The sequence below is a fragment of the Eumetopias jubatus genome, unplaced genomic scaffold (assembly GCF_037043125.1).
Source record: "Eumetopias jubatus isolate StellerSeaLion01/CBP00866 unplaced genomic scaffold, mEumJub1_p1.0 scaffold_32, whole genome shotgun sequence".
NCBI classification, from domain to species: domain Eukaryota; kingdom Metazoa; phylum Chordata; class Mammalia; order Carnivora; family Otariidae; genus Eumetopias; species Eumetopias jubatus.
Genome location: NW_028274838.1, coordinates 1358362 through 1430450, shown reverse-complemented (window position 1 = coordinate 1430450; position 72089 = coordinate 1358362). Strand labels below are relative to the sequence as shown.

General features: G+C 46.5%; 2 non-coding genes and 1 pseudogene across 2 annotated transcripts; 2 read left to right on the top strand and 1 right to left on the bottom strand.

Moving 5' to 3' along the window:
- Positions 1-10314: 10314 nt before the first annotated feature.
- Positions 10315-10794, top strand: LOC148161970 (ATP synthase peripheral stalk subunit F6, mitochondrial pseudogene; annotated as a pseudogene).
- A 16902-nt stretch (positions 10795-27696) lies between these two features.
- LOC148161969 (U1 spliceosomal RNA) lies at positions 27697-27859 on the top strand. The gene has a single exon (XR_015767243.1). It is a non-coding gene; the product is annotated as a U1 spliceosomal RNA (small nuclear RNA).
- Positions 27860-40113: 12254 nt separating this feature from the next.
- LOC148161968 (small nucleolar RNA U3) lies at positions 40114-40326 on the bottom strand. Its single transcript, XR_015767253.1, has one exon. It is a non-coding gene; the product is annotated as a small nucleolar RNA U3 (small nucleolar RNA).
- Positions 40327-72089: the final 31763 nt, after the last annotated feature.

Genomic DNA, 72089 nt, shown 5'->3' with positions numbered 1-72089 from the left:
TATGTAGATGGACTGGAGGAGTGTGTGTGTGTGTGTGTGTGTGTGTGTGTGTGCGCGCGCGCGCGTGCACGTGCGCATCCTAGAGACCCTGAATGTGCAATGTAAAGCCTACAAGGCTCCAGGGCAGCCCAGGCTAGATTTCTGCATATGCTCCCTTGAGTAATCAAAAATGCCCATGTTTTTTCAAGGTAAGATGGCTCTGCTCCGCTTCATATTTTCTTGTTCAGTCCTCTCCACTTGTCATGAAAGGTATGTTAGCAACATATTTGGTATAAAGGCTGCTGAATATTTAGCCCACCAAGGTCCTAAATCTTACCTAGTATGAAGTCTTCCTCACATTTTTGAGGGTAACATTGGGAGGCACGAGCAAACCAATGGCCAGTATGAGTCCTCAGCACTGTTTGCAAGAATTTTTTTTATTTTTTAAGATTTTATTTATTTGACAGAGAGAGACACACTGAGAGAGGGAACACAAGCAGAGGGTGTGGGAGACGGACAAGCAGGTTTTCTGCTGAGCAGGGAGCCCGATGCGGGGCTCGATCCCAGGACCCCAGTATCACGACCTGAGCGGAAAGCAGAGGCTTAACGATTGAGCCACCCAGGGGCCCCCTGACATTCATTTTGAGGAGGAAGTCTAAAATGCAGTGAGAAGAAAGGAGGGTGATTTTTTTCCCTCCATTTCCAAGCCCCAAAGCAGGTCTAATTTAGATTTAATGTCAGGGATGAACTTGAAAAGTTCGTTCTAATCAAGAGGAGACTCAAGAATCCGTCTCTAGGTATGGAATTCAATCCTCGGCCAAAATACTATTCAAAACTAAAAGTGAGAAAAAAGAGTGGGGAAGGAAGAAATAAAACTATGGTTGACCTTGTACAACACAGGTTGGAACAGCACGCGTACACTTATATGTGCATTATTTGATAAACACAGTATACTACTCCAAATATATGTTCTCTTCCGAATGATTTTCTTCATAACATTTTCATTTCTCTAGCTTACTTTATTAGAAGTATACAGTGTAGAATAAATATAACTTGCAAAACATGGGTTAGTGGACTTTATGTTATCAGTCAGGCTTCTAGTCTACAAGTGGCTATTAGTAGTTAAGTTTTGGGGGAGTCAAAAGTTATAACACAGGTTTTTGATCTTGAGAGTCACCATCCTTACCCCACATTGGTCAAGGGTCAACCTGTATCTCTATTTACAGAGGACATGCTCCTAAAGATAGAAAAACCTCAAATCATCCACACACAAAAATATTAGAGTCCATAGACTCATTCTGTAAAGTTGCAGGGTACCATATATACAAAATCAGTTGTGTTTCTATGCACTAGTAATGAACAATCTGAGAAGGAAATTTAGAAAGCAATTCCATTTACAATGGCACACAATACAGTAAAAGTGTCAGGTGTAAATTCATTCAAGGAGAGCAAGACTTGTTCACTGAAAAGCATAAGAAGCATTGCTTCTGCAAGAGATAAAAGACCAAATGGGGGGAAAAAAGAACAACTGTATGCATGCATTGGAAGATTTAATGTAGTTCATATCTCAATACTACGCAAATAGATCTATAAATTCAATACAATTCTATCAAAAATTTTTCTTCTGCATTTTCTAAATTCTGTCAATCCCTTGTAGTACATTTGCTTTCAGACATTGTAGTTTTCATCTCTTAAAAATAGAGAGGGTCTTGTTTATATTTTCTATTTATCGGTTTAACATTTACAACTGATGGAAAACTTATACTAAAAGCTTTCATATCCTTCTCTGGCGGTTCTCACATGTGTCAGCTCTGGGTTATTTTCAGATGACTGATCTGGCTCCTTATTAGGAGTTATTTCACCTGCAAGAGCTCCAGGTCCTGCTCCCTCTACTGCTTTCAAATGATTGCCCCCTAACTTGGTGGCCTTTCCTCCCATGGAGGCCCTGAGCAGGACCTCACTGCATGCCACACCAGTGACCCTGCACAACTCTGGTTAGGTGACTTTCCTCAGACCAGCTGGTTTGTCCCACATCACCTTTCCCTTTTATTCCCCAGGAATCCCAATTTGGCTGGTAAAATACCTGGCGCTTTCTATTTTTTAGGTTAACCAGGCAGTGTGTCTCTTTGCCCGTTCCAGCTCCTAGAGGCCCCTCCTCCATGCTCAGCCCCAGCCCCAGTCCCAGCAGGCAGAGTCCTCCTCACACAGCCTCCATCTGACCTCTTTCTCTGCCTCTTTGTGTTTTAGGACCCCCTTGTCATTGCAGGGCGCCGCCTGGATAATCCAGGATCATCTCCCCATCTCAAGGTCCTTAACATAAGCACCTGTGTAGGGTCCCTTTTGCTGCAGGGTGGAACATGTGCACAGGTTCCTGGCATTAGCCTGGGCAGCTCCTAGGGAGGGCGCGTTATTCTACCCAGCAGCACACTATTGATCTCAGGTGACAACTAAAGTTGGACGCCCCCTCTCCACCCTCCAATCTTTTCTAATTTAAACATTCCGGGAAAAGTAAACCACTACCTCAAGGCGCAATCAAGACAAGGCAAATCAGAACCCTAGGGCGCTCCATCCATGACCATACAAGTACCCGAATCTCTTCAAAGTAGTTAGTCTGTTTAGTTTTCCAGACCTGGCTGTATTCCCTCCAAAGGCCGACCTTGACTGTAGAAATCCCCTCCAGGGGGAAGCGCCCAGCGGTGGAGGGAGGGAAGGCGGTGGCAGAGTGGGGAGCCTAGGACGACACTAAACCCCTGCTGAGAACTCTGAGCCTGGTCCAAGCAAGTAGAAGGGGTGGTCTCCTTTGGCCCTGCCCTCAACTGCAGGATCCTTGGGCTCCTCCCCGCGCGGCCACGAGGGGGCGCGCCGTCCCTGTCCTAGGAGCCCGCCTGGGGAAGAAGCGGGCCCCAGAACGTGTTCAGCGTGTGGGCTGTTGTGGGCAGGTGTCAGCCCGAGGACCCAGGGGTTGCGGAGTTTTGGTCCTCCCGTCCCCCCCGCAGTGTCCAGGCCTGGGGGAGGCGGTGGGGACTGGTTTGAGCTGCACAGGTGCGGCCATGGCACTCCGTGTCCTCCAACCCGGTTCTGAAGAGAGAGAGCTAGAGAGAGCAAGAGTCAGAGATGTATCTGCGCTTCGCGGGCTGGTGGAAAGTCCTCCCTCATGTTTCTCTCTGGATGGCACAGCCTTCCCTGTGCTGGGAGGTGGGGGAGGGTTGTGTAGGGTTTGGGGGGGCCAGAGCTGCAGGGAGAGGAAGGAGGAGTGGTAACCAAATCAGGAGATGGAGGAGACTGGGCAGGTGAGGAAGGAAGCCAGGGCAGGGGGAGGGAGAAGGCGGGAAGGGGAGAGGGGGAAGGGGGCAGGGGTGGCTGGAGGAGGAGAAGGAGGAACACCAGCACTGAAATCTAAGTTGGGAGGGGAGCTGGGGGCAGGGATACAGGGTGGGGGTGGGGACTGAGGTGAAGCCCTTGAAGTCACGGACGGGGCGTGTCTGATGCAAACCAGGTAACGTTGCTGTGCGGTTCTGCCCCTTAGAATTCGCAGCACTGAGGAGGTAGCAGCGCTGTTGCTTCCATTGTATTCAGAAGCGTCGTGTGGAGGGTGAGGGTGCTTGCGACAGGAGTGGGTGCCTAGGGTGTTGGGGTGCGCCTAGGCGAGTGAGCGTGTGTGTCTGGTGGAAGGCGGGTGAGACTGGTGTGGGGTGGAGGCGGAGCGATTCACACTTACCCAGCAGGGGAGATGGGGATCAAGCAGGTGGTTTTCCCCCCGCGAGGCCCCTCCATCGCACCGCGGACGTGCTGACCCCAGGGATTTCCCCGAGTGTGGACAACTCCTCTGCATTATTTGTGGCAGTGGCAGTGGGGGGCTGCTTTTGCTTTTTCACCTGTTGTTGGTTGTTTAAGAATAGCCTTTGTTTTCTTATTCATTTTTCTGTTTGTTTGTTTTGTCTTTTCCCTGCCTTTGGCTGATGGCATTGGCTGAAGAAGAAGCTCACTCAGGCGACACCAGGACGCTGAATAAAACACCTCTGCTTTTAAGGGCTGCTTTCTTGAGAATCTGGGTTTGGCTCTTTCTCAATCAAAAGCATGCAGGACAGTTTCTGTCCACTGGTCATATATCCCACCTTGGCTGTCGGGTTTCTTTTTCTGTTTTTCGCAGAGCAATGTCTCTGCTTATATTTCAGTGGGTGGTTTGCAGTCCCTGATCCAGCAAAGGTGCTTTCTTTTCATTCCCTGGGGAACATGGGTCAGCGTCCCTTCTCCTTCTTCCCTCCCCTCCCCACCTATCCCCCCAGGCACCCTGCAAAGCCTCACCCAATCCCTAGACTCCATATCCTTGATTAGGCCACTTGGTAGCCTACCTAGTTTAGCCTTGCTCCAGAGGACCCTTCCGAGACTAGAGACGGTCCAGCTTGATGTAGTTTATTTATTGTAAGTTTATTTGTTGAAGTAATCCCTACACCCAAAGTAGTGATAGGGGTCATGAAGCCAGATGGAGACTCCCCTGCTCTCCTGACTGAGCCAGCCAGGTGCCCCCTGACAGGCTTTTAAAGAGGCACCTCTGTCTACTCACAAAGAACCCGCTGGGTTTGGCACCACAGACCTTTCCCAAACAGCAGGTTAGCTCTAGGACAAAGGTCCTTGTGGCTTCTGCAGCTCTCGGGCTCAAGCAAAACTGTCCCTACTGATATACCTGCATTGTTTTGTCAATCCGAGCTTGAAGGGGTTTCTGGCTTCAGCTTTCACCAGAGCTGGTGTTTTTTTTTCTCTACTCCCTAAAGGCCTCTATTCAGAATCTACAACTGACGGTTTTCCAACTTTTTCTTTTTTAATTTTTTATTCTTACGTTAATCACCATATATTACATCATTAGTTTTTGATGTAGTGTTCCAGGATTCCTTTTTTTGTGCATAACACCCAGTGCTCCACACACAGTGTGCCCTCTTTAATACCCATCACCAGGCTAACCCATCCCCCTACGCTTCTCCCCTCTAGAACCCTCAGTTTGTTTTTCAGAGTCCATCGTCTCTCATGGTTCATCTCCCGCTCTGACTTACTCCCCTTCATTCTTCCCCTCCTGCTATCTTCTTCTTTTTCTTTTTTCTTAACCTATGTTGCATTATTTATTTCAGAAGTACAGATCTGTGATTCAACAGTCTTGCACAATTCACAGAGCTCACCATAGCACATACCCTACCCAATGTCTATCACCCAGCCACCCCACCCCTCCCACCCCCCACCACTCCAGCAACCCTCAGTTTGTTTCCTGAGATTAAGAATTCCTCATATCAGTGAGGTCATATGAAACTTCTGTTACACTCAAGATACACGGCATTTCCACTACCTCACAACTTCCCTTGTGCCCCTTTGCGGTCCATCACTGCCTCCAGCCTCACACCCAGGGAACCAACGATACTGGAGATCATTGCAGTTTTAACAACTTCATATAACTGGAAATACATATATATACTCTTTTATATCTGCTTTCTACCATACAGTGCAGTGCAATGATTTTAAAATTCATCCATATTCCAGGGCACCTGCGTGGCTCTGTCAGTTAAGCGTCTGCCTTCAGCTCAGGTCTTAATCTCAGCATCTTGGGATCAAGCCCCGTGTGGGGTTCTCTGCTCCCCACGGAGCCTGCTTCCCCCCCTCTGTCTGCCACCCCCCCACTTGTGCTCTCTCGCTCTATCAAATAAGGAAATAAAATCTTGAAAAAAATAAATTCATCCATATTCCTACATGCACCAATACTTCATGACATTTTTATTGCTGGGCAGGATTTCAAGTGTTTCGTCTCTGTTTATACATTCATCTGTCACTGGACTTTTGTGTCACTTCCAGTTTGGGGCAGTCATAATTGGGGCATAATAATAAAGCTATTACACACATTCATATGCTGATAATTCTGTAGACATACTGTGTAAATACCTAGGAATGGAATGACTATCCATAGGATTTGTATTTGTTTAATCTTATAAGTAACTGGAAGTCAGCTTTTCAAAGTGGTTGTACTATTTTTCATTCCCACAGCTATATGAGACATCCAGGTGTTTTGTGTGAGATTTCAGACTTTCTGACTTTAGCCATACCAACAGATATGCCATGATACCTCATTGCAGTACTGACTTTTTACCCTCATGACCAATGCATTGTGCATCTTTTCATGTGCTAATGAACCATTCCCATATCTTGTTTCCTGAAGTTTCTATTCAAATCTTTTGACCAATTATTGTATTGTGTTCATTATCTTATCAGACTATATGATATCTAATTCTAGAGAATGGTCCTTTGTAGGAGATAAACATACTTCTATACTGTGGCTTCCCTTTATGTCCTCTTAAGGTTGTCTTTCTTCGAGAGTTACATATAGAAAGATAAAGATAGATCAATTCATTTTCATATCCAAAGAAATAATTCATTGCCACTTTAAGCTTGCAAAAACATACGGTTGAACTTTTTGGAAAATATAAAATCATTTATTGAATTTCCGGGTATGAAATTTTTTGTTTTTATAATTTAAACTGTTTCAATGGGCATATTGAGATATAATTTACAAGCAAGAAAGTTTATATAATTTAAGTCTAAAGTTTAGTCCGTTTGAACATATATATGCATCACCCACACAGTGGATATATCTATCACCCCAGAAAGTTTCCTTGTGCTCTGGCCAATTCCTCCCTCACATTCCCACCTCAGGAAACCACCGATTGGCTTTCTGTTACAATAGAATTATTTCCAATTCCTAAGGTTTTATATTTTGAAATCATATGCTATGGACATTATTTTGCTTGGATGTTTTTTTTGCTCAAAAATTATCTGAGCAAAAAATAAAATCTTTACCAATTTTGTTATGTATGTGAAGAGATTACTCTGCTAAACCAAGGAGTATTCCTTGAACTGGATATGCCACAACTTCTTTTGGTCATTTACCTGTGAATGGATTAGAATGGCAATTAAAAATAGAGTTTCTATCAATAGATTTTTATGAATATATCACTCTTTTTTTTCATTTGAGTGGAATGGTGGTGGCCTATGCCAGGGGGTTTGGTAGAGAGGTTTAATATTTTGAAGCAGGTCGCAGCTGTTGGGGTGCTTGGGTTGCTGAGTCGGTTAAGTGTCTGATTTTGGCTCAGGTCATGATCTCCTTGGTGATGAGATGAAGCCCCAAATAGGGCTCCATGCTCAGTGGGGAGTCCGGTTGAGATTCTGTCCCTCTGCCTCTCCCTCTGCCCCTCACCCCACTCACTTTCACTCCCTCTCACACAAAGAAATCAACCTTGAAAAGAAAAAAAAGATTTCCAAACTATTTCCTAGAGGAGTTGTAGAATTTAACATTCCTATCAGCAGTGTATGAGAATTTCAGCTCCTACACATCTTTGCCAATACTTGGAATGGAAATTCTTTTCATTTTTGCCATTTTAATTGGCAGATAGTGGTTTAAGTTTACATTTTTCTAATGACTAATGATGTAGATCTTGTCATGTTCTTACATGCCTTCCATATATGTTCTCGGCTGAACTGTCTACAAATCTTTTACCCAAATTATTTTCTTATTTTCTTACTTGAAAGAGAGAGAGAGAGCAAGAGCGGGGGTGTGGGGTGGGGTGGGGAGGGCAGAGAGAGGAGAAACACACTCCCCTGTCAGTGGGGAGACTGACAGAGGGGGGCAGGGCTAGATCCCAGGTCCCTGAGATAAAGACCTGAGCCAAAGGCAGCTGCTTCACCAACTGAGCCACCCAAGTACTTCTCTTTTACCCATTTTTAAATTGGATTGTTTGCCTTCTTACTATTGTCTTTGGAGAGTTCTTTCAGTGTTCTATTAGGAGACCTTCATTAGATATGTAATTTATCAATATTTTCTCCCTATGTGTGACTTGACTTTTCATCCTCTCACCAATGTCTTGTGAAGAACAAAAGTTTTAAATTTTAACTAAGTCCAATGTATCCATTTGTTCTTTCATCAATCACAATTTTGGTGTCATATCTAAGAGATCATTGTCCCAGGGCTCCTGGGTGGCTCATTCTGTTGAGTGTCTGCCCTCGACTCAGTTCAGGATCCCAGAGTCCTGGGATCTAGCCCACCATCGGGCTCCTTGCTCAGCGGGGAGCCTGCCTCTCCCTCTCCCTCTGCAGCTCCCCTGCTTGTGCTCTCTCTCTGTCAAATAAATAAATAAAATCTTAAAAAAAAAAGAAATCATTGTCCAACTTAAGGTTATAAAGATTTTTTTAACGATTTATTTACTAGGGAGCCGGGGGAGGCTTGGTTCATTATGCATCTGCCTTTAGCTGAGGTCATGATCCCAGGGTTCTGGGATTGAGCCCACCGGCAGGATCCCTGCTCAGCAGGGAGTATGCTTCTCCCTCTCCCTCTGCCTGCCCTTCTGCTTGTGTTCTCTCTATCTCCAATAAACAAATAAAATCTTTGTTTAAAAAGATTCTATTTATTTAATTTTAGAGAGAGTGACAGAAAGAGAGCAAGTGCGGGACAGAGGGAGAGAGGGAGAGAAATTGAAGCAGACTCTCCACTGAGTGCACAGCCAACTCTGGGCTTGATCCCACAACCCATGAGATCAGGACCTGAGTCAAAATCAGGAGTCAGATGAGCCACCAACTGTGTCACGCAGGGGCTCCTAAAGATTTTTCTACTATGTTTTCTTGTAAAAGTTTTAACATTTTAACGTTTCTACTTAGGCCCTTACTCTCTCCTAGGCTAATTTTGGGGTGGTGTGAGTTATGGATCCAATTTTATGTATTTACTTATTTTCATATGCACACGCATATGTCATATCCATATCCATGTGTTGAAAAGATTATACTTTACCACTTGCTGAAAGGTTATACTTTTTTTTAAAGATTTATTTCTTTATTTTGGGGTGGAGAGGCAGAGAGAGAGAGAGAATCCCAAGCAGAGTCCCTGATGAGGATGGAGCCAGAAGGTGGCTCGATCCCAGGACCCTGAGATCATGACCTGAGCTAAAATCAAGAGTCAGACATTTCACCAACTGATCTGATGTTCTGATCACAGAACACAAAAGTGTTAAATAATATTTACCATAGTCACAAATAAAAGGCACTTCGATGATTATCTATAAAATATCTGACTCCTGTGCTAAAGTTCTTTTTCCTGAGAGCTGGCACTGGGTCTGCCTGCTCACCCCATGTCCCCCGTGCCTCCGAGAGACTGCCAGGTGAAACATTCAGTAAATACTTGTGAAGCAGATAGATAAAAGTTACCAGCAATAACGAGCTTTTACTGATCTCCAGTCCCAACCATCTTTCCATTCAAACCCAATCCCGATTCTGGGCCGAAGCAATAGAAGCACAGCCTTCAGAAAAGCATTCCAAGATGCCAATAGCAGCTTCACCACATGTCCCATATGCTTTCGTGGATCATTTAATTATCTCTTTGAGCATATTTATCTCGTGTATGATAGAGAATGTAGAATATAACTTCGAGAAGGCAGCATGGACCGCTGGAATGTTAGACGGGAAATGGGGTATCATGCAGCAGACAGGGGTCCCGTCCCTGGGCACCAGCTGCAGAGCTAAAGAACACCTTCATCAGAGTCATTGTGTGCCTCTTGGAATGCCCTGGGGATAAGGCCCACGAATCTGCATTTCTGACAAAAGCTCCAAGGAGATTCTCACGTATGGAAAAAGCCCGTTTTAAACAAAGAGCCGAGGAGGCAGACTCTGAAAGACCCAGTGCTCACACCCTTCAACCAAAGTGGCTTTCAATGGAGAATGGGGACATTTCTGGGAAGGGCTCCTACTTGATCTGTGTCCTGCTTCCGTGATTTTGGTTTTTAGGCCCTCCGTTTGCCTGTAGGTTTCCTCCTCTGCTCTAATTGCTGGGGAATGTCAGCCCTCATGGGGGTCATTTCTTTATGAAGACCTCTGTCATTTATTCTCCTCCTGGACAAGGGACAGCAGAGATCAGGTCTGGGGTTCCACAGTTCTAGCATTCCTCCTAAGCCACCTGGCTAAGCTGAAAGCATCATGACAGATCGAAATGAGGTCAGAGAAGAGGATCCCAGAGGAGTGAGATGCTGAGGGCAGGCCCTCTTCGGAGAGAGAACCACTACAAGGTCACTATCAGACCTGTTCAGATGGGGGACGACTTACTGACCAATTCCGTGAGCAGAGAACCCACCCTCGTCATTCCAAACTCCTGAGCCAAAGGACTGCAAGATAACACATGTTGGTTGCTTTAAACCACTGCTTTTCTAATTGTTAATATGCATCAATAGAGAACTAGTTCAGATGCTTATCTCTACTTCCCCGGGTTTTTAATGTTTAGAAACATGTATGCTAATCTCTATCAAGGAAAAAAATTTGAGAATGCACTGGGAGGGCGGGTAGGCGGGTGGGGGCAGAGCCACGGCCAGAAGTAGAATAGTGGAGGCAGTGGAAGCTCTGGCAGCTCAGGACTGAGAGCAAATCAGAATTACCCTGATGCTTCAGAGGCTCTTCAGTTTCTCCTCTCTCATTCGGTCTGCAGTCTCAGTTCATTTGAGGAGCGACACTGGTGTTACCGCGGTGGCATTTAATAAAGAACTTGGTCCTGTACAGAAACTCATCGTGGACAAGATTAGAGAACACAGAACTAAACTATGGGCATCTGGAGGACCCGTTGATACTGGCCCAGAGCACCAGCAAGACCTAGGGAGGGAGCTTCTGAAGCTTAAATACACATATGTTAAAACAGACATGAATACGTTCCCAGACTTCACATTTGAAAATCCTAAATTTGAAGTCATCGAGAAGCCCCAGTCCTGGAAAACCCATGTAAAGTTTATTTGGAAATTTCACCTAGATTAGTTGTACAACTGGATCAGAATAAACAGTTCTCAACTGTCAAATGTTCTTTTGAATTCTGATTCCAAATAAATTATTTGGTGATGTTGGATGTAGAAAAAAAAAAACACAAAAATCCAATAACCACGGTAAACATCTGTTCGTCACCTTCACGTGATGTTCCCTAGCCCTTGTCACATGAAGGACACTGTGAAGGGCATTTCCTATCTACAATAGGTTCTTTCTAACACCCTCTTCCTGAGACCATGAGGTGTGTTCTTTCTGGCCGCAAGGAATAAAAACCCCAACTTGCTTCATGGGAGGTGTGTTCCTTTTGATTTAGCTTAAGGGAATTACCGTCAGCTAAGGTTATGCTAGGTCTCAGGGTTCAATTTTTCACTCGTGTGTGGTGGCAGATTTCCCAAAAATGACGTAGGTTTTCAAGGTAAGATTGCTCCCTGTACTTCATCTTTTCTTATCCCTGCTGTCTTCCTAACTATGGGAAATTGTATAAAACAAAATAGTGATATAAAACAATATACACAATATACACAAAACAATAGTATATAAAACAAAAGATAGACAGGATTTGGGATTTAATAAGAGCTGTTGGGGCACCTGGGTGCCTCAGTCGGTTAAGCATCTTCCCTCAGCTCAGGTTATGATCCCAGAGTCCTGGGATCCAGCCCCACATTGGGTTCCCTGCTCGGTAGGAAGCCTGCTTCTTCCCCACCCTCTGCTGCTCCCCCTGCTTGTTTTCTCTCTCTGTGTCTCTGTCAAATAAGTAAGTAAAATCTTAAAAAAGATAATGAGAGCTGTTATAATCCTGAACTTCTGGGGAATTGATGACAAGGACCCCAGGGTAGCAGGGAACAATGGCTTTGGGCTTTTGGAGTTGCAAATGGGCATGTGCCAAAGAACAATACATGGTTTTGGGAGATACCTTAGCAACAATTTTGGCCATAATGGCCACAAAATCCATCATCCACCAGTCACTCTGTACACAGGTTATCCAGGTTTAATTTTGGCCAATGGCAACTATTTCAAGAAAGACCAGATAATTGCATAAGAGCACATCCAACAAATATGGGGATGATGTAAAAGGTTGCATTGCCAAATCAGGCCCCACTAATCATAAGTCTTACCCAGGATCAGGTTTTACTCACATTTTCAAAGAGAAATTGTGAGGTACCAGCAAAGCAACTGAGACCACTAACACTAACTGCAAGAACCGATTTCCCACATGAGGACATGCTCTGACCCAGGCAAAACATACATGGTCTCTAAATGTTGTGTGAGGTTACCACACAAAGTGGAACTCTTTGGGTTGATTTCCCATGGCTATGCTTACATAGCTGATGTGACTTTTTCTTGCGAATAAGGCCATATTAATCCACTGATTCTTAGTTTGTTTCCCTAAATAGTTCTATACACAGCAAATCACCCTCCTGAAAGCATGTCAGGGACGGGCCTTCCCAACATTCACCACCATTTGGGTGTTCACCAACAGATTCCTCACGAGATGTTTACAAGGAAAATTGACCAGGACACTTTCTTCCCTCCCTCCTTCCCCCTTTCTTTTTTGTCTTTCTTTCTCTCTTTTTCTTTCTTTCTCTCTCTCTCTTTCTTTACGTTCTTTCTTGCTTTCTTTCTTTCTTTCCTTCCTTCCTTCTTCCTTCCTTCCTTCCTTCCTTCCTTCCTTCCTTCCTTCCTTCCTTCCTTCCTTCCTTTCCTTCTTTCCTTTCCTTCCTTCCTTCCTTTCTTCTTTCTTTCTTTCTTATTTCCAGGCAGATCCACTGAAGGGAAATGACCAAATGAAAGAACACAGTTTCCCTTCTTTTCCACACATTGTTTAGGTGGAGTTTGTAAATCAGCAAGAATCCAATAATTTCCCTAGGAAAATATATGCAGGGAAGGACAAGTTCCTCCATTACCGTTCAAGGTGTTCCAGCTTACCTAAGAATTAAGTTTACCTGAGATATTGAATATGCATGAAGAACTGATATTGAAATTCAGACCTTTAAAGAAATAGAAAGTATTAAGGCAGACATTTTTTATACATTTTAGACAAGGAGACAATACATTTCCGAGGGACGTTTGGGAGCTCTAATTTGGAGTGAGTCCTATGCAGAATTCAGACCCTCTGCTTTAAAGGCCTTGGTGAGAAGGATGTCTTTTTACTTCTTAGTACAGGGGGTGCCTTTTTCATAGGGGAGATGGGTTTCCTGCTTTCAGGGAGACAGAGGAGGGTTTGAGGTCCTTGCACAGTTGCTATTCAAAGAGCTACAATTCAAAATAATCAATATGCCATTGTGGTACATATTGGGCAATCTGACCTTGGCCCCTATGGGTACCATGGTTTCTCTTAGCCTTGCTCATTACTCAGTACCTCTTTCAGAGAGAAAGCTAAACATATTATTCTTAGAAATACCAAGGGGCATCCAGGTGGCTACGTCGGATAAGCATCTGACTCTTGATTTTGGCCCAGGTCATGATCTCAGGGTCGTGGGAACCCCACGTTTGGGCTCTATGCTCAATGCAGAATCTCCTTGGGATTCTTTCTCCCTCTCCCTCTGCCCATAATCCCTGCTCTAAATAAATAAATAAATACATACATACATACATACATACATAAAATCTTTAAAAAAAAACAAATAAAAAATAAATACCATGATCTTACCTGAAACTAATGTAATGCTGTATGTTAAGTATTCCAGAAATTTTTTAAAATTATTTTAAGGGTCACCTGGGTGGCTCAATTGGTTAAGTGTCAGTCTTTGGCTCAGGTCAGGATCCCAGGGTCCTGGGATAAGCCCCATGTCCAGCTCCCTGCTCAGGGGTGAGTTTGCTTCTCTCTCTCTCTCCCCCTCCCTCCACCACTCTGCTCTCCCAATCGCTCTCTCTCAAAGAAGTAAAGAAAATAGTTTTTAAAAAGCAATATAATGGTCCTCTCTGGAATCAATGCACTGATAATTATGCTTTCTTTTTGCTGACTCCCAGTCCCCCCATTTCTCTTTATTACCTGTCTGACCTACGTCCTTCCCCCAGTGATAGAGCCCTCTCAGGTGCACTGCTTAACCTGGAGGTGGGGCCAAAGAGAAGTGCACACATGGCTAGAATGGGCTGCCTTCAGAGTCAGTCATAACGAAACTACAGGCAGTTAGAAACGAGCCTAAAGTACCATTAGGAATAAGCACTGTGATATTTAGTGGTATGGATTTTAGGTTTGCTATTGATATCAACTTCCTTGTACAAATATGGTTAGAATCAAACATGACAGCAGGGCATCAGACAAAATGAAAGAAAACTGTGTCAAGTGTGAAGGTACTAAGTTACCAAAGTTACTCTCAGTTGTAAATTGCTTTGTCCCTCAGCCCCTCATTTCCACCTGCAGAACCTAGAAGACGTTCAACAGAGTCTCCACTTGCCATCAGATTCAATCTGGGGACACAATAATTTAAACTGTTAACCCAAACTTTCCATTTTTTCCTAATGTGTGTTGAATACCAGGTATTTCGATTGCCCATTCTCATTTTCAGTGAGGCCGCAGTGAGGACAGAGACTAATGTGGTGCATCCAGGTACTATTCTGTGTTTTGGTCTACTCTGTACTCCGTGTGTCAACTTTTTTCTGCCAGTGGACCTCTGACCATACACGGAAAACCCAACAAATACTGAAAGTGTAGAATCTCTGGGTTGATCTGAGGAAATATCAAGCAACTTTTAGGATTCTCTAAGGCGCAGAATGGCTCTTGACCTGCAAGGACTAAGGGAGCTGCCCCATCCTTTCCTTAGGGGGAGTAATTCCAGATTCCTGACGCATGCACCTGTGTATTTTTTATTTATTATTATTATTTTTTTAATTTCAGCTAGGCTCCATGACCAACGTGGAGCTCTAACTCATGACCTTGAGATGAAGAGTTGCACGCTCTACCCACTGAGGCAGCATGTGTCCCCCGAGCACCTTTGATGCAGGCACACACCATGATTTTCATGTTGGAAAAAGAGTGCAAACTCTGGGAAATGTCTTCAATCTGCTCCACTCCTTCTGGGTATGTTTCCTGAGTTCCAATTGTGTGGGAGTCCTCTTTCCCACCCACCCACAGAAGACCCTATCGGATCCCAACCCAGATCCCCTGGGATCCCTGGGGTCCTTTCTGTGTTAGCCTCTCCTGCTCTCAGTGTGTTTGTGCTTCTAAAGACACCTGTGAGCAGGACTGCCCTGGGGCTCCAGGAGCTCCTTTGTACCCAGTCCCAGAGAACGGGGAGTACATGCCGTATATGACCCCAGCCCCACGTATCTCCCCTCCCCAAAGGCACTCAGCCTTTCACTAACAGGTGCAGCACGGTGAAATCTCCATTCCTGGCCCAGGGGAGACTAACTCTGAAACAAAGGTGTCCCCCAGGCTCTCCTGTACCTGTCAGGACAAAGCTCCCCCACTGCTGTTGCAGGAAATCACACCTTACACAGCAATGAACTCAAAATGGTCACAGATCTAAGTATAAGAGCCAAAACTATTGTGCAAGAGGACTACATGGGAGAAAATGGTCAGGAATTCACAGTAAGCAAAGAGTTCTAAGTCACTACGGCAAGAGCACGATATGTAAGAGAAAATTGAAGATGGAGAAGTTTTTTGCATCAAACTTTGCCACTGAGAAAAGGAACAGAGAAGCCACTGATTAGGAGGAAATATTTGTGGATTAAATACCCAGTGAGGACTCACATTCACGAGAGACAAGAGGACTTTGAACTCACTCAATGGGCCGAAGCAACACACTCGTTTAAGCCAGTATAAGAGTTGAATACACATGTACCAAAGGAGACACATAAAAAGGTAATCAAGGTTATTAGTAATATGTTATTAGTGCTCAAGGAAATGCAAGGACAACCACGTACCATTTTACATCAACTAGTGCGCTTCTGTTCCAAAGACGATACCAAGTGTTGCTGAGGATGTGGAGAAACTGGACCCTCCTATATTGCTGGTGGCAACGTAAAATATAAGAGCCCCTGCGGAAGCCACTTTGAGAGTTCTTAAGAGTTCAGCACAAGCTTGCCATAGGATCCAGCCATTCGACAACTAGGAATCTATCTGAGAGAAGTAAAAGCATATGTCTGCTCAAGTCTCGGTCAGAAATGTTCCGGGCAGGGTTATTCACAATAGGGAACACCTGACAGCAACACAAAGGGCCATCGGCTGGTGAATGGAGAAACCCAATGAGGCCTATCTGTACCATGGCATCTATTGGGCAACAAAAGGCACAGAAATCTGATCCAAGCTACAGCATGGAGGAACCTCAAAAGGATGCTCAGTGAAAGAAGCCAGTCACCAAGAACTACAAACATTCTCATTCGGCTTATGTAACATGAGCAGAAAGGAGCAATGCACAGAGACAGAAAGCAGATCAGTGCTGCTTGGGGCTGGAGGAGGGAACGGAGACTATCTGCAGAGGGGCTGGAGGGAGTGTGGGAAGGTGAAGGAAGCCTCTGAAACACATTAGGGCACTAGCTGAACAACTCTGTCATTGTTGACAAGGGGTGAAATTTATTGTATTTCATTTTCACCTAAAAAAAAGAAAGAAGGTGACCTTCGCACATCAGTGGGTCCTGGGACCCCCAGGCAAACACAACCTGCTGAGGGGCCACATCCTGGAGTCTCAGCAGGTGGTGGCTCAGAGCCTGGTTTCTGACCTCCCAGCTGGAGTCAGGGATTCAGTGCATGTGCCTTCAGCCTCAGGCCCCGGCAGTTTCCCTGGAATCCACCAGGTGGCAGACGACTTAAGGGAACAGACCTTCAGTTAGCCCAAGGACACCAGGGGGAAGCAGGCAAAGACAGGGGCAGCAGCTGGCTGGAGATACCTAGAGGAAGTCAGGGCTGCAGGACCCACGGAAGCCGCTGGCAAGATCTGGATGGATCTTAAGTAGGTTTGGTCCCCTGGGTGGGCTCTAGCCACGAACCTTTAGGTTAACATCCAAAGGTTCCCTTTGATGCTCCCTCCTGCACTGGCTCTGAGGCTCCGCCCAGTCACCCCGCTCAGCATAGGGAAAAGAGCCTGTGCTGCTATTCACCTTCTTCTGAGTCTAAATGGAACACTTTGGGCTGGGTTTAGGGGAATCTGCCCTTTTCTGGCCCTCTATGTAGGGCCAGCTCCTGGGTGCTGAACCATTCCTGCGGGGGCCTAGAAGAGGCACTCTGGTCCTTCACATTGGAGCTGGGCTTGCAAAGAAGGGTTCCTGCTAATCCATATTTCCCTGGCCCTGGCTGAGCATCCTGGTCCAAGATCAGGGGCTGCAGTGACCTAAAATAGGGAACCTCCTATATGTCACTGCTCCTCTCTGGGAAAGTCCAAAGAAGGCCCATGGTAGTGGTGGGGGGAGGGGAGGGCATAGAAACCTACACTCTGTCAAAACATCGTCCACAGTGAAGATTTTAAAAAAATGTTAGAGGACAGATCTCATATTATGTAGTCGGTGGTGCAGTAACAGCTCTGCGTGGTGACAGAGGGTAGCTACACTAGTAGTCAGCCTAACATAATTTATAGAGTCGTCCAATCCCTGTGTTGCGACGTGAAACTGATGCCACACGGGAATCCGTTATGAATCAATGTTTAAAAGACCTGAAGGTGAGGGGAAAACTTACTCTCCTAGTTCTCCTTGCTCAGCTCAGGCTGCTCCTTGCAGAGTTGGATGCTGCTGTATGCATTCCTCAGGTTCCCCTGAGTTTTCTGGACTCAACTTGTCCTTATTCTTACCTCCTTTGGCAATCACCTGCTCCACCATTGCCTTGTCCTTCCTTGGGTTATGCTCATCCTCCAAATCTGATTTTCTGTCTCCCAAATGCTCCCTCTGTTCTCTGTTTCCAGTGTGGGCTCAGATCAGGCTCCTGAAAAGGACACACAGTGAAGGGACCAAGTCAGGTCTCAGCTGCAGTCCCTAGGGCTGCTTAAAAGGCACCGCAGACCCTCATGCACTCACAGAAACTGAGCAGGAAGGGACCGTGGAGGATTTGAATAACAACCTTATCTTACACATGAGGAAAGTGAGGCCCAGAGAGAAGAAGAGATTTTCCCAAACTCCTTCAACAGTTGATGGCAGTACGGCCGCCACACAGGCCTTGGCTGCGAGCTTCCCTGTCGAGGATCCTAACATATCCTCCGGGAACCCACATCTGAATGTCAGGGGACAGTGGTCAATCCGTATCCCCACTGTTCAAACAACAATGTCCAGAAGGACTTTTCCTGGGAATACTCTTGTTCACAATTGTACAGTCCCACTTGTATACTCAGTTGGTTTACACTCCTGGTTGAACTTCAGTCCACTCTCAAGATGGGAGAGCAGACAGGCCCCGGGGTGGCAGCTGCACTGGGGTTAGGGGTGTCTTTTCTTTTTATGTCTCATAGATTATGGGTCACAGCCAGGGTGGTCTCCAACTGAAGATGTTTCCAATCATCTAAGGGACTCAGCCTACTGGTTGATAGGGGGAGATTTTGGCCCTAACAAAGGTCTTCCTGGAACTGTCAAGGCCATCTTCCCCCACTGGGGGATGGAAACCGCAATGTAAATATATTGTAAGGAAGCCATACGTTATTGTAGGACACACGCTGGAAAGGAGAGCACATGCTCTGCCCCTGCTGGTCTGGATCTAACAGTCCAGCAGGTGGGAAACCACGAAAGCACTGTGTACCACCCTCCTTGCCTCCAGCTCAGATCTAGCTGCCTACTCTACCAATTTAACACCTGGGACAACCCATGCAGGAACAATTCCTTTTGACCCATTTTGAAATGGGAAATGGAGCCACAGGAAATTCAAGATACTTAGTCCAAGTCTCAGTTTCCCACTCAGGTTTGCAGCTACAGCTTGGGAGACCTGAGGGCTCTCTTTCCTTGTTCTCTGTTTTAGGGATTTCCAGGGACAAAGAACAATCCCAGCCTCCGATGCCCTGAACTGCTGTGGCACTCCCAGCCTGACTGTTTTGTTTCCATGATTGAAATAAATAATCTTACATGTAGAATATCAACCTCAGACAAGATTGCTTTGAGACCTTGATGAAATGAGACAAAACAAGGCTACTCACAATACTGTTCAGACCGACATCCAAACATCGACCTCCCTCCCTAAGGAAACGCCTATGACTTCTTTACCACAATCACAGAATTGTCAGTGCTGCCAGTGTTCAATGTAGAACAAACCCTGCCTCTTCCCATCCTTTCCCACATCTCACAACTAAAGCCCGTATCCTATAAGCGATCCTCTCACTGAGACCTTGGCGTGTGTTCTTTTTGGCTGTGAGGAATAAAAAAGCCAATTCCTTTAAACTGGCTTAGAGGAATTGACACCAACTTTCCAGGAACGAACAGGTGTAAAAACCCATTCTCAGGAAGAAAGGTCATATTGTCTATGAGATACCTAGACTCTGGAACTCCAGAACTTATTTTATCCTAAAAAAAGAAAGAAAAAGAAGAGACTCTTTCTAACAACCCCCTTAGTAACTAACATGAACTTTAGGTGTTCAGGCAGGATCTTCCCACCTCTGATTTAAACTAGCGATTGCTGGGGCACCTGGGAGGCTCAGCCGGTTGAGCGTCTGCTTTGGCTGACATCATGATTCCAGGGTTCGGGAATCGAGCCCCACATCGGGCTCCCTGCTCAGCGAGGAGTCTCCTTCTCCCTGTGCCTCCCACCATGCTCTCCTGCTCGCTCTCTCACTCTCTCTCAAATAATTAAATAAAATATTTTAAAAAATAAACAAAAATAAACTAGATATTGCTCTTGATCTCGGGATTGTGAGTTCGAGCCTCACATTGCATGTAGAGATTCCTTAAAAATAAAATCCCTGAAACATTTAAAACATATGGGGCACCTGGGTGGCTCAGTTGGTGAAGCCTTCAACTCTTGGTTTTGGCTCAGGTCATGATCTCAGGGTCCTGAAATTGAACCCCAGGCTCAGTGCAGAGTCCTCTTCAGATTCTCCCCCTTTGCCTCCCCCTCTACCCCTCCACACCGTTTATAGGCTTGCAGGGGCGTGCTCTCTCTCTCCTAAATAAATAAATAAATAAATAAATAAATAAATAAATAAATAAAACTTTTAAAGCTTAAAAAACAAAAATAAAATAGATACTGAGGATAAGTCAGGGAAGAAGCTAGCTAAGAAAGAATGTTTTGCACAGTATAGCTTAGTAATGCCTCGGATCACTTATAACCCAGTATTCCCAGCTGGGCTGGAAGCTCCAACCTTCAGTTCACAGGGGAGCGAGCTCTCTGATTACCCAGCCAGAGGCAAGCACGGGTCCTCTCTGGGGGCTCTCTAGCCCCAAGCTGCCACTCTGGACTCTTCCGCCTTGTCTAACTACATCGGCTCGGAACACATTGAGCCCGAAAATCATGTCACGGTATCCACAACGATGTGGTGTCATAGAATCGGAATCTTGTGTTGCCGACAAAATGACAGGACTCTCGCATGCCACATTCAGAAGGAAATGCTACATTTCTTGTCATGGAACATGTCATCACCCCCCCACACACACACACAAACACTTAAATGTTAGCTGTTGGGAATGTATTTCTTTGGAATCTGTGGCAAAGGCCGAGCTCCCAGTTTTGGTGCCCGGCGGTCTCCGCCAAACGCATCCAGGACTTGGCCGGCTCTGTCGGGTCTCCTTCCACATCGGTGCCTGGCCCTGCCCTCCCTCGTTCTTCCCACGACCCTGTGGGGCGCTGGTCCCTACACCTTCCCGCTGCTGAGCAGGACACTCGCTTAACATCTCTTGCTCCGCTCGAAATCCTGTTCTGCACATCTGGCCTTACCAGAAACACCTTTTGAGTCTAGATTCTCCATTCGTTCTCTTACAGTTTGAGCTCTGATTTCCAGTACAGATCGTTCACATGATTCTTAGAATCTGTTTATTGTTGTTCTTAGTCCTAAGATGATAGTTTTCATTTTCTTTCTTTTTTTTAATTTTATTTATTTATTTGCGAGAGAGAATGAGAGAGAGAGAGAGAGAGAGAGAGAGCACGCACATGAGGGGGGAGGGGCAGAGGGAGAATCAGACTCCCCCTGAGAAGGGAGCCGGATGCGGGACTCGATCCCGGGACTCCAGGATCATGACCTGAGCCGAAGGCATTTGCTTAACCAACTGAGCCACCCAGGCGTCCGATAGTTTTCATTTTCAAGAGCTATTTTGCTACACTGCTCTCCCAAGGAGGAGGCCTGAAACCCACAGGAAGCCTAAACCCAGGGGGCGTGGACGTCACTTCCTTTCAGGTCACAGGCAGGCCATTGGCCAGGAGGGTGGGGTGGGTGGGGAAAGACGTGGCGGGGCGTGGATCAGAGGGCACGGGACAAGGAAGGGCGCCGCGCAACAGGCCTGTCTTCTGTAGAAAAAGCAGGGACAGCGGCTCCTGTTTAGGCATCTGTTGCTCACGGGCTCTGGGCGCTACTACTCGAGGACTGGCTCCTGATTTGATCACAAGTCCTACGGAGATGGACTGGAGGAGTGTGTGTGTGTGTGTGTGTGTGTGTGTGTGAGCGCGTGCACGTGTGTGTTCTAGAAACCCTGAATGTGCAGTGTAAAGCCTACAAGGCTCCAGGGCAGCCCAGGCTAGATTTCTGCATATGCTACCATGAGTATTCAAAAATGGCCATGTTTTTTCAAGGTAAGATGGCTCTGTTGCACTTCATATTTTCTTGTTCAGTCCTCTCCACATGTTATCAAAGGTACGGTAGGAACATGTTTGGTATAAAGGCTGCTGAATATTTAGCCCACCAAGGTCCTAAGGCTTACCTAGTATGAAGTCTTGCTCACATTTTTGAGGGTAATATTGAGAGGCACGAGCAAAGCAATGGCCAGTCTGAGTCCTCAGCACTATTTGCAAGAACTTTTTTTATTTTTTAAGATTTTATTTTTTTATTTGACAGAGAGAGACACGATGAGAGAGGGAACACAAACAGAGGGTGTGGGAGAGGGAGTAGCAGGCTTTCTGCTGACGCGGGGCTCCATCCCAGGACCCCAGTATCACGACCTGAGCGGAAAGCAGAAGCTTAACGACTGAGCCACCCAGGTGCCCCCTGACATTCATTTTGAGGAGGAAGTCTAAAATGCAGGGAGAAGAAAGGAGGGTGATTTTTCCCTCCATTTCCAAGCCCCAAAGCAGGTCTAATTTAGATTTAATGTCAGGGATGAACTTGAAAAGTTCGTTCTAATCAAGAGGAGACTCAAGAATCCCTCTCTAGGCATGGAATTCGATCCTCGGCCAAAATACTATTCAAAACTGAAAGTGAGAAAAAAGAGTGGGGGAAGGAAGAAATAAAACTAGGGTTGACCTTGTACAACACAGGTTGGAACAGCACATGTACAATTCTACGTGCATTTTTCTATAAACACAGTATACTACTCTAAATATATGTTCTCTTCCGAATGATTTTCTTAATAACATTTTCATTTATCTAACTTACTTTATTAGAAGTATACAGTGTAGAATACATATAACTTGCAAAATATGGGTTAGTCATCTTTATCTTATCAGTCAGGCTTCCAGTCAACAAGTGGCTATTAGTAGTTAAGTTTTCGGGAGTCAAAAGTTATACACAGGTTTTTTTTTTTTTTTTTTTGGCATTTTGTGATCAAATTTATTTTTTGTTTCAATTTCATTTACTTTGTTTTACTGTAATTTACACAAGAGACTGCCAAGTAAACTAGGTATTTTACATTCACCACGCATTCCCTCAAATCTCCACAGTTGTTAGGAAAACATTAGAATCCGTGCGCTGAGCATGGATTTCCATGTGCGCCCAAACTCCCAACGAAGCTACAGATGCCAGTGAGAGTTTAGTCCATTAAAAGGAGAGAGTGAGACTCTTTATTTCACAAAATTAGCAATAATCTTCCTTGCAGCAAACATTTTGCAGACAATGATTATGCTTTGACAACACCTGTCTTATAACACTGCCCAGAGAGTAAACATCAGTCTTGATCCTGAGTACACGGAGGACATATTCGACGTGGGGTTCGGAGCCAAGGCTAAGAGGGCATCGCGGTGCGGCAGTGATCCTCAACACCTTCGTCCGAATCACTGCCACCACCTCAGTGGGGACATGGCGTGTGGGAAAACGAGGAGCAGGGTGGACAGGACTGTCAGCAAGTCAGATTACAAACGTGATAGGACTACAGGAGCCAGCGTGTTGCAGGAAGGACGAGATTAAAGGAGATAGTTTGTGACCGGAAGGCTCCAACAATATCATTCTGGTCAAGCTTCCAGGACTGACAGGAGAAAACCTGGATTTGGACAGAGAGAGCTGATAAAAATCTTACCTAGCTATGGTGCCTTTCTTAAAGAAGGAGGAGGAGGAGGACAAGGTGGCAGCAGCTGCTAACAGCACGTTCCTGATGCTCACTCGTGACAGGTTCCAGTGGTGTCCTCCCCATGGGCGGTGGAGCACTGGCCTCTCAGCAGGGCCTCCCAGGCAAGGAGATCAGCCTGTGCTGCCTCTGAAATTCCACTATCTCAAAGGCAGCTTCTCCCCCTTGGGGTGTATTTCAATATGAAAAGCACAAAACAAAAACAAAACCATCACCACTATCTGTATTCTAGCCTGTCAGCTGTGAGGAATCTAGATCATTTGCATAGTTTCCAAGCTCTAATTTCAGAAAACAGTCATTTCAGAAACAAGACTCCATGGAAGTGCTCGACTTCCGGAAAGTTTCCTACAGCCTACGATGCTATTCATTTCTTCATCAATTTCTTTGTTTGCCTAAGAGTAGCCTGAAAATTGTATAGTGCTTATTATAAATCACAAACCATCATCTCCATTTTTGCTAGGTTTGATGTAGAAAAATATTGAAATTTAAAATACAAAAATCCAATAAAAACCAGAATTTTTTTTTAAAGGATTTTTTCCCTCAGGGCAAACAGGTAAAAATTGGCTGGTAACTATACTCCTTACTAATAGACAGTGTCCAATTTGAATTTAAGATAATAACCATCCAGAAATAAATCATTATAAATACATTCAGAGTTCACATTCCAGATTCACTGGAATACCAAAAGATTTTGAATAAATTTTTCTGTGGGAGTCTGTTGCTTATGGGACTAAAATAAAAATTTGTAAGATTTAAAAGAACAGGAAGATTTAAAAGAACAGAAAAGTTATAAAAGGCTAAATATATTGGTCCACAATTTGACATTTATGAAACATACCAGCTAGTATTACATTGCAGTCAATTTGTCCATCAATGGTATTACTCTGATAATTATTAAAATCTGTTCCAGGTATATATATTGAAAATATTTTCTTTTGCATTCTTGAAGATAGGTACAGTACTTTGGAGAAATTGTACTAAACCTTTCAGTATGTTTGTATGTACATATATACACAAGTGTGTGTATCTTGATCTGTAGCTCTACATGCGTTTTATATGCAGCCACAGACAGACACACACACACACACACACACACACACACACACACACAGGTGGTTGGGAACCTGTGAGTATGTCATCACAAGCACACATCTGGGAAACGTCAGCACTGCCAGATACTGGTCAGATCCTTCTTCACTCATCACTGGCTGCACTTGTTCCCCTCACTTGACCTTGATTACATAAACAGTTTGATATTGTCTCTGACCCTACACGGGACTCATCTAGACATCAGCAGCCGACGTCCCTCGGACGGAACCCTTCTTACGCATTGTTTCTAGTTCTTTCTGAGTTTCATCCTCCATTCTCCTAATGTCTTCCATTGTCAGATCATTCCACTTGTCAATCCAACAAAAAAGCTGGCGATGAACTTTGTAAATATCCTTTTCTCTTGCTTCTGAATGAAGTTTTCCTTTGCTTTGCAGTCCCCACCACTTGAATTTGATGGTCACCAGCTTGTAGGCACACATCTGAGGACAGTCAGAGTTGTTTGCCAGCTCCTTCTTCCAGTTGGGTCCCAAAGGCCCTCTCTTGGTCTTGACTGACTGGAATAATGCTGGGTCTTCATCAGCTTTGTAGTCTGCTGGTTCAACTTGACTTCGATCTGCAATATCTATGCGGACAATTTCAACAGTTTTCCATGTGTTCGGATCTAAACCGTGTACATTTTCTAATGTTCCCAAGTCTGGTTTGTGCCATGTTTCAATTTTAATGAAGAAATCATCTTTCATATATACATTCGTTACAACTGAGGCATAATGGTTTGTTCTACAGTAGGGGTATGCGTTCCAGGCTTTCTCGTGAAACACCAAGGAGCCCTCCGGAGCAATCATCCTGACGAATGCAGGAACTTTGCTCCTGAACAGAACATGGCAAAACCACACAGAATTCCTTAATCAGCACCATCTTCCTGGAACCCCCTCACAGCTACCGCCACTATCACCACCACCGCCGCTGCTACCGCCCCTCACGGCGCCTCTATACACAGGTTTTTGATCTTGAGAGTCACCATCCTTACTCCGCATTGGTCAAGGGTCAACCTGTATCTCTATTTACAGAGGACATGCTCCTAAAGATAGAAAAACCTCAAATCATCCACACACAAAAATATTAGAGTCCATAGACTCATTCCGTAAAGTTGCAGGGTACCATATATACAAAATCAGTTGTGTTTCTATGCACTAGCAATGAACAATCTGAGAAGGAAATTTAGAAAGCAATTCTATTTACAATGGCACACAACACAGTAAAAGTGTCAGGTGTAAATTCATTCAAGGAGAGCAAGACTTGTTCACTGAAAAGCATAAGAAGCAATGGTTCTGCGAGAGATGAAAGACCAAATGGGGGAAAAAAAACAACTGTATGCATGCATTGGAAGATTTAATATAGTTCATATGGCAATACTACGCAAATAGATCTACAGAGTCAATACAATTCTATCAAAAATTTTTCTTCTGCATTTTCTAAATTCTGTCAATACCTTGTAGTATATTTCCTTTCAGACGTTGTAGTTTTCATCTCTTAAAGATAGAGAGGGTGTTGTTTATATTTTCTAATTCTCGGTTTAACATTTACAACTGATGGAAAACTTATACTAAAAGCTTTCATATCCTTCTCTGGCGGTTCTCACATGTGTCAGCTCTGGATTATTTTCCGATGACGGATCTGGCTCCTGATTAGGGGTCATTTTGCCTGGGAGAGCTCCAGGCCCTGTTCCCTCTACTGCTTTCAAATGATTGCCCCCTGACTTGCTGGCCTTTCCTCCCATGGAGGCCCTGAGCAGGACCTCACTGCAAGCCACACCAGGGACCCTGCACAGCTCTGGTTAGGTGACTTTCCTCAGACCAGCTGGTTTGTCCCACATCACCTTTCCCTTTTATTCCCCAGGAATCCCAATTTGGCTGGTAAAATACCTGGCGCTTTCTATTTTTTAGGTTAAGCAGGCAGTGTGTCTCTTTGCCTGTTCCAGCTCCTAGAGGCCCCTCCTCCATGCTCAGCCCCAGCCCCAGCCCCAGCAGGCAGAGTCCTCCTCACACAGCCTCCTTCTGACCTCTTCTCTGCCTCTTTGTGTTTTAAGACCCCCTTGTCATTGCAGGGCGCCGCCTGGATAATCCAGGATCATCTCCCCATCTCAAGGTCCTTAACATAAGCACCTGTGCAGGGTCCCTTTTGCTGCAGGATGGAACATGTGCACAGGTTCCTGGCATTAGTCTGGGCAGCTCCTAGGGAGGGGGCATTATTCTACCCAGCAGCACACTATTGATCTCAGGTGACAACTAAAGTTGGACGCCCCCTCTCCACCCTCCAATCTTTTCTAATTTAAACATTCCGGGAAAAGTAAACCGCTACCTCAAGGCGCAATCAAGACAAGGCAAATCAGAACCCTAGGGCGCTCCATCCATGACCATACAATTGCCCAAATCTCTTCAAAGTAGTCTGTTTAGTTTTCCAGACCTGGCTATTTTCCCTCCAAAGGCCGACCTGACTGCAGAAATCCCCTCCAGGGGGAAGCGCCCAGCGGTGGAGGGAGGGCAGGCGGTGGCAGAGTGGGGAGCCTGGGACCCCACTAACCCCCTGCTGAGAACTCTGAGCCTGGTCTAAGGGAGCAGAAGCAGTGGTCCCCTTTGGCCCTGCCCTCAACAGCGGGATCCTTGGGCGCCTCCCCGCGCGGCCACGAGGGGGCGCGCCGTCCCTGTCCTAGGAGCCCGCCTGGGGAAGAAGCAGGCCCTGGGATGTGTTCAGCGTGTGGAGTGTTGTGGGCTGGTGTCAGCCCGAGGGCCCAGGGGTTGCGGACTTTTGGTCCTCCCCTCCCCCCCGCAGTGTCCAGGCCTGGGGGAGGCTGTGGGGACTGGTTTGAACTGTACAGGTGCAGCCATGGCACTCGGTGTCCTCCAACCAGGGTCTGAAGAGAAAGAGAGAGAGAGCTAGAGAGAGCAAGAGACAGAGTTGTATCTGCTCTTCGTGGGCTGTTGGAAAGTCCTCCCTCATGTTTCTCTCTGGCTGGCACAGCCTTCCCTGGGCTGGGTGGGGGGGTTGTGTAGGGTTTGGGGGGCCATAGCTGCAGGGAGAGGAAAGAGTGGTAACCAATTCAGGAGACAGAGGAGACTGGGCAGGTGAGGAAGGAAGCCAGGGCACGGGAAGGGCGAAGGGGAAGGGGGACTGGAGGAGGAGAAGGAGGAACACCAGTACTGAAATCCAAGTTGGGAGGGGAGCTGGGGGGCCGGGAGATGGGGTGGGGTTGGGGACTGAGGCGAAGCCCTTGACTTCAGGGACTGGGCTTGTGTGATGCAAACCAGGCAACACGGCGGTGGGGTTCTGCAACTTAGAATTCGCGGGGCTGAGGAGGTAGCAGCGCTGTTGCGTCCATCCTATTCGGAAGCGTCGTGTGGAGGGTGAGGATGCTTGCGACAGGAGTGGGTGCCGAGGGTGTTGGGGTGCGCCTAGGCGAGTGAGCCTGTGTGTCCGGTGGAAGGCGGGTGAGACTGGTGTGGGGCGGAGGCGGAGCGAGTCACACTTACCCGGCAGGGGAGACGCCGGGATCAAGCAGGTGGTTTTCCCAGGGGAGGCCCTTCCATCATACCAGGGACATGCTGACCCCCGCGATTTCCCCGAGTATGGACAACTCCTCTGCATTATTTGTGGCAGTGGCAGTGGGGGGCTGCTTTTGCTCTTTCACCTGTTGTTGGTTGTTTAAGAATAGCCTTTGTTTTCTTATTCATTTTTCTGTTTGTTTGTTTTGTCTTTTCCATGACTTTGGCTGATGACATGGGCTGAAGAGGAAGCTCACTCAGGGGACACCAGGACCCTGAATAAAACACCTCTGCTTTTAAGGGCTGCTTTCTTGAGAATCTGGGTTTGGCTGTTTCTCAATCAAAAGCATGCAGGACAGTTTCTGTCCACTGGTCATACATCCCACCTTGGCTGTCGGGGTTTTTTCTGTTTTTCGCAGAGCAATTTCTCTGCTTATATTTCAGTATGTGGTTTGCAGTCCCTGATCCAGCAAAGGTGCTTTCTTTTCATTCCCCAGGGAACAGGGGTTTGCATCCCTTCTCCTTCCTCCCTCCCCTCCCCACCTATCCCCCCAGGCACCCTGCAAAGCCTCACCCAATCCCCAGACTCCGTATCCTTGATTAGGCCACTTGGTAGCCTAGCTAGTATAGCCTTGCTCCAGAGGACCCTTCCGAGACTAGAGAGGGTCCGGCTTGATGTACTGTTTATTTATTGTAAGTTTATTTGTTGAAGTAATCCCTACACCCAAAGTAGGGATAGGGCTCATGAAGCCAGATGGAGACTCCCCTGCTCTCCTGACTGAGCCAGCCAGATGCCCCCTGACAGGCTTTTAAAGAGGCACCTCTGTCTACTCACAAAGAACCCGCTGGGTTTGGCACCACAGACCTTTCCCAAACAGCAGGTTAGCTCTAGGACAAAGGGCCGTGGGCCTTCTGCAGCTCTTGGGCTCAAGCCAAAACTGTCCCTACTGATGTACCTGCATTGCTTTGTCAAACTGAGCTTGAAGGGGTTTCTGGCTTCAGGCTTTCACCAGAGCTGGTGTTTTTTTCTCTACTCCCTAAAGGCCTCTATTCAGAATCTACAACTGAGGGTCTTCCAACTTTCATTTTCACTTAGGGGAGCCACACCAACTGGGACTCAGCAACGGGTTACTCTTCTGCCAGAAACAATTAAACAAAAGAGCAACAGCGTCACACAAGATGCGCGAAGTGGAGATTTCCAAGATCCTGGGCATCAGGCAAAGGGGACAGCCATCCCGGACACATGGCAACACAATGGTGAGCAGAGCCCTAGAGCTGCTCAGAGGTACTGGCTCTAGAGAGTTTCCAAGCAAGGCACTGGGGGGAGGGGAACTTAAATAGGAGCCCCATGGAGCTCCTGGAATTGAGGACACTGATCTGAGAGAACCCAGGACTGAGTCTCAGGGAGGACAGAGCTGCAGGAAGTCACCTAGCCAGAGCTGTGGAGGGGCCCTGGGGAGGCATGGACAGCAAGTCAGGGGGTAATCCTTTGCACAGGGCCTGGTGCTCACACGGTGCTGGGAATAGTGCCTGTGTCCAACAGATAGACTAAGCAAAAGTAACCCTCTTAATTTGTGACGAATAGGGTGGAAGACAGGGGGAGGGCTTGCTACAGTACCTGGAACTCATGGTGAGTCCTCCACGGAGCCCTGCTCTGGGCCACTGAACTATGCATTGAAGCAACAGCAGAAATGTTTCCAAGTAAATTCAGTGCATCCCTGAACAAAGCTCAATATTATAGAAAACACAAAAATATCCAGCAAACAGCAAGGTAACATTCACAGTGTCTGGCGTTCCATCCAACAGTTTGAGGTATGCAGACAAAGGGGGGAAATGAGCCCTCCTGAAGAGATGGATCACTCATCTGAAAATGACCCAGAGCTGACAGCAAGATGGGAATCACCAGAGCACAAGAAAGCATTTGTTCTAACTGCATCCCATTGGTGAAAACATTCAGCAGATACATGGAAAATGTTAAAAAAAAAAAAAAAAAGGACCCAATCTCACATGAAGAGATGAAAACCACAATGTCTGAAAGGAAATGTACTGCAAGGGGCTGATGGTGATTAGGGAAGGCAGAAGAAAAACGTTCAATAGGAATCCAAAAGAATCTGCAGATCCTGCTGTTGCCTTCTGAACCACCTTAACCATTCCAATCCATGAACACAGGATGTCTTTCCACTTGTTGAGGTCTTCCTTAATCTCTTGCAGCAATATTGTGTAGTTTTCAGTGTACAGGTTTTGTGCCTCCTTGACTCAATTATTCTTCGATACCATTCGGGTGGGTGCTGTTGTCCATGGAATCGTTTTCTTAATTGACTTTCCCGGTGTCCATTCCTAGGTTATAGAAACACCTGATTTGTCTGCCTTGTACGCTGCAACTCTGCTGAAATAGGTTATGGACTCTAATAGTCGTGGTTTCTGTGTGTGTGTATTTGGTATTTTTCTGTATACAGGAGTATGTCATTTGCAAATCCAGATACAAATTGTCCCTTGAAGAACCTGGGGGTTAGGGGTACAGAGTCCCACAATTGAAAATCTTTGTATAACATTTGAGTCCCAGAAAACATAGCTACTAATAGCCTACTGAAGTCTTACAGATAACAAAAATGGTTGATTAATACATATTTTGTGTGTTACTTGAATTATGTACTTTATTCTTTTGATACAGTGAGTTAGAGTGAAAATATCATTGAGAAAATCATAAGGAAGAGAAAATGTATTTCTACATTTGTACTAGACTGTATTTGTAAAAAAAAAAAAATAATCAACCCATGAGTGGACCGACATTGTTCACTAAAATTCAAAGCCATGTTGTTCCCCAGTCAACTATAGTTTTATTGCTTCGTGTTCAAATGTTTTCCCCTCACCTTCAGGTTTTTAAACAATTGAGTCATAACTGATTCCCCATGTGAGATCAGTTTCACATGGCAACACAGGGATTGGACGACTCTATAAATTATGTTAGGCTGACTACTAGCGTAGCTACCCTCTTTCACCTCGCAGAGCTGTTACTGCACCACCGACTACATAATATGAGATCTGTCCTCTAACATTGTTTTTAAATCTTCACTGTGGATGATGTTTTGACAGAGTATAGGTTTCTATGCCCTCCCCTCCCCCCACCACTACCATGGGCCGCCTTTGGACTTTCCAGAGAGGAGCAGTGACATGTAGGAAGTCCCTATTTTAGGCCACTGCAGCCCCTGATCTTGGACCAGGATGCTCAGCCAGGGCCAGGGAAATATGGATTAGCAGGAACCCTTCTTTGCAAGCCCAGCTCCAATGTGAAGGACCAGAGTGCCTCTTCTAGCCTCCTGCAGGGATGGTTCAGCACCCAGGAGCTGGCCCTACATAGAGGGCCAGAAAAGGGCAGATTCCCCTAAACGCAGACCAAGTGTTCCATTTCGACTCAGAAGAAGGTGAATAGCAGCACAGGTTCTTTTCCCTATGCTGAGCTTCCACGGGGGGAGCCTCAGTGCCACTGCAGGAGGGAGCATCAAAGGGAACCTTTGGATGTTAACCTAAAGCTTAGTGCTTAGAGCCCACCCAGGGGACCAAGCCTACCTAAGATCCATCCAGATCTTGCCAGCAGCTTCCATGGGTCCTGCAGCCTTCACTTCCTCTAGGAATCTCCAGCCAGCTGGTGCCCTATCTTTGCTTGCTTCCCCCTGGTGTCCTTGGGCCACCTGAAGGTCTGTTCCCTTAAGTAGTCTGCCGCCTGGTGGATTCCAGGGGAACTGCCAGGGCCTGAGGCTGAAGGCACAGGCACTGAACCCCTGACTCCAGCTGGGAGGTCAGAAACCAGGCTCTGAGCCACCACCTGCTGGGACTCCAGGATGTGGCCCCTCACCAGGCAGTGTTTGCCTGGGGACCCCAGGACCCACTGATGTGCGAAGGTCACCTTCTTTCTTTTTTTTTTAGGTGAAATTGACATAGAATAAATTTCACCCATTGTCAACAATGACAGAGTTGTTCAGCTAGTGCCCTAGTTTGTTTCAGAGGCTTCCTTCACCTTCCCACACTCCCTCCAGCCCCTCTGCAGACAGTCTCCGCTCCCTCCTCCAGCCCCAAGCAGCACTGATTTGCTCTCTGTCTCTGTGCATTGCTCCTTTCTGCACATTTTACATAAGCCGAATGAGACGGTCTGTAGTTCTTGGTGACTGGCTTCTTTCACTTAGCATCCTTTTGAGGTTCCTCCCTGCTGTAGCTTGGATCAGATTTCTGTGCCTTTTGTTGCGGAATAGATGCCATGGTACACATAGGAAACATTTGGTTTGTCCATTCACCAGCCGATGGCCCTTTGTGTTGCTGTCAGTTTTTGCCCATTGTGAATAACGCTGCCCAGAACATTTCTGACCGAGACTTGAGCGGACATATGTTTTTATTCTCTCAGATAGATTCCTAGTTGTGGAATGGCTGGGTCCTATGGCAAGCTTGTGCTGAGCTCTTAAGAACTCTCAAAGTGGCTTCTGCAGGAGCTGTTATATTTTACGTTGCGACCAGCAATATAGGAGGGTCCAGTTTCTGCTCATCCTCAGCAACACTTGGTATCGTCTTTGGGACGTAAGCGCACTAGTTGGTGTAAAATGGTACCTGGTTTTCCTTGCATTTCTTTGAGAACTAATAACATATTACTAATAACATTGAATACCTTTTTATGTGTCTCCTTTGGTACATGTGTATTCGACTCTTATACTGGCTTAAACGAGTGTGTTGCTTCTGCCCATTGAGTGAGTTCAAAGTCCTCTTGTCTCTCGTGAACGTGAGTCCCCATTGGGTATTTAATCCACAAATATTTTCTCCTAATCAGTGGCTTCTCTGTTCCTTTTCTCAGTGGCAATGTTTGATGCAAAAAACTTCTTCATCTTCAATTTTCTCTTACGTATCGTGCTCTTGCCGTAGTGACTTAGAACTCTTTGCTTACTGTGAATTCCTGACCATTTTCTCCCATGTAGTCCTCTTGCACAATAGTTTTGGCTCTTATACTTAGATCTGTGACCATTTTGAGTTCATTGCTGTGTAAGTTGTGATTTCCAGCAACAGCTGTGGGGGAGCTTTGTCCTGACAGGTTTAGGAGAGCCTAGGGGACACTTGTGTTTCAGAGTTAGTCTCCCCTGGACCAGGAATGGAGATTTCACCCTGCTGCACCTGTTAGTGAAAGGCTGAGTGCCTTTGGGGAGGGGAGATACAAGGGGCTGTGGTCATATACGGCACGTCCTCCCCGTTCTCTGGGACTGGGTACAAAGGAGCTCCAGGAGCCCCAGGGCAGTCCTGCTCACAGGTGCCTTTAGAGGCAGAAACACACTGAGAGCAGGAGAGCATAACACAGAAAAGACCCCAGGGATCCCAGCGGATCTGGGTTGGGATCCTAGAGGGTCTTCTATGGATGGGCACATTTTCCATGTATATGCCCTTCTATGGGTGGGTGGGAAAGAGGACTCGCACACAGTCGGAACTCAGGAAACATGCCCAGAAGGAGTGGAGCGGATTGAAGGCATGTCCCACAGTTTGCAGTATTTTTCCAACATGAAAATCATGGTATTTGCCTGCATCAAAGGTGCTGGGGGGACGCATGCTGCCTCGGTCAGTAGAGCGTGCAACTTTCATCTCAGGGTCATGCATTAGAGTCCCACGTAGGTGATGGAGCCTAGCTGAAATTTAAAAAAAATAATAATAAATAGAAAACGAAGAGGTGCATGCTTCAGGAATCAGAATTACTCCCCCTAAGGTAAGGAGGGGGCATCTACCTTGGTCCTTGCAGTTCAAGAGCCATTCTGAGCACTACAGAATCCTAAATGTAGATTAACCTAGAGAACCTACACTTTTAATATTTGTTGGGTTTCCCCTGTGTGGTTAGAGGTCCACTGGCAGACAAAAGTTGACATGCTGAGCACAGAAGCGGACCAAGAAACAGACTGTTACCTGGATGCACCACATTATTCTCCGTCCTCACTGCAGTCTCCCTGGAAATGGGAATGGGCAATCGAAATGCCTGGTATTCAACACAGGTTAAGAAAAAATGGAAAGTTTGGGTTAACAGTTTAAATTATTGTGTCCTCAGATTGACTTTGATGGCAAGTGGAGACTCTGTTGCACGTCTTCTAGGTTCTGCAGGTGGAAATGAGGGGCTAAGGGACAAACTAATTATACAACTCAGAATAACTTTGGTAACTTAGTATCTTCACACTTGACACAGTTTTCTTTCATTTTGTCTGATCCCATAGTCTCATGCTTGAGTCTAAACACATTTGTACAAGGAAGGTGATATCAATACCACACCTAAAATCTGTACCGCTAAATGTTGTAGTGCTTATTCCTAATGGTACTTTAGGCTTGTTTCTAACTGCCTGTAGCTACGTTTCGGCTGACTCTCAAGGCAGCCCATTCTAACCATGTGCGCACTTCTCTTTGGCCCCACCACCAGGTGAAGCAGTGCATCTGAGCTGTCTCCATCGCTGGGGGAAGGATGTAGGTCAGATAGGTAATAAAGAGAAAGGGGGACTGGGGTGCAGCAAAAAGAAAGCATACTTATGTGTGGGTTGATTCCAGAGAGGACCATTGCATTTCTTTTTAAAATTTTTTAATTTACTTATTTGAGAGAGAGTACTTGAGATATCAGGAGCGGTGGTGGGGGTAGTGGAAGAGGAACAGAGAGAAGCTGACTCACCACTGAACAGGGAGCTGGACATACGGGCTTATCCCAGGACCCCGGGATTCTGACCTGAGCCAAAGACTGACACTTAAACAACTGAGCCACCCAGGTGCGTTTTAAAATAATTTTTAAACTAATCTGGTCCACTTAACATAGGCATTGTATTAGTTTCACATAAGGTCATGGGATTTATTTTGTATTTCTTTTTTAAATATTATTTATTTATTTAGAGCAGGGGTGATGGGCAGACGGAGAGGAAGAAAGAATCCCAAGCTGACTGCACTGAGCATGAAGACTAAACTGGGGCTCAATCGCATGACCCTGAGATCATGACCTGAGCTGAAATCAAGAGTCAGACGCTGAACCGAGAGAGCCACCTTGGTATTTCTAAGAATGATATGTTTAGCCTTCTCTCTGAAATAGGCACTGAGTAATGAGCAAGGCGGAGAGAAACCATAGTACCCATAGGCGCCAAGGTCAGATTGCCCAAAATGTACCACAATGGCATATTTGGGGGAAACAGAATGCCACAACGACCACTGGTGCATGTTCATTCAGACTCCAAGATCTCTGAGAAAACTCGAGATTGCAGGGTTAAAAATAACCTGAAAGGATCAGAGTGAAATGCCCTTGGGATGTGTGTGGTCTGATCTAAAGTACACAGCAGAAGATGTTTTGTAGATAGGAAGCCAGCTGTAAACAGCACACTGTGCATTCCCTTTTTTGTTTTTTTTATCCTGTGTTAAAGACCGAGTACAATGCTGTTTACAATTAATTGATCACAGCCAGTTGCAGATTTCTTTATTCCTTCTCCACTGCCATTGCTTCACTTGACTAACCCTGTGTACGTGGAAGATGCGCCTTGCTAAGCCCCTGCTGTAAATCATTATAGTACTATATCACTGTAGAAGGTATATTAGATTATGGAAAATAAACCTCAGGACCTCGGGCTGTTTGCTTGGGGTCCCCTGTGCCTCGCTATACTGTCGTCTCTTTTTCTTTTTTTAAAAGATTTTATTTATTTATTTGAGAGAGAGAATGAGATAGAGAGAGAGAGAGCATGAGGGGGGGAGGGTCAGAGGGAGAAGCAGACTCCCTGCTGAGCAGGGAGCCCGATGCGGGACTCGATCCCTGGAATCCAGGATCATGACCTGAGCGGAAGGCAGCCGCTTAACCAACTGAGCCACCCAGGCGCCGCGGTAGTCTCTTTTTCTCAGTTCCTTCGCCACCCCAGGTCCCCGACTCTCTGAGGTCGACAATATTGATTATTTTGAATTGAAGCTACCCAAAAAGAAACTGGTACCAGGACACTCAAACCCTCCTCTGTCTCCCTGAAAGCAGGAAACCAATCTCCCATATGAAAAAGGCACCCCCTGTACTAAGAAGTAAAAAGACATCCTTCTCACCAGGGTTTCTAAATTCGGTCTAGACACTCTCTAAATTAAAACTCCCCCAAATCCCTGAGAAATGTATTTTCTCCTTGTCTAAAATGCATAAAAACTGTCTGCCTTAATACTTTATATTTTCTTTAAGGGTCTCCATTTCAATATCCGTTCTCCATGCGTATTCAATGTCTCAGTGAAACTTAATTCTTACTTAAGCTGGGAGACCAGGACAGGTAACAGAGGAACTTCTCCTTCCCTGCATACCTTTTTTGTGATCCTAATATCTTAGCCAATGATTTGTAAAGGAAAGAAGTAACAGAATTATATACCTGGGAAAAAGATTTGTCCCCAGGAAGGAATTTCTGGTATTTTTAACAGTGGAAATATCTACATTTGATCCAAAGTCTCCTAAAAAGTATTTATTTTTAAGTTGAACTTCTAATTTAAGTGTCCCCTGAAATTCAGATGTGCCTTCCCAGAGGGTACGTTAGGAGACTCCACAGGGAAGCTCGCAGCCAAGTCCTGTGTGGGGGCCGTGCTGCCATCAAGTGCTGAAGGAGTTTGGGAAAATCTCTTCATCTCTCTGCGCTCAGCTTCCTCATGTGTAAGATAAGGTTGTTATTCAAATTCTCCACGGTCCCTTCCTGCTCAGTTTCTCTGAGTGCACAAGGGTCTGCGGTGCCTTTGAAGCAGCCCTGGGGACTGCAGCTGAGACCTGACTTGGTCCCTTCACTGTGTGTCTCTTGCAGGAGCCTGAGCTGAGCCCACACTGAAAACAGAGAACAGAGGGAGCATTTGGGAGACAGAAAATCAGCAGGTTTGGAGGATGAGAATAACGCAAAGAAGGACAAGGCAATGGTGGAGCAGGTGGTTGCCCAAAGGAGGTAAGAAGAAGGACAAGTTGGGTCCAGAAAAATCAGGGGAAACTGAGGAATGCATACAGCGGCATCCAACTCTGCAAGGAGCAGCCTGAGCTGAGCAAGGAGAACGAGGAGAGTAACTTCGTCCACGGTGAACCTGTGCACCTCCCGAGGAGCCCCACAGAATGGATCGGGGTTGGTTTGTACTGCAGGGAAGCACCAGTTCCAAGAGGAGGAGGAGGAGGAGGGGCACCTGGGTGGCTACATCTTTAAGCGTCTGCCTTCAGCTCAGGTCATAATCTAAGGGTCCTGGGATCGAGCCCCGCATGGGGCTCTCTGCTCGGCGGGAAGCCTGCTTCTCCCTCTCCCGCTCCCCCTGCTTGTGTTCCCTCTCTCGCTATGTCTCTCTCTGTCAAATAAATAAAGAAAATCTTAAAAAAAAAAAAAAGAGGTGGACGATGTGACCATGAGGTTCTGCCCCAGACCCCTAGCTTTGACCTTGGAGCTCCCTCACGGTCGATGTTCTCCAAGTAAGTGTGGGCTTAGAGGGATCAGTGATGTTTGGATAAAGGTTGGACTTGTCCATTCTTACCACAAAGAGTTCTACCCTAAGGTCAGGAAGGGCCAGGTTAGGAGACCCTTGCCTCTGAGGCAGTGATACCAATTATATTCTTCTGAATTTATGGTTGTCAAAGACTTTACACACCTTTGTCTTGACCGTGTGTTGAGTGTTTCATTTTCCTTAGTCTCTGTTATGAACTTGGAATTCTGACATCAATAAGATTTCACAGAGGAGGTCAAAGCAGTGAGAGGAAGAATGCAAACAAAATCTTGTAGCTCAGCGCCCCTGGGTGGCTCAGTTCATCGAGAGCCTGCCTTCAGCTCAGGTCATGATCCCAGGCTCCAGGGATCAAGCCCCATTGAGGGGGGTGGCTCCCTGCTCAGCAGTGGAGTCTGCTTCCCCCTGTCCCTTCCCCAGCTGTTCTCTATCTTTCTCTCTGTCTCTCTCTCACTCTTGCTTTCTCCCTCACGCTGTCTCTCAAATAAATATATAAAATCATTTTAAAAACTGTTGTAGCTGTCCTAACCTGGGGTATGGTGGCAGTGCAGAGGATGGAGGGGGGAGGGGGCTAGGCCGAAGACATCTCTTCCTACTGAGAGAACCATTGAGAGGAATCCAAGAGGACAGTCCCTCTTCACCAGAGCTCACCACAGGGGAGTGTCATGGGGCATTGAGAGTGTAGGGCAGGCTCCTCTGGAAGGAAGGGTATTTGTTGCCTCCTGGAAGAAAGCAGAGAGCATTCGTGCATGTATTTGGGACAGGAATGTAGTTGAGATTAGAAATTTGCCACCCCCTTTATCAGATCCATGAAGGAGTGTCTCTGAGAGCTTCCTCAGTGCTTGGTTTGGTCCTAGGAGTCATGAGTACAGAGATGAGTAAAACATTATCCCAATTGTCGTGGGGCTCTCAGTCTAGTAACCAGAAGTCATGAAAAGTGTAGTGGTGGTGGATTCCTTGGAGGAAGTGGCCAGTGCTGCCTGGGGATGGCCTGGTCTCCCTCCGTGTTTTCCAACAGCTGGATGACCTGTCCTGACCCAGGGACCCTGGGCCTCAACTCAATTTCAGCCTCTCAGGACACAGCCAACACCTAGGTTCCATGTAAACCCAAAGCAGTCAACACTATGAAGGTCTGCAGAGGAAACTGCTGGTATCAGTAGCTCCCCACTTTGTCTTGGCCAACTGGAAAATAGAGGCGAGTTCATTAAGTCTTGTAGGGTCATCCTTGCCCTAATGATCAGGGATTAGTCTTTCTCTCTGTTAAGTGAAATACTTTCTAGCTTCAGTATTCTCTCTCCACTTAAAAACTTTGGAACTATTGGCTAAAGTATAGATCAAGTAGCTACAGTGAAAAAGGGGTAAAGCAACTTCCAAGCTGCAGTGAGAATGCGCAGAAACTCTTATACTGAATAATAATCGGACAAATCACTTTTAAATTGCACAAAAGGTTTATACAGTAATTCTGGAATAGACAATGTAAGTCTGTCGCTTTCTCCTTCTTCTTAACATTGCTTTGATAATTTAAGATCATTTCCATTTCCATATAAACATTTGGATCAGCTTAGAAATACTTACTAAAATGTCTGCTAGAAGGTTGATTGGCATTGTATTAGATCTTTTGATCAATTTGGGAAGAATTGTCCTCTAACCATAATGAGTCTTCCAATCCACCACAAATTTTATCTCCCCATGTATTTAGTTCTTTAATTTCTGGAAGTAGTGCTCTGCAGTTTTCAGTGTAATGTTCTGACACATATTGTGTCTGATAAGACAATGCAATAGGAAAACTGGTCAAAAGACTTGAAGAAGAAATGCTTCACAAAAGAAGATACACAAATGGCCAAAAAGCACTTGAAAAGATGCTCCACTTGAAACCATTGAAAAGCATGAAGTTGAACATAAATCAAAAGGGATTCACTAATGTCTCTGCAAGGCTCCATCTTAAACTAAGTAACCTTTTCCTTCTCTTCTGCAAACCTCTGCTCCTCCCTTCTAAGCCTTTTGTTTCAGGAGCCTGGTACCACCCTAAAGACAGGATGAAGGAGGCTGGCAGCATGCACACAATTTCTGTCAAAATAAAACACCCCCCCGCCCCTTCCTTCAGGGGGAGGGGACTTACAGTTTTTGAGGGCCTTGGCCTGTTCTAGCCCCCTGTGCCCCGAAAAGCAATAAAGCTATTGTTCCTCAATATTCCAAACTCTGTCTTCGTCTTATATTTTGGCTCTGAAGCACAGAGGTCAGTTTTCGACGGTACACTCAGCCATTGGGAAGATAAATTAATACTACAGTGAGTTACCATTACACAACCATCCCCGTGGCTAAAATTACGAAGACCGAAAACATATGTGGTGAGGATGTAAAGTAACTAGACGTTTCATACACTTGTGGGAATGAAAAATGGTCCAACCACCGAGAAAAGCTGAACCACAGATAAACATTTACCAATCACGTGAACGGCCATTCCTCTCCTAAGGATTTACACAATATGGCCACACAGCAAACTGCACATGAATATTCATCATAGCTTTATTCCCCATGGCCAAACCCAGGAAACTGCATAGATGGCCATGAATAGGTGAATGTACAGACCAAATATATCCATACAGAGGAATACTCCTTAGCAATGAAAAATTCTGAACTGGTGATCCATTAGTAATATGGATAGATATAAGAATCCTTAGGCTGCACGGAGGAATGTAGGCATAAAAGAGTTCCATTTCCATAACGTGGTTAAAAATCAAGCCGTCTTTGATGCCAGTGGTTGCCTGGGGCTGAGGGTGAAGGCAGTGAGAGACTTCAATGGATCCACCCAAGGGAAGCTGTGAGGTAGAAGAAATGCCCTGTGTCCTGAATGGAGCAGTAGTGTCAATTGTATGTACATCTGTGAAAATGCATTTAGTTGTACAGTTTATCTTTTTTAATTTTTATTTGTTGAGAAAGCACTCACACTGCATCCTCTCTCTCTTACCCTCCAAAGGAGGAGAAGAACGATCATCAGTGGCAATGGGCAGCTGTGGAAACAACACCTAAAATCACGTTCATGCTCAGGAGAGAACAATGTGCCTCCTCCTTGAGGTTTCAGGTCCTCTACACGTTCAGAGAAAATTCTCTAGTAACAAACTGTAGAAATGAACTGGAGGGTATTATGCTAAGTGAAATTAAGTCAATCAGAGAAAGACATGTATCCTATGACCTCACTGATAGGAGGGATTCTTAATCTTAGGAAACAAATTGAGGGTTGCTGGAGTGGTGGGGGTGGGAGGGATGGGGTGCCTGGGTGATGGGCATTGGGGAGGGTATGTGCTATGGTGAGCGCTGTGAATTGTGTAAGACTGATGAATCACAGACCTGTACCTCTGAAACAAATAATATATTATATGTTTAAAAAAAGAGAGAGAGAGAGAAGCTAGTAGGAAGGGAAAAATGAAGGGGAGGAAATCGGAGGGGGAGATAAGCCATGAGAGAAGATGGACTCTGAGAAACAAACTGAGGGTTCTAGAGGGGAGGGGTGGGGGGATGGGTTACCTGGTGATGGGTATTAAAGAGGGCACATTCTGCATGGAGCACTGGGTGTTATGCACAAACAATGAATCATGGAACTCTACATGAAAAACTAATGATGTAATGTATGTTGATTAACATAACAATAAAAAATTTTAAAAAATAATAAAAAAGAGAGAGAGAAGCTAGTAGGAAGGGAAAAATGAAGGGGAGGAAATCAGAGGGGGAGACGAACCATGAGAGACGATGGACTCTGAGAAACAAACAGAGGGTTCTAGAGGGGAGGGGGTGGGGGGATGGGTTAGCCTGGTGGTGGGTATTAAAGAGGGCAGCATTGAAGGGAGCACTGGCTGTTATAGGCAAACAATGAATCATGGAACACTACATCAAAAACTATTGATGTAATGTATGGTGATTAACATAACATAATAAAATAAAATTAAAAGAAAGAAAGAAAGAAATGATCTCTGAAAGTACAGCCTTAATTGTACACTTTAAAGGGATGCCGTCTACTGTACCTAAATTATACCTCAGCAACATTCATGTAATAATCTACTATATTTCTCTATACTAGCAGTGAGCATTTAGAAAATGAAATTTTTAAAAAAAGGAAATGAAATTCAATAAACAGAGTGGAGATTCATGTCCACCTTCATTAAATGTATGAGAACACATGTAACAAAGATGCCTGAAAACTCTTGCTGAAATAAATTAAAGGATACTAAATAATTAGGAAAAAATATATCACATTCATGGACTAGACCACTCAAATTTGTTGGAACATCAAATCAGCATTATTCTGATTCATACTGGAGAAGGCAATTTGGGGGCAAATTTACAAGCTAATTCTCAAATGTATTTGGAAATCAACATACCTAAATAGCCAAGACAACCTTGAAGAATTAAATTGGAGAAATTTACTAAATTTTAAACCTCACCGTAAAGCTACAGTAATTAAGGTGCTCTTAATGGTGTAAGTAACACAATGTAAATATATCAATGTGAGAGAGCAGAGAGTAATAAAATTTCCTGATACGCATATACATTTTTAAAATTTTTCTTTTAATTTTACTTCTTTTCAATTATTTTCTTTTTAAGTAATCTCTGCATCCCACATGGCGCTCAAACTCAAAAAAAAAATAAAAGGTTGTGAGTTTTACCTGAGCACTGATTAGTACAGCTGCATGGGACAGGGAATCTTTACCAGGAGAGAGTGTCATGACAAAGGAAATTTTGATAAAGGGTTATATACCAAAATATATTTTTTACATAAAAAGTGACAAATTTTTATACAAAAGACATTGTAGAAAGTCACTGCATTTCCCGGTCTTAAATTTCTAGTACATGTAGGGCTGTATGGCTTTAATGTTATGGGAACCAGGGAAGTGTCTTCCTTTTTCTTATCTTTTCCAGAATGCTCCTTTTGGGTTCTTTTCTTTCATAAAGCAGATGTCCAATGTGTGCTTGGGGTGAAATAGAGCCCATGCATTGAGGTTTTGTGGATTCATTTTGACCTTGGTAAATGTGAAAGCATCGCTTCCTTGGGAGCCCAGGGGCAGGACCCACAAACATTAAAGGTGGACAATTGCCTTTATCAGTGCTACAGCGACCTCCTAAGTCTCTGGCTCCTAAGATCTAGGGGGGAACCTGTGCTGAAGAAGTGAAGAGGTGCTTCAGGGCACCACTTCCCCTGCCTGCCTGTTTCTCTCTCCTCAACCTCAGCTTCTATGCCACTGAACACCACTGCACACATCTACTGTGGACATCATCCATCATTGACCCATGACCTCGAACTGCCCATGTTTGCTTCCAGGAATACAACCACAGGTCAATGGCATGAGGTCAACTCAAAGAAATCTAGCAAGCCATGGTCCACCTTTTTAAAATTGTTCCAAATTTTTAAAAAATATTTTTCCAGTATAGTTAACATACAGTTCCATGAGTTTCCAGTATATAACATGGTGATTGAACATTTCCATACATTGCCCAGTGCTCATTACCACAAGTACACTTCTTAATCCCCATCACCTCACCCATCCCCCAAGCCCCCCTACCCTCGGCAACCATCAGTTAGTTCTCTATAGTTAAGGGTCTCTTTCCTGGTTTGTCTCTCTCCCTTTTCTATTTCCTTTGCTTACATGTTTTGTTTCTTAAATTCCACATAGGAGTGAGATCATGGGGTATTTATCTTTCTCTCACTGACTTATTTCACTTAGCAGAATACACTCTGGCTCCATCTGTGTCCTTGCTAATGGCAAGATTTCATTCTTTTTTTTGGCTGAATAATATTCCATGGTATAAATAGATAGATAGATAGATAGATAGATAGATAGATAGATAGACAGATAGATATAGATATGTGTGTGTGTATATATATATATATATATATATACACACACACACACAACGTTGTCTTTATCATTCATCTGTTGATGGACGTCTGGGCTCTTTCCATAATTTGGCTATGCTGCTGTACAAAGGGCCCATGTATTCCTGCAAATTAGTGTTTCTGTATTTTGGGGATAAATATCCAGTGGTAGGATTAATGGATCTTAATCGTTCCTTTTTGAGGACCCTCCATACTGCTTTCCACAATGGCTACACCAGTTTGTATTCCCACCAATACTGTAAGAGGGTTCCTTTTCCTCCACATCCTTGCCCACACTTGTTGTTTCTTGTGTTTTTGATTTTAGCCATTCTGACAGGTGTGAGGTCATAGCTCGTTGGTTCTTTTTTTCTATTTCCTGATTTTACCTATTTATTTGAGAATGAAGGAGAGCACAAGTGGGGGGAGGCGGAGAGGGAGAAGCAGGCTCCCCACTGAGCAGGTAGCCCGATGTGGGACTAGATCCCAGGACCCCAAGGTCACCACCCGAGCCAAAGGCAGACGGGTAACGGACCGAGCCACCCTGGTGCCCTATCCAATTGTTTCGATTTGCATTTTCCTGATGAGGAGTGTTGTCGAGCATCTCTTCATGTGTCTGTTGGCCATCTGGATGTCTTCTTTGGAGTAATGTCTGTTCATTTCTTCTGCCTCTTTTTAAATTGGATTATTTGTGGCTTTTGGTGTTGAGTTGTATAAGCTCTTTATATATGTTGGATACTAACCATTCATTGGATATGTCATTTGCAAATATCTTCTCCCATTCAGTACGTTCCCTTCTACTTTGGTTGATTGTCATAAAATGGCTCTTTATCTCTCTTCTGTTAAATATGAGGGTGAACCAAATAAACACAATATGGCATCGAGGTTACAATCTTTCCAAACTTAGTGGTCACTATATATATTATGCATCTTACTAATGCACAAATTAATCCTTTGACAATTTCAAAAGATCTCTTGTGAGAGGTGAATGAATCCATAAGTGACATGTAATGTGGTGTTCAGTGACATTACAAAAACAACAAAGAAAACAGTTCACACATAGTGGAGGAGTCTGGGACATAGGGATGTCAATATCAGTTTAATGAAAAGCCACAAATGGTGTCCCAGTAAGGCATAAGACGTCTCATAACATAGGTGTACAGCCAGAAGAATATTGAGAGTCAGGACAAAACATTTTGAAAAATTAGTATTTTATTCACTTAGTTTAATACTCTGCCTCTTGCCCTATACTTTTTATGGATAGAGAAAAAAAAAATAAAGAAGACCCAAAGAGGAACATCATGACAGTCTGGAATTGGCAGTGTATGTGAGTGTATGTGAATGTATGAATATATATGAATACAAATAAGCCATTTTCCAGCTCTGTCCACTGGAAATGCCTAAAAATAAACCAATTGCAATGAGTGCCCGAGGAGACACATTTTGATCTGGGAGTATGGTTTCCCAGGAAACAAAACCACAGATTCTTAGAGAAATGACCGAGACCAGGCCAGACGCAACAAATCTTCTATATGAGACACAAACACCTCATCATACTGATATTAGGAAAGTTCTCAAAACTATGAGGGTCTTATCAAAAGGATATGAAAGCCAACCTGAAATCACTTTCACTGCTAAAAGAGAGGATAAATGGAGCACTCATAAGTCCATAATACAGTGGTTTGAAACACTTCGATATGACTGAAGCCTTGCTTTCATATTAACACAGTAATAAAAGAAAATGAAGAGGAAAAGAACGGAACTTACAGGTTCCCGTTAGAGATGCTAGGGGACCAGAGTTTTCCTTACAAAATGTACCGCCAGGTATATAGTATTGGGGGGAAATTTCTTTTCCTGCAGGTGTTCATACAAGGCTTCTAGGATCCAAACCATGATGATGAAGGATCATCATTTTGCTCCACAGAATCAATGGATGGATGGGCCTTGAACATAAGGGGACCTGAGGTGCTTCCTGATGGAAGCGCACACAGCACTTGAGAGGAAGTCTTGCCAACAATTCAAACCTGAAACTGATCAGTTTCTACGTCTGCCAGGTCCGACAGAGCAGTCGTTCCGATAATATTTGGAATGCAGTTAGCAGGACCTCTTTCCTTAGAAATGCATTTTAATTATATTTCATTTACAGCTCCCTTAAATGTAAACTTAAAACCTGAAGAAATACAGACGATTTTTCTATTAATCGCATCTTTATTACTCTGGCAGAATTCGGTTTCCCTTAATGTGAAGCATTAAGCGGCAAGATGCAAGATTATTTTGGATTGTTGTGCGCTTATACTTTTTACTTTTCAACGTTCCTGCCAGAAAATGTTAAATTCCATGTGTGGCTTGCCTTTTCTTTGTAATAGCACTGTTCTCCACGAACAGTGGAGATTCCACCACGAAGTAAGAGGAAGTATGATGGACTGTGTTAAAGTATATCTGGCTATAATGCATTCCGTGGCCATGCTCCCCCACAAACACCTCAGTATTTTCAAAAATGATTAACAAAAAAGGAGAGAACAAGAGCTGGAGAGGGCGAAGCAGAGAGTGAGAGCCAGAGGGAGGGGGAGGGAACGAGGGAGGAGGAAGGAAAGGGAGAAACTGAGAAGAAATCTACACATTGCTAGGAGGCTTGAATACAGGTCCTACTCATGGGAGCGTGTGCATTTTATTTGGATCCTGATACAGAGAAAACAACTTAAAAACAACAATGGGAAATTTGAACACTATGTATTTTACATTACATATTTTAAATTAATTTATGAATATTTACAAGGTTATGATGATAATACTTTAAAAGGGTTCTCATTTAGGGAAACATACAGATACAACTGCAAATGAAATATGGTGTCTGCGATTTGCTTTAAATAATAAAGGACAGGGGCGCCTGGGTGGCTCAGATGGTTAAGCGTCTGCCTTCGGCTCAGGTCATGATCCCAGAGTCACGGGATCGAGCCCCACATCGGGTTCCTGGCTCAGCGAGGAGCCTGCGTCTCCCTCTGCCTCTCTCCCTGCTCATGCTTTCTCTCTCTCTCTATCTCTGTGTCTCAAATGAATAAATAAAATCTTAGAAAAAAAAAAAGAAAGAAACCCCAACCTTTAAAAAAATAATAATACAGGACAAAGTAAGTGGATGGGATTGTATTAAAACAAGGTCAGCCCTAAGTTGATAACTGTTGAACCTGGCTGATGAGGACGGGGATGTTCTGTTCTACAATTCTGTCTACGTGTGTGTGCTACTGACAGTCTGCATCTAGAAAAGAGAGATAAAGAGTACCAGTCCACTGAGAATAATGGCAGCTGAATCTCTCAACACATGACTTTAAAGGGTTAGGGATTAACCTAGAGAGTCAGTAACACAGCTCATAACCCTGTCCCCGAACAGCCAGGGGCCAGAGAGAAGTGTGGACTCCAGATGGTTAGTACTTAGCCGGGTCTGGGAGCCAGAGACAGCAGGGCAGTCAGCACAGACCAGGCAGGCACTTAGAGGAGAGGACTTCAGGGAGGGCTTCTCAGCGGGGAACACAGGTGAATGATGGCAGAAAGAGAGTGGGAAGAGCTCAGAGGGTGCCTGAGACCTGCTGACTCCAGCTTCGGCTACTTGGATCTGAAGGAAGGGGCTGCATGGTGTGCAGGACAGAGGTGGCCCTCGGGGGAGGGCCAGACCTGGATGAAAGTAGTGTCCTTTGGAGGCTTGTGGTAAAGACAATGAAGCCACTGGTAGAAATGAAAGGACATACTGGAAGCAAACAGGATCCCGGAGCAGAAGACAAATGGCCCCATCCCCAGCTATTTACATCTATTAGAACAATTACACCAAAGAGAGGGATCCAGACCTCAGGAATCCACAAAGCTACTCAGAGCACTCATTCCTTCCTACATGGAACTTTTGTTTCTCATTCCAGCAAACCCAGGTGTGTTAAAGGGAAAATGATAGAGCAGACCGGTGTTCCAAGGTGACAGAAGAAAACAAACAAGCAGAAATAGAGAGTCAAACATTTCAGCTCAGTAAAGATCCCCCCTGAAATCAATCACAAAACATAGGAAAACTAAAATGGTTAAAATGACACCCCGACCTGAATGAAATGTGCGAACAAGCATTTGTAGCCGTGAAAAGGTAAAAGTTCCCTTAAACACACGACTCCAAAGAGAAGTGGGCAAGAAACAAGAAATGGGAAACGAGAATTGTCAAAACTGGGAAAAAATTGAAGAAAATTTCTCGGGAAAGAGGCTGATCCACAAGATTCATAAGGGCAACATTGGTGCAAAATTAGAGTGGACTTTGAATACTGAAAAGAAAGCAGCCAAGAGAACAGAAAATGAACAGAAGATAGTGAGACAGGATCAGAGAGAAAGTCCTGGATGCCTGCGGGAGACGGAAACAAAGGAGTCAACAATAAGACCTATCCTCATAGAACTAATAGATATTATTTTATTTATTTTATTGTTTTTTAAAGATATTTTTTAAGATTTTATTGATTTATTTGACAGAGAGAGAATGAGAGAGAGAGAGCATGAGAGGGACGAGGGTCAGAGGGAGAAGCAGACTCCCTACTGAGCAGGGAGCCCGATGCGGGACTCGAACCCGGGACTCCAGGATCATGACCTGAGCTGAAGGCAGTTGCTTAACCAACTGAGCCACCCAGGCACCCCAGAACTAATAGATTTTAAAGAAAAAGAAGAAATCTCCTCTGAAGCTACAGACTTGCCCCCCGCCAACCACCAAAAAACCCCAATTTATATCCACTGGAAAGAAAAACAGTTTACATTCTATATCCCAATCAAACATACAAAACAAGGCAATATATATATTTTTCTTTTAAAATTTTGTATTTAAATTCCATTTAATTACCATATACTGTATTATTAGTTTCAGAGGTAGAATTCAGTGATTCAGGGCACCTGGGTGGCTCAGTCAGTCTGCCTTGGGCTCAGGTCATCCTGGGATCAAGGCTCATATCCGGCTCCCTGCTCCACAAAGAGTCTGCTTCTCCCTCTCCCTCTACCCCCTCACCTGCTTGTGTTCTCACTCTCTCATGCTCTCTTTCTCAAATAAAGAAATAATTTACAAAAGAATTCCGTGATTTGTCAGTTGCACATAACACCCAGGGTTCATGACATCGAATGCCCTCCTTAATGCCCATCACCCAGTTTACGCCATCCCCTACCCACCTCCCCTCCTGCAACCCTCAGTTTCTATTCTATAGTTGAGTCTCTTATGCTTTGTCTCCCTCTCTTGTTTTCCTCTTTTATTTTTCCTTGTCTTTCCCTATATTCCTCTGTTTTGTTTCTTAAATTCCATCTATGAGTGAAATCATATGGTATTTTGTCTTTTTCTGGCTGACTTATTTCACTTAGTATAATACCCTCTAGTTCCAACCATGTCGTCGCAAATGGCAAAATTTCATTTTTTGGTGGCTGAGTAATATTCCATTGTACGTATATACGCCACATATTGTTTATCCATTCACCTGTCGATGGACATCGCAACTCTATCCATAGTTTGTTGTGGACATTGTTCCTATGAACATTGGGGTGCAGGTGCCCCTTCAAAACACCATGTTTGGAAGAAAAGGTGAGTATGGCAGAGGGGGAGACGAACCATGAGAGATGATGGACTCTGAAAAAGAAACTGAGGGTTCTAGAGGGGAGGGGGGTAGGGGGATGGGTTAGCCTGGTGATGGGTATTGAGGAGGGCACGTTCTGCATGGAGCACTGGGTGTTGTGAATAAACAATGAATCATGGAACACTGCATCAAAAACTAATGATGTAATATAAGGTGATTAACATAACAATAAAAAAATTAAAAAAAAACACCATGTTTGTATCCTTTGGATAAATACCTTTTTTTTAAATAAATAAATTGCAGCTTAATAGGTAGCTCTATTTTTAACTTTTTAATTTTTTAAAATATTTTATTTATTTACTTGCCAGACAGAGAGCACGGGTGCACAAGCAGAGGGGATGGCAGGCGCAAGGTACAGCAGGCTTCCTGCTGAGCAGGGAACCTGATGGGGGGCTTCACCTCGGGACCCAAGGATCATGACCTGAGCAAAAAGCAGATGCTTGACCAACTGAGCCACCCAGGCATTCCTATGTTTCACTGCTGGAGGAAACGTCAAAGTGTTTCCCAGAGTGGCTGCCCCAGTTTGCATTCCCACCAACAGTGTGAGAGGGTTCCCCTCTCTCCCTCTTCTTGCCAACATCTGTTGTTTCCTGAGTTGGCCATTTTAGCCATTCTGACTGCTGTGAGGTGGTATCTCACTGTGGTTTTGACTTGAATTTCCGAGAAAGCACTCTATTTTTAAAGCTCAGTCAAAACTCATTGTGCCAGTACTTTCTAATCAGCTAGATGTCCATGTACACAGGCAGGAGAAACAGTGTCCGATACGCAACCCCCAAGGAGTCCTGATTCCATCCCTAGGAGACCTTCGAAGGTGAACTTCACCTGACGAGAGATGACTGAGGAAATTTCGACTTTCAAACAGCTGATCACTGTTGAAGCTACTTAACTGTGGATCTAAAACCAAAATCTGGGGGTGGAGCGTGTGGGAAAAATAGGATGTAAATGGCATCTGTTTGGCTGGTTTCCACCCAGTGAAAACAAGAGCATAAGAAGAGGCAGGTGAAGACAGAAGGAAAGAGAAAATAGAATAATGTCAACGGTTTGAGGTTAAGAGATCACTTAAAACTTAGAGACTGAATGTGAAAAGTTTCACAAGCTAATAAGGAACCAGACATGTCCAAAACCTTTGGGTGCAGGGCTCAGCCCTACCTACACAACCTTCCTAAACCCCAGACTCACATATAGACACACATAGGTGCACACACAGGAAAGAAACCCCGTACCACAGAGAGACAAACACAGCCAAAATTAGTTCCCCATAGGGTACGTTTAGCCGAAAAGAGACGGAGACTCAGCATTAAATATGACGAAGAGAACCAAGAATATTTCCATTACTGTGTATCCAGATCCACCAAATCACCACGATAGGAACAGATTAGAGCATCCAATGTAAAAAAATCATGAGTCCATGGGATTGTCAAAACAAAAACTTTAATGATAATGAACAGGGAGGGAATGTTCTTTTCCACATCACATTGCCAGCAAATACGCGTTGTATAGGAACGGCACAGTTAGAATTCTTCCAATGTACAAACACACACAGGGTTAGGACACACCGTCAGGATCCTTAAAGGATGGCGACGTTTTAGAGAAAGACTGTAGAGAAGAGGGTCTGCATACATTCTCAGAGTATCACTTACCAAATCACTAATTTTATAAAGAAAATCAGGTGTCTCGCTCTGCACAGATCTGATAGGCCCTTCCCTAGCAAAGTAAGCAGTGCTGCTATCACAAGAATGGTGGTGGGCCCACGGGACACTCGTGCTCTCGGGGTAGGCTGAGCTAGGACACACACAGCGGGAACTATGCAGTGTCCTGGCCAAAGGGTTAGGCTGAATTTAATCAGGAGGACATGATCAGACAACTTCAGGATGTAGGCCATTAAGCTGGACTTTTGGCCTGTCCCCTACAAACAAGGGAATGTCACCATCACCACAGACAGCCACCTAAAGGTGAGGAGATGTTTTGCGTTCAAAAGGACTAAATAAATACAGTCACACGTTCTTTTTACTCCTTTGAAACCCAAAATATCTCTTCTCCTTTTGGTTGTTTCTTATTTGTGGTGACATTGACTGTTTGAAGACACAGGCCAGTCATCTTGTTCAGTGGTCTACATTCTGAACTTGTCTGATAACTACCTCGTGCTCAAATTCAAGCTAAAGCTCTCCAGCAAGAACACTGCATCGTTCACGCCGGCTCCTCATAGCGCAGCCCACCTGGTGGCCCAGAGTGTCCAGTCTGACATGTGGTCTTTTTCCATGGTGCTCCTGACTCTGATTCTCTGTAGGATGAAATTTAGAGCAGCGAGACTTATGGTCTCTCAAAACTGTGTGTGATCTACTCAGGCATTGGTCTCCTTCGCTATCGATCGCAACTGCAGCTGAAGGGCTAGAATTTCTCTCCTCAAAGCGGTCTTTTGTAGCCAACGTCATACAGAATGGCTTGTGATCGTGCTGTTGATTCTCAGCAAAGGATCCCTCCTGTGCTCTGTTTGGCCTTTAACTTGATGTGCTGCTCTAGATTTACTTCATCAAGTGGAAAATATGGGGTTTTATGATGGGGTTTTATAATGTGGTTCCATTCAAGTGAAGAATCTCTTTTCTTCATTTCTGAAGTACTTGGTATCTGAGAGAGGAAGAGAGAGAGAACTCAACTGTGAGTCTTGCTCAGATCCTGCTGATAGCTGAGCCTGGAGGGGTGGCTACATGGTGACAGAGGCCAGGTGCAACTTGAACCCTTGTCCAGAGAAGAAGCTGAAGGGGGAGCCGCAGGTAGGCTGAGCGGGAGAGTGAGAGCCACAGGTCAGAAGCAATACCTCACCAAACTGACAGGCAGCCTGTGTTGCAGGATCCAGGGACCCCTGTGCTCCCCCAGCGGGAGCCTGGTGATATCACAGCTCAAGGCTGCTGTGAGCTTTTGCCAGATCCCAAGTACCTCTCCCTCAGCAGCCACTTCACTCTTGAGCCCCCTTCATCAGAAGCCAAGTGATGGCTTTCTCACGCCTCCCAGGGAGGGATGCACCTAGCACCCACACATACGTTCAAACACAGAGTGCTGTAGGAAGGAGGGGACCCTTGGCAGACAAACACACCCCCTTCTCACCCTTGTCCCGGTCTCCTGAGAAGAAGTCCAGGCTACGGAATGAGTCCCAGACTGTGAGAGCCAATAGGGGCCTCTGAATATCTCCAAGTTCCTTTCTGCCATGTGCAGATGAGGAGCCGTGGTCCAAGGACTAAGGACCCCCTAAAGCCATGTGACCTGTGACTGAAACCCCTGGACTGGAACTCAGGCTCAGGCCCTGTGCAAACATGTGGGTGAAGGGAGAGCAAAGCCTCTGATCTGGAGTCGTGAGCCGGCAGGAGACACTGTTGGTCACTTGGCTGGACAGGAACAAGGCCAGAGGGGCTGAGGGAAGAACCCAAGAATGAGAAACTCAAGGGCGAATCCACAAAAAGAGAGCAGGGGTGTAACCATGGCCCTAGTCATTTTCACTCAGCGACACCCACATCCTCGGAAGGTAATCTCAGCAGGATAGACCTCAGGGCATTTCTAGGAATATGCTCGTTACCTAGACTCGCAAACGCGGAAGTGAAAATGAGAAAGCATTAGTTTGAGCTCTCTAGGGCCTCATCCCTTCTTTTCCAAACTTTTCCGAAGGAAAGAGCCTCTCAGTGTTCACTAGTGTAAAGAAGGGCCTGCAAATGGATTAATAGGGGAGTGAGACCTAAGCTTCTTTACTGAGATGGTGGAAAAGGACAAATTTGGAATAAAATATTGTCTTTCAGTCTGCACTGAACCTGTCAGGGGCTGTGCAATCCACTCAGTGACCAGGGAACTGTCGTTTGCATTGTCGTAGGAGGAAAGAAAGCACTCAATTCCTTCACCTTTGATCAGGGAAGGGATTAGGTTTTGGACAGTGGCTTTTTATGCAATATGTAATTCTCCTGTATCCTATATTATAGGGGCTGAGGAGAAACCTGACTCCAGCGGGTCCAGTGTGGCACTCCCAGCTGTGACTTGGGTTCTCATTTAGACTTTGTAAGGGGGGCTCTTTCTCCTCAGCTTTAACACTTCTTATTCACATGGAGAAGTTGAGGGTTATTTGTCCTCCTAGGTCAGATTTCCCGATAGACCCCCGAGGAGAATCCTTGTGCAAGGCACTCATTAAGACAATGCTCCTGGGAGAACAGGGCCTTGGAGTTGGGGAAGCAGGGAAGGAAGGCAGAGGCCAAGGAATTATGCGATTTCCCGCAAAGTCCCACTTGCGCGGCGACCTGTGTCAATGATGCCGCTTGGCTGAGGACGGCCAGCTGCAACCAGGTGATGGAGATGGAAGGGCCTTCGGGCCACTGGTTTCTGATGAAGGGGGCTCAAAGGCGAGGAGGCAGCCCCGTGGGAAACAGAGGTGGCACCAGCTGTGAGAGTGTCCAATCGAGGAAGAGAACAGTGTGTGTGTTTGGGGGTGGGTGGAGGTAGAATCAGAAGGAGAGCAATAGGAATCCATGCCCCAGAGCTACAAATGTGTGATTACCTCTGTGCCCTAGCGTGAAGGCCACGGAATATGCATGCGAGCCTCCACTTGCGAAACTGCACTTTTCTCTTGATAATCTTCCGTTTCATGGCACCGAGGGCTTTCATTGGGCTAAAGACTTGACACGCACACTGGCTGTCCTTCGATCCCTCTGTAGTATCACCGTCCGGCATGGGAGGGTTCTTCATGCAGATGGAAGCTTCCAAACCCAGCTCTGAAAAGAAAAGCACATTAACAGGATGCGCTGTTATTCATGATCTTTCTGAGCCTCCACCTGCACTGATGCCAAAGAAGGACGGTGGGCAGAATGAGAAAGGCCATCCGACAGGACAGAAGAAAGGAGAAGCCAGTGGACAGACTTTGATTATTTCCTGTTTTCTTCTTCTCTCTCACACTAGTCTGTAAGGATAAGAGTGCCACGAGGCCAACGTGCTCACAATCGACAAAAGTGAAATCGAGCGAAACAGAATTGGTAAAGAGAAGTAGTTCCGGGGAAGAGAAGACAAAGGCAAGGAAATCATGCTGGAACGAGGCTGTACAATTGGAGGGAAGAGATTATAGAGACCATCCAAAGACCAAGTTGAAAGGAAGCCTTTGGGGAGCAACCAAGGAAGAGAAAGCTGGGGAATTTACACAGCACGCCCCAACGTGTGGTACATTTCCTATAGGAACACCAGGTATAATATATGTCATGTATGTGACTAAAGATATAAAGGTGTGTGTCTGTATGCACGTATGTATCTAATGGAGAAAATGATTAAATAGGGGTTGGGGGACATGGAACATGACATTCTAACCCCCTTCCTGGTCAGCTGAAAGTGGAAAAAATACACAAATTCAAGAAGAATGAGAAAAGCAGTGGTGAGAAACAGGTGACCTGTTCAACACCATGGATGGATTTCAGGGGGAGCAGGTGGGAACAAAAGAGAGTAAAACCACCTGCCACAGATAGTTTGTATTCACCCCCATTTCATGGGTTGAAACCTATGTGATGTGATTGTAATGGGATGGTGTTGTGGGGTGAGACTTTGGGAGACAGATCATCCCATAAACGGGACTCATGCCCTACAAAAAGGCCCCACAGAGCTCTCTGTCCCCTCCGCCCTGTGAGGACAGAGCAAGAAGGTGGCCACCTCTGAACCAGGAAGGCAGTGTCAACAGCACCGAATATGCACCTAGGTGGATTGTGGATCTACCGCGCCTGCAGAACTGTGAGCTATTGATTTCTGCTGTTGACAACTCAGCCTGTCTGTGGCATTTCTGTTATAATCGCCGGAAAGGACAAAGAACCTCGCATGGAGCCTGGTTTCCTGCTCAGGCCTCCGTGGAAGGTGAGTCACCGGGAGAGGGACTGAGCCAGCAAGGTGAGTCGGGACCCGGACCGTGGGCGACAAGGAGAAGTGACAGAGAGGCTCAAGGGGGAAGACGGTAAGTAGGTCCCGTTCAAAGGCCCTTGTTGGGGCTGTGCATCCCCGAAAACTCACTGAGCTCTTTCTCGGGGGCCTCTCCCTGGTGCCACCGAGCTGCTGCTTATGTCTCCGCCACGTGGGAACGGCGCCTCCCCATTTCTCAGGTAGTTCGGCGCCTGACAGAGGAGTCCCGGGCCACCCCAGGCTCCAGGAAGGGACACTGAGTGCGGGAGGGTAAGGAAGACACGACCCAGGGGAGGGTGGAAAAGCTCAGACGTCAGGAAATCCGAGCAGAGGCGGATTCTGATGCCAGGAAGCTGGGAACGAGGCCCCAGAGATGAGGGGAGATGACGAACTAGACGGAGGATCAGAGGAGAGAGTGACGTGTGCACTTTATGTAAGAAAGTGGCCCCTTATTTGTTTAGAAAAGGGAAAAAACAGAAATAAGCCGGAGACCAGTATTTCTATTGTGAATGTGAGCGCCAAACAGAGAAGATGGGCTTGGAGATGCTGACGGAGAGAAAATCGGGCACAGGAGCCTTCCTGAGAAAGCCAGTGGAGATGGGGTCCGGGGAAGTGGGGCCAGTAGGAACCGCTCCACCCCCATGAATCATGCCCTGACACCATTTTCCAAGTGTGCAAGCACCACAGAGACCCCAAAATTAGACATGACAAATTCATAGATGTTATCAAGCAATTGTTGTTGAATCAGCCCCCCTAGCAACGATGTGGTTTCATGCTCCCAGCATTGATGGAACGGAGATACCATCTGCACAGGTTCCGATGAGGGGACCGAGGGGACAATACGTAAGAAGATGACTAAGTTAAACAGCCAGGAAGTCGCAAGCCCAGGCCCTGGGACACAGCTGCCACTAAACACAGGCTCTTGCTCACCTCGCTGTATTGGAGCATCGTGGGGTTCGACCTCACCCCACTGCGGCCTCCAGCCATGAGCCGGTGATGACCAATGCGGGGACCAGAACGGCCTACTCCTGTCCCCACTCACCTTGGAAGGGGGGCCATTGGTTCCCAGGACCCAACTCGGCGTCCAGGCTCCCGAGGGTGCAGGAGAGGCCGAGCCTGGCTCTGTTGTCACCACAATCCAACTGCTGGTCCAACTGCAGTGGCAGAATATTGGCCACCTGGGTGCTTGGCTGTGTCCGTGCTCCTGAAGTCTGCACCTCTGCCCTTTGGAAAGTCCAGTTTCCGCTTGATGGCCCTTGGTGACAGGGAGCCTGCATCGGAGCTGAAGAAGAGATCTCAATGGGCTCAATCCCCGGGCTCCTTAGCTGAGCACTCCCAGACCACCCATGTCTGATGTCCCCGTCTGCCTTTAAGACCACACTGTGAGCAAGCACAAAGGCACACATGATATGTATGAAGGAGATGTCACCATTATGTCCCAGCCTGGGGATGCTGGGATGGCAGGTTCCAAGCCAGCAAAGTCCCTGAGGTGAAAATACCCCCTTGACGCCACCGGGCCTTTGGATGGGCACATGAGTTCATGCCTATCATTCAGTTAGTAGTAACCTTGGTCCTACAGCCTAGGGAGAAGATCCTAGAGAGGCCTCAGGGCATGTGGAGAAGGAGTTGTCGGTTGTTTCCCCCTCAAGAAAACGAACAGGGAAACAAGTTCGACCTCCAGGCTTCAGGTACCACTAGAGAAGGGAGTTGCGAAGGGTACCTCTAGATGCTTTAGGTACCACTAGAGACGGGACCACGGACCAAGTTATGGGAACATTTCACAGCTCTGGAGCCTTTTGAGGTTTCTTATCTGCAATATCTGATTGCTTTCCCCCCACCCACACATCTGTATGCGATATATTCTATTGCCATTGGAGGAGGGGCTAACAGCTCTGAGTAACGTAGCAGCGGTCTGAGTCCCTTTGGAAACTTCCAGGCCAGAAGTACTATAGGATCAGACTTGTGGGTCTTCAGGGAGGGCATACAGCACCCAGTCCTCGCATCACACACCCCTCAGAGAGGTGTGGACCGCACTCCGTAATCAAACCCGCTCAGATTGCGACTGTGAAGGGAGTCCGTGTTCTCAGAGAGGGGGCTAACCAGAGACGTGCCACAGCCTCTCGCCAGAGCAGGTCAGCCTCAGCGGGGCCTGGCGGCTCCCTGCCAAGATTCCTGGTCCCTTGTGTGCATCTCATTCTCCCTAGTCTTTTCATCTGTCACTACAAACGATTCCATGAGTCTGTGACTGTTTAGCCTCCCTGGCAACGCCCTGTATCTCCTCTCACCGTGCGTTCTCCCACCTCCTTCTATCTGCTCTTTCCTGCCTGCGCTAGCAACGCCCCCAAGTCCTGTCCTCCCAAACGCCCACCGTGCTGGGGAACGCTCAGTCCCCTCTCTGCTGCACACACTCTCCACACCTCACCCTGCCTCTGGGGTCGCTTGGTCCTCTGGTCCCTCTCTGTCCTCCAGAATCACTTCTCCCCACCCCACACCAGGTGCCTCCCCAGCTCCCAGGGCTTCTGCCCCAAGCACGTCTCTCAGATGGGTAGGCCTTCCATCATTCCTCGAGGCACACTGTCACCAGTCATGGTTAAGCACAATTTAGGACATGTCATATGACTTTATGATACTTCCTACTGGGGGAAAGGCTAAATCATCTGCAATTAGCAAATCTGGTTGGAGAAGGAGTTGTCAAAACCAGGTTCCCCATTCTCAAATGTTATCTTGAATGAAGGTCTAAGTGTGCTTAAAGTTATGACTCCTAATTTCCTCACGTTCTTTTATGGCTCTTTTCTCAACTACCAGGGTTCATTTAATCTACTCAAACAATGTGCTTTGCACATGCAGAAATAAAGGGAAAATATTTTATCAAACTCTGAAGGACCGTCCACTATTTTTAGTTTGGCTAGTGGGGAAAAGCCCTGGATGAAAGCTAAGGTTGGCACTTCCATGAGTTTGGCCTGTTTCTACAAGGGTTCTCCCTGTGCAGGCAGGATGGGCCTGAGTAGCCCTCCTGCGGCCCTGTTGCTGGAATCACAGCCTATGCACACTGATCACACGCTGCCGTCACAACCCCTACCCTGGACGGGCCGTGTATAATATAGACGCTGCATTCACTCATCTCAGCCCATCCACGTGGCTGAACGTTGCCCCCATGGTCCAGGGTGAATGGAAGGCCGTATCACACACACCTGCCTTCTGAGACATGTGTCTGAACCTTTCTCATCCCACTGCCCATGGGAACCCACACTTGGCCGTCAGCATCTCTGAGGGAATGTGCAGCCTTACAAGGGTGACAGGCAGCCAAGTGAGGAGCCTCCATGGGACCCCTGGTGAAAACAGAAAAGCCTGGGGACCTCTAAGCCCTGATTGCTTTGGGATGGAGAGCCTCTTTGAGACCTTGATCTCGCAGAGGGGCTGGACGAGCCGCTGGTCCTGCTTACACCACAGAGTGACACACAGGGTAGGGGTTGGCAGATGCATGGCTGAGTCACAGGGGTCTTTGGGACAGTCTTGCAACATTTTTGTTTACATTCACAACTGTTTCAAATAATTTGGTACAAAAGCAGAGATGAAAGTGTGAGCTCCATCCCCACCTACACCCTGACAGGACTGAGTTGAGATCAATGGACAGCCTGATCTGGTGAGTCTGATGTCCCACTACCCACTGGCCAGAAGTCTTGGGCAAGTGACGTGACCTTGCTGAGGCTCAGCACCCTCAGCTGTCACAGGAGGTGCCACATGGACTCGAGAGTGTCCCTGTGAGGACCCGATGCTTCCAGAGAAATAGAGGTGCTGCTGAGTGGGCACGGGAAGGGGCATGGTAGAGCACAAGAGTAAATAACTCTGTGTTTCATTTCTGCTTCCTGAATTGCTGTAACCCCTAGGAAGCCTTGGCTTCCTTACCCCTCGGGGAGGGATAGGAAACAGGGGAGAAAGTGGTCCTAGTGTGGAAAGGCTGTTACTGACCAAATAAGGTGAGGGACAAATCGTTTCATGGCCAATTTCACTATACAACATTGACAGGGCAAGGAACATCTTATACTCCTTGCTGCTCCTTCAAAGTGATTTGATGAGCAAAGAAAGACTCCTAACGATGCCAATGCTTCTCCCAGAAGGGAAGGCCGAAAAATACCCTGAGTGGGAAGAAAGGGAAATTGGGTTTTAGCCTGCACTCCTGTGAGAGTGTGGCCCCAAGGGGGTCTTGCTCAGCAGGCAGCATTTTCTGAAGAATCTGGAGAGGGGAACAACTCTGCTTTGCTCCTGAATGAGGCCACGCCCACGTCAGGTGCACGGGCCATTGATCATTGATAGGACATTATGCCACTGAGCAGACACTTGACTGAAAACATATCCACATGGGGGAAAAGTCACTGACGCTGCAGGAAGGGTAAAAAGCACGCCATCCGTGGAGGATGGAAAACCGGGGCTAGGGCTCTGGCTTCACTGAAACCATGGTGCACAGACAGGATTCGAGGCTGAGGATTTTCGATCTAAATGCTCCAGAGGAACGTAGGCACCCCAGGAGCAAAAACTTTAAAATCAGCAACAAATGCTGATTTCCGATGCTACAAATATGGAGCTGACTGGAAACCTGTGTGGAGAGCCAGAGACTTTGCAGGAAGCACACAGGAAATAGAACTGGCAACAGAATTTCATGGGTAGCACAGAATTCTTCTTGCAAGAAATAAAAAGAGGTCTGTGACCCAGATGTCTCCAGGTGAGATAGTGGTGGCTGAGTTTTTGCCCTTTTCCCTCCATTTCTCCTCTCCAACCTGACTTGGTACCAACAGCCTGCACTTGTGAGGGGGCCGGGTGACAGAGGGTAGTCTGAGACAGAAGGAAAGGAAATTTGTCTGATTCAAAACACACTTTTTTTTTTTTGAAGTAGTCTCCACAACCAGTGTGGAGCTTAACCTGGGGCTTGAACTCACAACCCTGAGATGAAGATCTGAGTGGACATCAAGAGCTGGATGCATAACCAACTGAAACACCCAGGTGTCCCAGTGTTTTCAAAATTAACTCCAAGGGCAAAGTTCAAACCAGTTTGAGTCTACAGGGCCTGTTGCCACGGGTGCATGTCTCAACCTATTTAGGTGGTTGGATACAGAGAAGACAGGCTTCCTTGGAGCCCCCGCCCCAGGAACCTTGTGCCCCTCACGTGGGAGTACTTACCATCTACATCCAGACCCAAGAAAGTTTCCAGAGTATCAAATATGGATGAGGCACTTGTATACGGCCTCCAGGTGTCTGGTAGGCCATGGCCAACTGAAGAAGTCAAACAACATTCGTCCAGTGAGTCCTGTGGGACTTCATTCTCTTCTGCTACTGGCAGCTCCCTGGGGAACCTGGTGTTACAGGGAGGACAGGAGATGCAACGAGAAGGTTGAGTCAACACGGAGTCCCAGCTGGTTTTGGTGGGGGGGGGAGGGACTGGTCACAGGAAACCAATGGGAAGTCCCCATCAAGGGAGATGAACCATTCTGCCTCTATCTGGGGCCAGAGTGTGGCTGCACTGGGGATAGATTACGGAGGCGGGGAGGGAGCGAGAGCAGGAGGAGCTCAGAGCATGGACAGAATGGGAGCTTAAGGGAAGGAGCCTGAACCAGCCCTGTGCACAACAGTCACAACACATAGCACACTCAGAAAACAATAAAACCGGCATCAACACTTTTGCATACATTTTGTTGAAATTTACAGAAATCACCAAGACAACCCCAGATTGGCAGCATTGTAGATTCCTAGAAAGCTCGTATGTCCAAGGCCTACTTGTCTAAATACTGAGACATGAATTTTCGTTTTCCTAAACACTTCCCTTGCCATGAGTTCCTGCCAACATCATAATGAGAAACCAGCAACGACAGATGGGCATTTTGGATGGATCCAATACAAAGTGTCCCTGTGACTGCTTAGGATACCTGCATCAATGGACAAGAGGTTCCTGCTTTTGGGGGGGGATTAAGAAAGGGGCCTCTAGAAGTACCACAGTGAAACAGAGAACACTGCTAACGGAAGATTTTGTGGGTGGCTGAATGGGTAAAATAGGTACGTTTAGCACTTTCTAGATTTGCCTAGATCTGAGATCACGAGATGTCACCATTGAATTAAAGCCCATGATTCTTCAGAGTTACCTGGGGCATATCCGGTCTTGGTCTTCCTCCAAAAGATCATTATGATTTTCTACAAACAAATACAGACCGGTCCAGTCACATAAACAGAACATTTGTATGTTAAAATTAAGTATCCAATACAACTAGTGCATGGGCATAATTACCCTTAGTGGGGCAGCAGGATACTCTGAGAGAAATCCTCCTGGAGGCCTCAGGTAGTACCTTGGGATTGTGCCTTGGTTTGCTTTCCTATACCATTGGGCATGAGCTCCCTAATGTGATAGGGCCACATCTCTAGTGTCTGTGTACAGAGTGAAACATCTGTTTTACCACAGATTCTGGGGAACAGCTTACATGCATTCTAAAACCTTACTGCAACAATCTCTCATTCCCTTATAGTATAGTATGAGATGCTCTAGGTGTGAGGGTTTAAGGGAATTTAGACACAAAGACCAGGCTGATGGATGGAATCTGCAAACCCTCACAGCAAAAGGAATCTATTGTGTACAGTCCTTTGTGCTACACAGACATATGAGCCATGCATGGGGAGGGGCGATGCCCAGGCTCAGCTTTGCTTCGAGGAAAACATACAAGGAGGCTGATGGTAGAAGCGTTGATGTGCAATACTCCGACGATGACTCAGTGTAGACAGACAACACAGAGGATACAGACACTGGGGATCGGTGCAGTGAAAGCAGGGAAATGACAAATCCAAAGATACAGGTAAGGCTGACAACATCTTTGGACAGGCACAAAAATTCAAGGGATGTTTTTCGGGTCTACAAAGGAGAGCAGTGCAGATAAGGAGAGGCATTTAAAGGAAATCAGGAACAAAGACAGACACCTCTGCATATGCAGCTCAAGTGAGAGTGAGTTCGTCACATCTGCCTTGACTCCAATGTCCTAACTTCTGTCAGGAGCCGTAAGCATGGCCGGAGATGAGGAACAAACGGTAGGTCCCTGACTCACCTGATGTCTATGGTGAAAAGTCTATCCTGGGGCCTGACTCAGATCCCTATGTCTAGCGGGCTTCTACACAGCGATGACACATCTCAACGGAACCAGAGGTTGGATACCAAAAATAGTGGGGCAACTTGGGAGGCCAGTTGGAGGTTTATCACATTGATAGTGGAGGACTCACGAGCGGCTTCCAGAGGAGAACAGATGTCCAGATTTTGGAAAGAGTGAATGTCAGCCCTCCTAGAATTCCCGTGGGGGTCAGACAGGCCAGGAAATGCTGAGGAAATCATATAGCATTCATCCAGTGAGTCCCATGGGTTGTCCTGCTCTTCCACCACTGGCAGCTCCCTGCTGAACCTGGTAGGGTGGGGAGATCTGAACATTAAGACAAGAAAGGTGGACCTCCCACCATCCTAACGGTTTTGATGGGCAGCTGGGAATTACACTCATAACAAAGGGGCACACCAATTTTTGACAGGAACAACTCTGCTCCTGTTTCAGGCGGCAGTGTGGTGCTGTGGGGGCAGTAGATATAGAGAACGGAAGGTGCTCAGGGCAGTGGCCACAGAACTAAGCTTCTGAGCAACAACCTGAACTAGTGTGGAAAGGAAGTCATGACTCACAGCCTGCATGGATAATCCTAAAGGTGACTTCAACACATTTACGTAAATGTTGTCGATACTACCTTCACTGACCAAGTGAACGCGGGTGTTAAAAGGCATCTTCAAAATGGAGACATCTTGTGTCTTCAGTGTCTCTTTCTCTAACTACTGTGACAGGAGGTGTTCTTTTCCTATAATATATCCTCAATGTGGTAACACCAAAGAGTTAGAGGCAGATATGCCTCTCACTCTGGTTTTACCAAAAAGAGAAGAGGGGAATGCGGAGAATCCCTGTGAAGGATTAGTTCACAAAGTTCAACTGACTGCAGGTTATTGAAATGGAGGGGTCAATAAAAGGAACGTAACCGTGTTACAAGGTGAAGACATACATCAAAGTTAAAAGAGATACTTTGTAATTGGAGAATGGATGCAATAGATATGTTCGGCCATTTCTATTTTTTCCTCGAGATGTAATCCTTCAGTTTAACCACTGAAATAACAACCCATGATTCATCAGAGTTACCTGGGGCATGCCTGGTCCTGGTCTTCTTCCTCCTCATGGTGGAATTGATTTTCTGTAATTATATAGAGACAGGGCTGGTCATGAATGAGATCCTTCTCGGTACGTTAATAATCCAGAGTCTCATGTTACCCACACACTCAGATACGTTCCATGTGAGAACAGGTTCAGTCAGAAGAATATGTCAGGGTGCCTCCGATATTGTCATGTGATAACTGGCTTGATTTCCCAGCCTGAGCCATTTGGAAAAATTTATTCTATCTAGGAGATTAACATCACAGTCTTCCCTGTCGTCTGTGCAAGCACTTGAACTTCTCTCTTTGACACAGATTCTGGGGAGCCAGCCTCCCTGCATTCTAAAAGGATCGCTGCAGCATTCACCCTTCTCTCGTCAGATAGCCTGGTTGTTGAAGGCTCAGTGGAATTTGTACACTGAGACTGAACAGATGGAATGCAACTACAGACACTCAAATTCAAGTGAGTCTTTGGTGCTACTCAGAACATTGGCCTGATTCATGTGGTGGGAGAATGCCAAGGCACAGCTCTGCTTCTGGAAACACACAATCAAGCTATGAGTAGAGACACTTAGGGTGGGTTTTCAGACAACTGTTTAGGAAGACAAGCCAACCTAAAGGAAACAGAGAATGGGGCTAAGAACAGCAAAACCAGTTAACCCTGGACAAGAATGCCAAGTGACTGCGGCAGGCACAGATTCTTAACGGACCCACCTCCGAGATGAAACATAGAGCTTATTAGAGGTGAAAAGAGACATTTCATCCACATTAGGCCTGACAGACAGGTTTTATGGTCGTGTTGCGGAGGTGAGTTGAGCTTGTCGTGCCTGCCTTGGCCCAACAACGAAGTGACAGAGAAATCAAGGTAACATGGGCATGCCCTGGGACTAAGAAGAGAGCAAATGTGCCTCGCCCACCTGATGTCTGTGCTTAAAACTCAATCCTAGAGCCCAGTTCAGATCAGTTTGTCTCTACAGGGCCTGCCCACAGGGATGACCTCTCTCGGCACAGCAGAGGTCTGGGGTACAAAGAACAGGAGATCTTTGTGGGTGTCCAGGTGGAGCTTGATCACCTGGACAATGGAGTACTCACTGGTCACTTCCAGAGAGGAACAGACTTCCAGTTCCTCGGGTAGGATGATGGTGGTGCTCCTGTAAGGCCAGTAGGAGTCAGACAGGTCGGGAAGAACTGAGTATGTCAAGTAGTGTTCATCCTGAGAGTCCCTTGAGATGTCCTGCTGTACCACCTCTACCAGCTGTCTGCTGAATCTGCAGGGTAGGGACAAGTGAAGATTAACCTAAGAGGGATCTGAAGTCATAAGTCCTGTCAGGCTTTGATGCAAGGCGGAAAGGAGTGGTCAAGAAAGCAAAGAGGGGAAGGACCCATTAAGAAGAGAAACGATTCTTGTTTTTGGGGGATACGTTGTGTTTCACACAGGGGCAGCTGTTCGAAAGGAAAGTAAGTGCTCGTGCACGGGCCAAATAGCAAGCTTCTGACGAAAGAGACTGAATTATCTCTGTGCCGTCCACTTATGACTCATACCACACGAGTCCCACAATGGTGGCCTTTCCCCTTCCATGCAAATGGCATTGAGTTCTGCATGTAGTGGCCAAGCACGGGCAGCTCTGGGGGCAGTGGACTGTCACAGAAATCTCATGCCAGGAAGCCCTCTTTCTCTCAACCTTGTGGCATCATAGAACATGTTTGTCTACTTGCTATGATATTTTAATGTTATGAACACTTGTCCACACGAAATCTAAAGACAGAGAGCAGATGTGCATGGCTCTCTAAAGCACACAAGAATGAGCAAGCACCGTGGTCCCTGTGACATATTTGTTCACCCGGGTCAGCGGACTGTGGCTTACTCAACTCGAGAAGTCATTAAGAAATGGGAAGCAATCCCAGTACAACGGTGAAGACAGAGAACATTGTGAAACTGGTAATTTGTCCTGGACCGCATGGATAATACCGTGCTCGTCAGCACTTTCTGCTTCTCCCCGGGTGCCACTTTTCAATCCCCAGCCCCCGAGTGTCCAGAATTACCTGGGGGCAGCCGGCTCTTGTCTTCCCAGACCCTCCTGATCAGTTCGGTCTTCTGCAAATAATGAAGAGAAAGAATTACGTTAAGCACATTCGCCTTCACAGATGCCCACTCCTATATCCTGCATAGCACAGGACAGACATATAAGCACAGCAATACCAGGCAACTGTGAGTGTAAACATCCAGGAGCGCTTAGGTAAGGCCTCGCGGGCAAAAATTGGGATGGTACTCTTGAGTCATTAAACCAATATCCCTGATAAAACAAGCCATCCTCATAGCATCCTAAATCTTGAGTCTAGGCAAACAAACCGATTCTGTTTCTCAGAGATCCTGGGGGAACTCCCTGGCTGCTTCCTAGACAGTTGCTGCAATATTGAGGCTTTTTCCATCTGAAATTCCAACAGGTGAATGGTTTAGAGGAATCAGCCATGCAGATTAAACCAATGAATGGATTCTACACGCCATCAAATCAGAACAATCTTGAAAGCTACAAAGAAACAGGGGACACTCATGGGGTAGGGAAGTTTCAGGACCCTGCATTGCTCCAGAGAAACATACACTGTCCCATAGCAGTGGTCCAGTTCGGGTTCTCAGCTGACTTGAGATGAGATAAGACAAATGAAGACATAGACGAAGTGAAGAGCGTGAACCAGGGGAGTGCCATCTCCAGAGATATAGAAAAGGCTGCCAACAGCCTTGGCAGGCATCGAAATTCAGGGGCATGTTTCATGAATGGAATTTAGAGCCCTGCAAGAGAGGACTCGAGCTGAATTCATAATTAGGAGGTCTGGCAGTGACCTCGTGTGCCTGGGCTGGAGAGGTGTATGAGTCTGGCAGGGTGTGAGGAACAAGGAATATGGACACCACCTGGGGGACCACGTGGAGTTATAGCCCCTTTGGAATGGGAGCATTCATAGGCCATATCCAGAGTAGACCCAAATTCAGGTTCATCAAACAGGAATTTGCCATCACGGTAAGACTGGCCGCTGTCACGCCTTTCTTGCACATTTGAAGGAGCCAAAACACATTCATCCACTGTGTCCTGTAGGAATTCCTTCTTTTCAACATCCTGGGGCTCCATGCTATGCCGGGGGAGACAACAATGATAGAAGATCAAACCAGGAGGATCAGACACCATGGCTTCCTAGCTGGTGTTGATGGGTGTGATAGCGAGTGGTCCCAGAAAGCAATGGGGCTGTCCCCTTGGAGGGAAAATACTATCCCCCTATATAAGGAGCAGAGTGCGGCCTCCGATATGAGGAGCAGTGGGAGACAGAGCAGGAGATATTCTGTGCACTGGCCTCATAACCAGGTGACGGAGGAGGTGACTAAAACATCCCTGTCATACTCATGTCATAATTATGACTCCCAACACACAGAGGTTATCAAAACAAGTGGCTTCAACCCTTCTGCATACATTGCATTGACTTGTACATGCAGTGTCCAAGGGACTAAATATCCTGAGGCCTTACTGCCTCTCAGACATTCTGACTCCAAGGAATATTTTCTCAATATTTTGATGGGACATGCATTTATTCTTCAATTTCCTCTCTTGCTATCCAAAATCCTCCAACATGATGATGTCAAACAGACGCAAAATTAATACGCATCTCACTTTGGTTTTAACCACACAGGAGAAAACAGCTGATTACCGGAATCCCTGGGTATGGTCAATTCATGTGTGTCCACTCTCTGTAGGTTATTCAACATGAAAGGGAGTAAGAAAGTGACACCTACACAACTACCACATGAAAATAGATGACATGGTTAAAGGGCATATTCTGCTATTGACTGAATGGATGGAATAGTTCTAGGCAGCACTTTCTCTCTATCCCTGGATGTGAGCCAGCGAGGTGAGTCAGGACCCGGACCGTGGGCGACAAGGAGAAGTGACAGAGAGGCTCAAGGGGGAAGACGGTAAGTAGGTCCCGTTCAAAGGCCCTTGTTGGGGCTGTGCATCCCCGAACACTCACTGAGCTCTTTCTCGAGGGCCTCTCCCTGGTGCCACCGAGCTGCTGCTTATGTCTCCGCCACGTGGGAACGGCGCCTCCCCAATTCTCAGGTAGTTCGGCGCCTGACAGAGGAGTCCCGTGTCACCCCAGGCCCCAGGAAGGGACACTGAGTGTGGGAGGGTAAGGAGGACACGACCCAGGGGAGGGTGGAAAAGCTCAGACGTCAGGAAATCCGAGCAGAGGCGGATTCTGATGAGCAGGAAGCTGGGAACGAGGCCCCAGGGATGAGGGGAGATGACGAACTAGACAGAGGATCAGAGGAGAGAGTGACATGTGCACTTTGTGTAAGAAAGTGGCCCCTTATTTGTTTAGAAAAGGGAAAAAACAGAAATAAGCCGGAGACCAGTATTTCTATTGTGAATGTGAGCGCCAAACAGAGAAGATGGGCTTGGAGATGCTGACGGAGAGAAAACCGGGCACAGGAGCCTTCCTGAGAAAGGCAGTGGAGATGGGGTCCGGGGAAGTGGGGCCAGTAGGAACCGCTCCACCCCCATGAATCATGCCCTGACACCATTTTCCAAGTGTGCAAGCACCACAGAGACCCCAAAATTAGACATGACAAATTCATAGATGTTATCAAGCAATTGTTGAATCAGCCCCCCTAGCAACGATGTGGTTTCATGCTCCCAGCATTGATGGAACGGAGATACCATCTGCACAGGTTCCGATGAGGGGACCGAGGGGACAATACGTAAGAAGATGACTAAGTTAAACAGCCAGGAAGTCGCAAGCCCAGGCCCTGGGACACAGCTGCCACTAAACACAGGCTCTTGCTCACCTCGCTGTATTGGAGCATCGTGGGGTTCGACCTCACCCCACTGCGGCCTCCAGCCATGAGCCGGTGATGACCAATGCGGGGACCAGAACGGCCTACTCCTGTCCCCACTCACCTTGGAAGGGCGGCCATTGGTTCCCAGGACCCAACTCGGCGTCCAGGCTCCCGAGGGTGCAGGAGAGGCCGAGCCTGGCTCTGTTGTCACCACAATCCAACTGCTGGTCCAACTGCAGTGGCAGAATATTGGCCACCTGGGTGCTTGGCTGTGTCCGTGCTCCTGAAGTCTGCACCTCTGCCCTTTGGAAAGTCCAGTTTCCGCTTGATGGCCCTTGGTGACAGGGAGCCTGCATCGGAGCTGAAGCAAGAAGAGATCTCAATGGGCTCAATCCCCGGGCTCCTTAGCTGAGCACTCCCAGACCACCCATGTCTGACGTCCCCGTCTGCCTTTAAGACCACACTGTGAGCAAGCACAAAGGCACACATGATATGTATGAAGGAGATGTCACCATTATGTCCCAGCCTGGGGATGCTGGGATGGCAGGTTCCAAGCCAGCAAAGTCCCTGAGGTGAAAATACCCCCTTGACGCCACCGGGCCTTTGGATGGGCACATGAGTTCATGCCTATCATTCAGTTAGTAGTAACCTTGGTCCTACAGCCTAGGGAGAAGATCCTAGAGAGGCCTCAGGGCATGTGGAGAAGGAGTTGTCGGTTGTTTCCCCCTCAAGAAAACGAACAGGGAAACAAGTTCGACCTCCAGGCTTCAGGTACCACTAGAGAAGGGAGTTGCGAAGGGTACCTCTAGATGCTTTAGGTACCACTAGAGACGGGACCACGGACCAAGTTATGGGAACATTTCACAGCTCTGGAGCCTTTTGAGGTTTCTTATCTGCAATATCTGATTGCTTTCCCCCCACCCACACATCTGTATGCGATATATTCTATTGCCATTGGAGAAAGGGCTAACAGCTCTGAGTAACGTAGCAGCGGTCTGAGTCCCTTTGGAAACTTCCAGGCCAGAAGTAGTATAGGATCAGACTTGTGGGTCTTCAGGGAGGGCATACAGCACCCAGTCCTCACATCACACACCCCTCAGTGAGGTGTGGACCGCACTCCGTAATCAAACCCGCTCAGATTGCGACTGTGAAGGGAGTCCGTGTTCTCAGAAAGGGGGCTAACCAGAGACGTGCCACAGCCTCTCGCCAGAGCAGGTCAGCCTCAGCGGGGCCTGGCGGCTCCCTGCCATGATTCCTGGTCCCTTGTGTGCATCTCATTCTCCCTAGTCTTTTCATCTGTCACTACAAACAATTCCATGAGTCTGTGACTGTTTAGCCTCCCTGGCAATGCCCTGTATCTCCTCTCACCGTGCGTTCTCCCACCTCCTTCTATCTGCTCTTTCCTGCCTGCGCTAGCAACGCCCCCAAGTCCTGTCCTCCCAAACGCCCACCGTGCTGGGGAACGTTCAGTCCCCTCTCTGCTGCACACACTCTCCACTCCTCACCCTGCCTCTGGGGTCGCTTGGTCCTCTGGTCCCTCTCTGTTCTCCAGAATCACTTCTCCCCACCCCACACCAGGTGCCTCCCCAGCTCCCAGGGCTTCTGCCCCAAGCACGTCTCTCAGATGGGTAGGCCTTCCATCATTCCTCGAGGCACACTGTCACCAGTCATTGTTAAGCACAATTTAGGACATGTCATATGACTTTATGATACTTCCTACTGGGGGAAAGGCTAAATCATCTGCAATTAGCAAATCTGGTTGGAGAAGGAGTTGTCAAAACCAGGTTCCCCACTCTCAAATGTTATCTTGAATGAAGGTCTAAGTGTGCTTAAAGTTATGACTCCTAATTTCCTCACGTTCTTTTATGGCTCTTTTCTCAACTACCAGGGTTCATTTAATCTACTCAAACAATGTGCTTTGCACATGCAGAAATAAAGGGAAAATATTTTATCAAACTCTGAAGGACCGTCCACTATTTTTAGTTTGGCTAGTGGGGAAAAGCCCTGGATGAAAGCTAAGGTTGGCACTTCCATGAGATTGGCCTGTTTCTACAAGGGTTCTCCCTGTGCAGGCAGGATGGGCCTGAGTAGCCCTCCTGCGGCCCTGTTGCTGGAATCACAGCCTATGCACACTGATCACACGCTGCCGTCAGAACCCCTACCCTGGACGGGCCGTGTATAATATAGACGCTGCATTCACTCATCTCAGCCCATCCACATGGCTGAACGTTGCCCCCATGGTCCAGGGTGAATGGAAGGCCGTATCACACACACCTGCCTTCTGAGACATGTGTCTGAACCTTTCTCATCCCACTGCCCATGGGAACCCACACTTGGCCGTCAGCATCTCTGAGGGAATGTGCAGCCTTACAAGGGTGACAGGCAGCCAAGTGAGGAGCCTCCATGGGACCCCTGGTGAAAACAGAAAAGCCTGGGGACCTCTCAGCCCTGATTGCTTTGGGATGGAGAGCCTCTTTGAGACCTTGATCTCGCAGAGGGCCTGGACGAGCCGCTGGCTCTGCTTACACCACAGAGTGACACACAGGGTAGGGGTTGGCAGATGCATGGCTGAGTCACAGGGGTCTTTGGGACAGTCTTGCAACATTTTTGTTTACATTCACAACTGTTTCAAATAATTTGGTACAAAAGCAGAGATGAAAGTGTGAGCTCCATCCCCACCTACACCCTGACAGGACTGAGTTGAGATCAATGGACAGCCTGATCTGGTGAGTCTGATGTCCCACTACCCACTGGCCAGAAGTCTTGGGCAAGTGACGTGAGCTTGCTGAGGCTCAGCACCCTCAGCTGTCACAGGAGGTGCCACATGGACTCGAGAGTGTCCCTGTGAGGACCCGATGCTTCCAGAGAAATAGAGGTGCTGCTGAGTGGGCACGGGAAGGGGCATGGTAGAGCACAAGAGTAAATAACTCTGTGTTTCATTTCTGCTTCCTGAATTGCTGTAACCCCTAGGAAGCCTTGGCTTCCTTACCCCTCGGGGAGGGATAGGAAACAGGGGAGAAAGTGGTCCTAGTGTGGAAAGGCTGTTACTGACCAAATAAGGTGAGGGACAAATCGTTTCATGGCCAATTTCACTATACAACATTGACAGGGCAAGGAACATCTTATACTCCTTGCTGCTCCTTCAAAGTGATTTGATGAGCAAAGAAAGACTCCTAACGATGCCAATGCTTCTCCCAGAAGGGAAGGCCGAAAAATACCCTGAGTGGGAAGAAAGGGAAATTGGGTTTTAGCCTGCACTCCTGTGAGAGTGTGGCCCGAAAGGGGTCTGGCTTAGCAGGCAGCATTTTCTGAAGTATCTGGAGAGGGGAACAACTCTGCTTTGCTCCTGAATGAGGCCACGCCCACGTCAGGTGCACGGGCCATTGATCATTGATAGGACATTATGCCACTGAGCAGACACTTGACTGAAAACATATCCACATGGGGGAAAAGTCACTGACGCTGCAGGAAGGGTAAAAAGCACGCCATCCGTGGAGGATGGAAAACCGGGGCTAGGGCTCTGGCTTCACTGAAACCATGGTGCACAGACAGGATTCGAGGCTGAGGATTTTCGATCTATATGCTCCAGAGGAACGTAGGCACCCCAGGAGCAAAAACATTAAAATCAGCAACAAATGCTGATTTCCGATGCTACAAATATGGAGCTGACTGGAAACCTGTGTGGAGAGCCAGAGACTTTGCAGGAAGCACACAGGAAATAGAACTGGCAACAGAATTTCATGGGTAGCACAGAATTCTTCTTGCAAGAAATAAAAAGAGGTCTGTGACCCAGATGTCTCCAGGTGAGATAGTGGTGGCTGAGTTTTTGCCCTTTTCCCTCCATTTCTCCTCTCCAACCTGACTTGGTACCAACAGCCTGCACTTGTGAGGGGGCCGGGTGACAGAGGGTAGTCTGAGACAGAAGGAAAGGAAATTTGTCTGATTCAAAACACACTTTTTTTTTTTTTGAAGTAGGCTCCACAACCAGTGTGGAGCTTAACCTGGGGCTTGAACTCACAACCCTGAGATGAAGATCTGAGTGGACATCAAGAGCTGGATGCATAACCAACTGAAACACCCAGGTGTCCCAGTGTTTTCAAAATTAACTCCAAGGGCAAAGTTCAAACCAGTTTGAGTCTACAGGGCCTGTTGCCACGGGTGCATGTCTCAACCTATTTAGGTGGTTGGATACAGAGAAGACAGGCTTCCTTGGAGCCCCCGCCCCAGGAACCTTGTGCCCCTCACGTGGGAGTACTTACCATCTACATCCAGACCCAAGAAAGTTTCCAGAGTATCAAATATGGATGAGGCACTTGTATACGGCCTCCAGGTGTCTGGCAGGTCATGGCCAACTGAAGAAGTCAAACAACATTCGTCCAGTGAGTCCTGTGGGACTTCATTCTCTTCTGCTACTGGCAGCTCCCTGGGGAACCTGGTGTTACAGGGAGGACAGGAGATGCAACGAGAAGGTTGAGTCAACACGGAGTCC